Consider the following 72,089-nt stretch of genomic DNA (forward strand, 5'->3'; position numbering starts at 1 on the left):
TGACCCCTGCTGTAGTAACACCATTGCCTGCAGGCAGGCACCCTGGCAGGTGACACACATTGCAGATGCAAGGGTGGGGATCACCACTCTGGGAGAGATACTCCTAGTTCACACCAGAGGAAGAGACCTTGTATAAGACACAGCCAGGGCTTGCAAGACCCACTGGGCGGATAATGGGCAGGGTCAACCCCTTGGTGATCGTGAGTGTGGGAGAGCCACTCCTAGTTAACGCCAAAGGGAGAGATGTTGTCTAAGACACAACCAGGCCTTAGCATAGCAGATGGAAGGATGGGAGAGCTGGACCCACCCCTGAAGGATCTCTAGTGTGAGAGAGCCACTCCTAATTCACACCAGAGGAAGAGACCTTGTCTAAGACACAGCCAGAGCTTGGTATTCCATATGAAGGGGTGGGAGAGCTGGACCCACCCCTGAGAGATCTCCAGTGTCGGACAGCAACTCCTATTTCACACCACAAGGAGAGACCTTCTCAAAAACGCAAGAAGCAAGCCTTGCATAGATAATACCAAATTGGACATGATTTAACATCACTACTAGAGACCTAGTTAATGTATCAAAGGATTCCATTGGCTACTTGCCCATCATTAATGCCTCTGCAACTGAGTTGACAACTGTGTCTGAGATTTTGAAACAGTCAGAGCTGATAAGGGAATCACTGCATTTGGTGAAAACTGTGGTGGTCATGGATCAAGTTCTCTTAGCAAAAGCAATCATGATCATGTGGAAGCATAAAGCAATGTACAACAGAATCATTCTTCGAATGGGAATCTTTCACACCATTTGCAATGTCATGTCCATTCTTGGAAAATGCTTTCAAGACGCTGGCCTTCATGACCTTTCCATCGAAGCAGACTTGATTGTAGAAGGATCAATATCATCATTACTAGAAATTTGTATGTGCAATTGTGCAGTTTGAGTACACAAGTGTGTGTAGGAAGCTATGTTGAGGCTGGCTTGTTTGGAATTTATCCCCTGAGTGGTGAAGAATTACGAAGAAAACCTTCAGGTGGTCTACTCCTTCATTGAGGATGTTAATTACTATACAAAAGACCCATGCCAACAGAGATAAGACAACCTCTTGCAGAATGCTGCCTTTGCTGAAGTAAACCAGATTTGGGATGTCTTCCCAGAGCACCTTTGTCATGACAATGGAGATCTCTCTGCATTTTGGATGTCGTATGTGGATAGTGTTGAAAATGTCTTGCAGGCTCTGCTGCCTCCTGCTCAAGAAGGAAATTGGCATTTACATCTTACCGCCACACTCTGTAAGATCCCATGGTATTTGGTGTATGACAGGATGAACTACACTAGCTATCTTCCTGTATACTATGCCAAAATGACATTACTTACATTTAAACATCCAGAGGTACACCGCAACTTCATAAACTGACGCTTATTAGTTCAACTGTCAGATGCTGATCCATTTGGATGAATTCCTGTCAATCAAGCAATAGTGGTAAAGGTCAACAAAGGCACATAGACTCTGGGTGGTATGGTATGACAAGGTTCAACCTCAAGGTGGGTGCTGTGAAAAGATATATTATAACACCGTACACAGAAGTGTCCTTTTGGGTCAGATAAGCGAAATGGTTCTTAACAGCAGATCGTATCTCACTCACGCAGACCTACATATATGACAAGTTGAAAAAGACGAAGATACTGTTGGGAGAGCTGTTAGTGTTGTTGAAAGCTGGATAAACCCATTTGTTGGGCCACATGATCTTATTAGTCTCCCAATGGCAAAACAGGCACCTCAAGCCATAGTTTCCGACATAATGAAGGTGCATGAAATAGGTGAACAGTACTATATAGACTTCAAATTTGAGTGACTTAAGAATAATCCACCTATTAAGAGGTTTCATGACATAATGTAAATGAACAAACTAAAATTCTTGACTAACATATCCAAGAAGAAGGCAGTCAACAGCAATGGCAAGTCAATCATCACGAAAACAGGCAAAGCACTATTTGGTCAAACCATTGTAACAGCACGGAATCAGAACCTTCAAATGGTGAATGTACACTCTCATCCCTTAGGACCTTTACAATCTGCTTTAGCAACTCCAAAAGGTCTGTTGCACAAGATAAACAAAGCTGTTATAGAAACAGGCTATAGAAATACCTGGAACTTCAGCCACACTGATTGATGGTATGGTTCTTGTTTAGGGAGTAAAAGGAGAGGAATCAAACTTTGATGAGGTGGCTATGTCTGTCTTGTCCATGGCTTTGCGGGAAGGAAATAGAAGTCAATGAATTGATGTTGTATTTGGTACGTACAATGAGATATCTATTTAGGAAAGAGAAAGGACAATCAGAGGGGAAGAACTCAGCACCAGTGACAGAGCATCTCACCTTCCCAGATAGTCTTACAGTAGAGTAAATTCCTAAGCCACATGAGGAATAAAACAACTCATCACATTCCTTGTTAATGAACTAGAGTATTTTGGAAAACTTGAGAATAAAACACTGTTCATGAAATATGAAGATAAATGCTACAAAATCACATCTTAAGGGAGCCACGTAGTGCCTGATCTCAACAGTACACATGAATAGGCAGATGGAATTTGTTGCTGCACACTGAACACGCTACTAATGAGGGTTATGAGGCAGTAATGCTAAGCTGACATGACACCGTTGTGTTTATTATGTGTTTGGGATTCTATGACAGAATCATGACAAAATTGTTTCTGAAATGTGGTACTGAATACACTTGTGACTCCATAACATTGAGAAAATAGCTTCACCTCTTAGTGAAAATGTTTGTGGAGCTATTGTAGGTCTCCATATGTTTACCGGATGTGGCACAGTAAGCGCATTTGCAGGAAAAGTAAAGGTAAGTGAGTTCAAAATCCTGTCCGTCACAGACATACACAGGAAATATTTTCACAGATTGGAGACAAGTGGAATCTCTCTGAAGAACTAATGGACAAATTGGAACAATTCTCATGCTTGCTGAATGCACCAAAATCTTAGGTTCATCACATGAATGACTTGAGATATCACCTATTCTGCAAAAAGAAGGGTGGGACAGAAAGTCATCAACTTCCAATTTGCAGGGACTGTCTGATGAAACATGTCAAAAGAGCAAATTATCAAGCCACTATAACCAAGAGATGTCTTCTGAATGATCCACAGACATCTAGTCCAATTGGGAGAGGGTGGAAGTTAGAAAAACACAATAGAGCAGAGCAACTGGTAATTGACTGGATGGAGGGGCAGCCAGCACCTTAGGCTGTGATAGATCTACTAGCTTGCAACTGCATTAGGAACTGCAAACTGCCAACATGTGTTTGCTGTCTAAATGACCTCAAGTGCACCGACATGTGCATACTTCCCACCTTTGAAAATCAAACAGACGCAGAGAATGATGACACCTTTTCAGAAGAAGATGATGACGACGAATGTGAATGATAAAATTGTGTTTAGGTTCACTCGTGACATACATTGCCTATGTAAGATGTGACATCTATTATTATTTGAAATTGTAAGTGAAAATTATGTATGTAATCTATATCAATATAGGAGGAATACAATTAAGTTTTATTGTTATTATTTTAAAAGGGTAATATCGTTATTTTTGCAATTAATAATTTAATTATTTTTAAATTCTATTGAATTTAACCATCCTGGTGGAATTTGATTTATTTTCCACATGTTATAATTAATTTGTATGCTGTATATCAAAAATTTGAAAATCATATTTTTTTCAGATGTGGTTGCTAATCCAATAATATTAGACAAAAGGCAAAGAGTGATGACTTGCTGTCACAAATTTTCCTTCTCTAGTCATCCATTCCTTGCAAAAAATGAATGTTATAACTCGTCCCCCTGACTGGTACTTGTGGCCTAACTTTGGGGCCCTGGCTCATGGCCTAAATGTGTAGGACAAACATTGAAATGTTCTGGGATGTAACTATATCTTGTAAGTTATTTTTCATATGGAGATGTAAAAATTTAACAAAAACCTCAATAGAAGAGTTAAAAAAAAGTGATGGAATGCTTGAATTAATCTCAGTTACTAATAAATACTCAGGGTCGCCTCCCAGCCCACTGCGTTTTGCACACTTTGCCATCTCAGTGTGGACCCAGCTAAATGCATCTCAGTCTTGACCTGGGTCTAAAAGGAACAGTCCAGGTCGAACAGTCAGATGAGGTCCTCACGGAACTGGAACACTATCAACCCAAGGCCGGTTTCGCCGTTATTAGGGCTCATCAGTCTGGTATAGCTTACTGTGATTGGCACAGTGTGCATGAGACCCATGAGCAGGGAGACTGGAATTATGCGGCAGGTGAAGGCCAAATTATGTGGCAGGGTTGAGTGAATTATGTGTCAAGAAAAGCCAAATTATGCAGCGAAGTGTAACACATTTTATGATAGTATTAGATCATTATTTTGTCAATTTTACACTTGTTAAAACTGTCTGGACATTGGCTGCCTCTAATTTGCTCCAGTTCAAAACTCAAATATAGCAATAAGCAACCAGAAATGTAACCAGTCAGGCTTTGCAAAGGACCTTCTACTCCACAATAACATGTGTCAATATGCTTATAGTAACTTTTGAACATTTCAGCTAGAAATACTTTTTTGTTAAAATCCGCAGATTATGCAGCAGATTGTGGATTATATGGCAAATACAGCAACTCTATAATTATGCAAAAAATACCACAGATACACAATCGCATCACTCCAGTGGCCTTGCCCACAACTAGGCATTCCCGACCCTTTTAGGGCATCTCACTGAAGTATACAAAAAATTATAGTCCTGGGTCTTCTGGGCTCAAAACCTTTTTTATGTGTCTCTAACCCCCAATAAACGTTAACATTGAATCTAACTTTCCTTTCCCAGCAATTTAAGCATCTCCTTACACGTCAACAGACCCTATTCAGACTGAAGACTTCAATTTTCTAAAAAAGAAATTGGTTTTACTTTAGCTTTTTCCCCCCTAAATTTGGCTGTTTCAATGTTATTCAACTGGGAAAATAAATTCCCCCAATTTCTTTTTCACGGACTCCCTTTTCCTTGTTTTGAAATGTTGAAATCTATATCCCTTCCCTCCCTTCCCTACTGTGACAAACATGAAACTACATAAAGTCTTACACAAGGTATGTCACTGCCCAAATTTCCTCAGCTAAGTGCCACCTCTATTCTCAACCACAGTAATGGTATTGTGAAAACATAATCATGTATTCCCATTGCTTTAAAGTCTATGCCGCCTTACACCTGTGTATCACATTTATATATGATATATTTTATAATCATGTGTGGATGTAATTTTCATATTAATGTGAGGTGTCCTTTAGCCTCAATATGCTTGTGATGTTTCATCACTGTAGTAGTCCTAAAATAAATTTTATTCAGAGTTGTACATTTCACATTTGCTATTTGGCACCCAGAAACGAGACTTTAAGACATTATTGAATTCATCAGTATATTCAAGCATAGTACCTCAGATTCAAGGATGTCTCTTATTTTTTCAGTGAGAATAACCTGCCACCGGCTCATTAGATGAATGACACTAAATGTAACAACTTTCTCTAACTTGTTTGCACTCCATAGACTTGTATTAAAGGAAAAGAAATCCCCCAAAATGTTCAAATTTGCATTCATTTTAACATTACATTTTCCAGCTGGCCATTTTGGACAAGAGCTCTGGTCTGTTGAAATGACATTTGTCTTGATTTTTTGCTGCGCTGTTTGTTATTTCTGCATTAAGCGAGTTTTGGCTTCCCAACGTGTTCATTATTTTAAATGTAAAGTGTAGGGTTATGGGAGGAGGGAAATCACAAACTGCTTGGAGGGAAGAGAGAAGAAGGTTTTCCCTTTGAGAAGCCACCTGTGGAGTTAGTTATTATTTTGCATCCTGCTTATCTACACATCACCGGCATACTACTGTCTTGAAATTTCTATCACTTTACTAACAAAACAGTTCTACACAGAAAGCAAGCTGCGTTAGGATAATCTCAAAATCAACACTGATGCAGTCAGCTCGATGAATCTCATTCTGTTGAAATGTGGGTCACACTATCTCTATATTCCTACACCCATTAGTTTTTAGTGCACATCTTTCCAAATATGTATCCCCTACTACTTGAGGATGCAGAGCAATAGGTGGATGGAACAAAACCACAAAATATTGAAGACAGAAGCCAATGCCAGAATGTAATAAACTCAGTAATGTCAGTGTGAAGAGAAACGCATGTTAGTGAGGTGTACGGGATAAAGGTTAAGGTTACTAACCCATTCTAGTCTGAATAATTGAGAGTATAGCTTTATTCTTAAAGGCAGAGAGTAACAGCTTCCTGCAATATATAGAGAGACAGGGAAACTCATAAGCACGCGATAAGCAGAGCCCAGGGGCACTCCACATTCAACACAACCTCAGAAGCCAAGGAAGGCAAAAAGAGAAACTAACAAGAAGAGTAAATACACACTGGGCTCAACACACATATAAGGCAACTTGAAAGGTTCTCGAGTGTAACCTAGTTTAAATGTGTTTAAAGTGATGTGCAACAGTCTTGGCCCCTATTTAACTAAGGTAGCTGCTTGCATGTGCTTGATTGAATGCTACAGTGGGCAGCTAGCACACTATTAGACACTCTCAAATAATCTATGTGGGAGCAGATATATTTTTAAGAATGTTTTTCTTGCTCTCTGAAAAGGTAGTCAACCCAGTGTGTTTTCCCACATTTAGAGTAGCGCATGCGGTAAGAGGTAGGACTTCGAGTGCTTGTCCACTAACAAGTCAAGAGTGTGAGGCAGCACCGGTTGTGGGAGCTTAGGATCTGTAGTCAGGCCAGGGAAGAAGAGAGTAATTCCTCTTTCTCTTGAGCTCCAAGCAACCAAAAGAGGGGCCTGTCACTCCCCATTGCCTCTCTTCTAAGTGACAAATTAAAGTTGGCTACCACTTTCAGCCCCAGGTGTGGAGGATGTGTGAAGGATGGAAGCAGCAGCATCATGAACAAATTGGTATCCCTGATCTGCTGGTATCATATGCACTCTAATCAACTGTAGGGATTTGGATGTATTATATGGGATGGTTGTGCAACCATCCCTTGTAATACACTTGCACAGACTGTCTTGGGTCCAATGTTGCTCATTTGCAAATCCTTTAGCTCAACCCTAGGTAGCTGTGGCTTTGAGCCACACAGCTTAAACAAATGATTTAGTGTAAATCATTTAAAAGCACCAAACAAGGAAATATGAAAGTCACACATGCCAAAAGAAATCCAACACCAATTTATAAAAATAGATTATATTTTTATGAATTTTGGGAGTCCAAGTGGAGCAAAATCCACAAGAGGGTTCCAGAGGTATAGAGTTTGAAAGAAATTGTAAATCTCTGTACTTCTAGTCACAACCACAAACAAACATTGATAACTATAAAGTTTTGTGATTTTTGAAAAGTTTGAAAGAGTTGTGTTCAGACAATCCGACCCACCTATGGTGACCAACTCTGGAAGGGTGAAGATTAGAGGGGCAACTAAAAAGCATCTGGACAGTTACCTGGTCACCAAAGTGTTCTCCAGTCCAGTTCTGAACTTTACATTACAACCACAATAGACTTTCATGGAGTGGCCATAGATTTTTATGGAGTGGTACTGATGCCACGATGCAGGAGAGGAAGAATGCTCAATGATGTCTGGGTGCAGTGCGGTCAATGTGGGTATCCTTGTGGTTATTGCTCAGTCTACGGGTGAGGTGTGGTAACTTTAGCCACAGAGGTCTTTGTCCCTTTAGTCCTCTTTGGGCCTTTAGAACGCCAGCTGCTGCTAGGCTATCAGTCTCAGTCCCTAGCAGGTCCGGCTGTATCCTTTGATGGAGGCTAGTGTCCCTCTTGTTCGACAATTTGGACAGAGGTGACACTCCCAGCCTGGCAGACTCAAGTGCAACATTTAGCCATCAACGATTAGTCTTTTGGGGTGCCCAAAAGCGGCAAACCTTCCCAAGTGGCTGTTGATTGCTGATTTGAGCAACTTCAGCTTTGATGGCCCTGGTGCTGGTTCCAGAGGGTCAGTCAACTGACTCTTGGAGTTAATTAATTGGTCTCGGGCTCAGGAGTGCCTTTTCCTCAAGTCAGGATCTAAAGGCAAAATCCTCTATGCCAATATGCACAGATGCAGTCCAGCAGACGGAGAAGCCTCTCTGACAGATCCAGGGTTCAGCAAGGCAGGCTGTCTTCAGTCCTTTCTCCAGTGCCATAGTGATCTGAAGTTCAGGGTGCTCTGGGGGGATGATCCGGTCACTAGCCAATGGGCTGCCAGGGTCCCTCCTGCCCTGTTACGACTCCCGGCTACGAATGGCATCTAACAATCCCAGAGTGCACTATTCTACCACTGCCAAGATTTCTGAACCCCTCTCTGGATGTTAGGAGTTTGGTAGTCCACACTGAAGGAGTGGCTACCTGTGGGCTATCCGCCCACCGGAAAACTGGTTTGAGCATAGTTCCTCTCTCTGTTCTCACTGCCAGCATGTCCACTTGAACAAAGAGGCGACTCTTCAGGAGTGTGATTGCCATTTGCCCACCAAAGGCAGCTTCAACTTTGAAACTTGCCTTTTGAGCCAACCCCCTGAGTGGCTTCCTGAAAGGAGGAAGTAAAATCTCCCTCTGGAGCAGGCTATTAATGTTCCTAGGCCTGGGAGTCATTTACATGACTCCCCAGGAAGGCACAAAGCTGTCTGTTGGCCAGTAACCGTGTGAGGCCACTGGACAAACTGGGTCACAGAGTGGCAACGTTCCAAAAGTTGCCTATTTAAAAGTAACATTAAATATGACTTGGGAATCAAGTCAAGTTTAATTCTAAAATTAATGTGATACCTTGAAGTGCCCATTTTAGTGTCCATTCAGAAGGTAGTTGTCTGAGGTGTCACCCAGTAACACTGTGTTAGCCAATGAGACTACTAACTTCCCCCCAGCAAAATGACAATTAGGGAGTATTGTTGTAAGGGCTCCCTATGCCTTCCTTAGCGGAGACTTACATATACTGTTAAGGAAAGTGGGGTCTTTGCCATTGGTTTGAATGGCAAAGTCGAACTAGCAGTTAAAAACTACTCTTCCAGACTGCAGTGCAGGCTGGGAGCCATTTTGTCTTTTTTGTCCAATATAGGGTGGCACAACCAGTACTGCAGCACATACCCTGGGTACCCTTGGGATAGATGGCATGGTATTGAACCTTCTGAGAGTGCTTGTTTCCAACTGCAAACAATCAGTAGCCCTGGATGATTTTGTCTCTCACCCCTTTCAGCTGCATTGTTGGGTGCCTCAAGGATCATCCCTGAGCCCCACTCTATTTAGTGTCAATGTCACCACCCTGGCTAACCTCATTCATTATTTTGGTTTCTCTTTGACTTCCTATGCAAATGACACACAGATTGTCCTCTCATTGACCAAGAATGATTGTAGCATTGGGCACAAATTTCATGACTGCCTGCTAGCAGTTAGCAGCAGGATGGTCCGCAACTGTTTAAAACTAAACTTGGATAAAACTGAAGTTTTGTTATTTGGATCCCATATGGCTTTTTGGTCACCGAGCTGGTGGCCCAAAGAGCTGAGGGCCCTCCTAGCCCCGGTGACTAAAGCTTGCAATCTCTGTATTGTCCTGAATGATCGGTTGATTTTTTCTGACCAAATAGGCTGTTACTTCTTCAGCTTTTTATAGGCTGAAAATTTTCAAGAAAACCCGCCCTTAAATTTCTCCAGAACAACAAAAGATGGTAGTTACTTCACTGATTCTTTCTAGGTTAGATTATTGCAACAGCCTTTATGTTTGGCCTACAGCAACAACTGCTAAATAAAGGTCAGGTTGTGCTAAACGCAGTGGCGTGGCTTCTTTTAGAAGTTCCCAAATTTCAATCTGCCTCTATGACGTTAAGAAAATTACACTGGCTCCGAATAAAGAAAAGAATCATCTTTAAAGAATTATGCATTACCTTTACAACTCTACACGATATGGCTCCATCTTTTATGAAGGAATGCCTGTAGTGTTATATTCCATCTAGAACACTTTGGTCTGTAAAGTCTAAGTATCTGTGTGGCCCCAGGATAACGAAGGGACCCTGGTGTGGGAGGAGTTTTAATTCATTGGCTCCCAGAGAATGGAATTTGTTACCTATGGAAATCAAGGAGTTACCCAATCTCATGACTTTTCGGAAGACGTTAAAGACATGGTTTTTCAACTACTAATGGGGCTCATTCTTTTCTGGTCAGCAGCTCAACACCTAGACACCCCCGGTATTATGCGCTTTATAAATTCACTTAACATTAACATTACTATATAATAGGGACTTATAAGAAAGTCAGCTTATGCCAATTGGGGGTAGTCAATTGAGCATATACTTTTTAAAGGGTTAGAACACTTCCACTGAGGTCTGCACTTAGGTGCACTCTCTCCTTATCCGCAGTCCTATCTCCTGTGGCCCAGCTCAGCCCCTCCCTGCATTAATGGCTGAGCCAGCAACTGAATTTTTTTTTATAAACAAATGTCATTTTATCTTTCAGCTCCTGGCTTAGCCGGGAGGGGTGATGCTCCTTTCCCATTGCATGAGACTCGCCTGTGGACAGGAGGCTCTTGAAAGCTCCTACATGTAGTTAATAGGGATCTTTGGAAGCGTGTAAAGTGCTACATGCGAAGATCCAATTACAATTAAATCTAATGAAATACCTTGGCATGAGGGAATATAGCATGGGTGCATGCTAGTAACATTATGAAAGCTTGCAAAGTAGAGTATGCTAACACATGCATCATGAAAATGAGTGCCTTGAATTGTCTACCCACATCGGGGATACTAACAGTTGAAAGTACTTGATCTATTTGAGCCATTGTGGGTTCATCTAGGTTTCAATCTTGAATCACTGACCCCAGAAAGGAAATATCAAACTTTTATTATGCTTAGACACCTGTTGCCAATGTTCTGCTCGATAGATCTGCTTCTCAGCAAGTGATTGCTTATGCTTGTGATAACTTTTATGTGGTGTTTGAAAAACATTGGTTTGTGCTGAACATTTTTTCTACACTAATCCCTCCTGGTCTTGTGGCTATGCTGTTGATTTTGGAATAATGAAACCTAGGCTTAAATCCTGGATACAGTGAGTGACTGGAAATAGCGTGATACTAGTCAAATCCCTTAGGGTCATATGTACAAACACTTTTTCCCATGGACATAGAATGGGTAAAAACCTTTGCTACATCTGGCCCTTAATCTCCCCGTGCGAGATGTAACGTGGGTGTGAAATTCAAATACACCTATGGGCATATTTGCCATTGTTTCAAACAACACAGCAAGGCAACTCACTGAACTGCGTTGTGAGAAAGGGGAGAGCAGATATCATTTACAAATATATGGGGCATTTCTGCTCTCTCTTTGCGTTGGAGCACTCTGTTCTGCCTAGCGCCAATATAGGCACTCTGGCACCATAGTGCAAGGGTGTCTGCGTTACAGGCAGGATTGTTTTTTTGCAAGAAGGGACATCTTTCTACACAAAACAATACGTAGAGGAATGTTTCTCTTTCCACATGTCCAGAATGCAAAGAGGAGCTAACTAGGAGAAATAGAGATGTGTCTGCATGTTACACCTCTGTTGGGTACTCTTTATAAATGTTGATTTGCATCAAAATACATGGATGGATGCATGGGATCGTCCATGCTCTTCCTATGTAATGCCTACTCAACACAAAGCACTGCAAGGTAATACAATGCACTGCCTTTTGTTACTTTGTATTTACTAAACCATGCAAAGTGGCTTTGACAGGCTTAGTAAATGCCAGTTAAGGACTTGCATTGTTTTGCGATGTCTTACGTCACACATGGACAACACAAGTCCTTGGTAAATCTGTCTCTCTGTTTATAGCCTGCTAAGCTCACACTCTATAAATACCTATAAAAACGACATTTATATCCCATTAAGTTTTCACAACCCTGTTCTAAAAACATGCAAACTGTACCTAAATGGATTGTCCAAAGATTTATTGGACAGGAAACCCAAACATTCCTTGTATAACATTATTTGGATCCTGAAAAGTTTAATCAATGTTAATGCAAAAAGTCACTTCAAAAATCTAACTTATGGTGAGATTTCCTAAACAAAGAAATGATAGAGGCTACCACAAACTTTATTGAGTGGCTATTCAATGCTTTTAGTTTCTTACCATGTTTCTGATGCTTACAAAACGTTGTCCTGCAGATGCCGGCTTCCTTTGCCTGCATGCCTCATTGCAGTCCCTGGAGCTGGGGTGGTTCTTTGTTCTTCAGCCTGCTTAGAGGAGAGTGGAGCAGCCACAAGCCCTGATGTGCTGTTCAACTCCAGAGTTACACTGCAGTGTGGGTCCTGCAGTCGGTGGTTTCCTTTGCCCGCACACCACATTACTGACCCTGGAGCTGGGGTGGGACTTCCTCCCCCAGCCTGTGCAGGGGGGGACCACAAACCCTGTCACGCTGCTATGTGCCAGACTCTTTCTGCAGTGCAGGGCATTTGTGGAACGTGCCAGGGCACTCACCCTGGCGAATATCAGACCAAGACAAGCCTGTCTTCGCCCATTTAAGACAGGGTAAAGCAGGGCAGGGTCACACCTGACATTCACTTCTCTGGAATCGTTGGCTGAACAGTAAGTTGACTCGACCTATTGCGGCTCAGAGCTGCTGTATTGACACCCATTATTATTACAATGGGAAAAAGGAAGACAAGTGGGAGTACTCAGGGGTGGTTAAGACTGCCAAAAAACAGCCCAAAATACAGCTTTAAATTGTACGAATGATGACATTGATAATCTTATAGAAGTGGTGGAAACACTACTGAACAAAGGGAGCTCATCTAACCACTCTGAGTTGGACTCAAAAGTACCTAATATTTTTAAGAAAACAAATCATTGCCAGCAAAAACTGATTCACAGCCCTGTGTGGTTGTTGACTCTATACAAAAGAGGGTGTTGGATCCAGGTCCTGCTTACATGACCCAGTTATGCATAGTAATGTTCCAGCAAGTAACGTAGTCGGGGATCCACCGGGAGTGGTAATTGCCCCTGAGATTGAATGTTCAAATTGATATAGTCCGTTACTATCTATGGGGAATGAGAACGATAATGTGTGTAGCCCTGTTCAACAAAGGGATAGGACTCTGGACATTGGCTGCAAAGTATGCACTGGCTGTATTTGTCAGAACAAATCAAACCAGTTAAAGGACACCATTAAGCAACTGGTGAATAAAGTATCTCTATTGAGAGCTGAAATAGGAATGCTTGTAGATAAAGTTGAAATATTGCTCCCAATAAGAAAAGGGTGTGAGGATGCTGGCTGTCAGAGATCAGAGAATAAGATGGTTGATGCAGGTGTAGAGATACATGGGGACACCTAGTAACCCAAGGGTGACCATGGGCTATGAATGTGACATTGTCATTACCCACGGCAAATGATTATTCATGGATAAGGAATAGAGAAATCCACATTAGTGTTCCCACACAAACTAATGTAGACCATCAAATTTTAACCCACTAATATTTCCTTACTTGAGGATCAACCGCGGGAATGATATGTTAATATCAACATAATTATTAATTGAGGTTGGTGGGAACCAAGGAATACTTATGCTGGAAGGTGCAATCCAGAGGCAGATACTAACAGTAGGAGACATCTTACCCATCGGAACCTAAGAGACCACAAAGAAGTACTGGCAGTAAAATATTTATGGAAAATATCTCTAAAATATCGGCTAGTGCTAGAGATAATAGAAAACTCTCATCAATAAAGTCATGCATTGAATCAGGCAGGTAGGGCCCTGCCAATCACTTATTATATCACATATTCGAACTGTCAGGCAACGCCATAACAATGATGATTATGATTATATTACCTTGCTCTAGCTCATGATAAACTTGGGTTTGGATTAGTGAATCTGGATCAGCGTACCTTACCCTCTAATGGATCCAATATCCAGTTTAAGTTTAACTTACCAGAAAAGAGCAGTATGCACGCTAGTAGCAATAATAGGCCCATGGCTCACCAGTTAGAAAGTGTTCAAGTTGGGTTTTCTGATAGGAATGTTGTGAGAGCTGAAGCCAGAGAAAGGGTTTGACGGGGTGTCGGATTGTCATGCCGAAATCCAAATTCTAATGCAGAGGATGAAGGCTCAAGTTCTAGTGTTACTGAATGCTTAGAGCCACTTATCAACCCAAATGTGATTAGTTGGGGTGGGGCAATCCCTATTAAGGAACAAGCACAATAGAGAATAATAACAAGTTGAAGATATTTTCTTGGAATATAGCAGGCATGAAGGCCAAACTGAATAGAATGCAATAGGGTATCTTTATTTAGAACTTTCATATCTATTTCCTACAGGAGACATGGGCCACGACAGCGTTCCATATGATGGTTTTTTTTAACTATAGTATTCCCTCCTCAGCAGAGCATCTATCTGGAGGTCTTATCACTTGGGTTAGAACATCTACGAATCGAACAGTCAAAACATTTGACATAAGATCTCCAGATTTATCAGGGGGAGAATTATATTCAATAACGGCAATCAGAAAATCCTTTTGATTAATATCTACAACCGGTTCCACTTACAGAATCAGAACTCACCTACCTTGCTTGCCCTAGACGACTTTCTGTATCAGGCTGAGAGGGAAAGTTACTTAATTTTGGCAGCAGATTTAAACACAACATTTGAGCCTCTTGAAGTAATATCCAATTTAACTGGGGAAGAGGATGAAGAAAGGGTAATCCCCAGCTTGAATTATACCTGCTTTGTTAGGAATCCTAAAGTAGCAGTGCAGGATGCCTCCCCAACACTCAAGTTTGGCATTCAAGCGTGTCACGGTCGCATTCCATCTGATAAGTCATACATTCAAAAGGTCACAAACTATGATTGATTATATCCATTTGGATTTGTCTCTATGGCCCCATGTGAAGGACATGGCTGTAATTGAAAGGCTAGACAGTGACCACAATACTCTAGTACTTGATTTACTTCAAATGCCTTTCCCTGCGACCCAATAGAGTAGAAATCTGATATCCCTATTGAACGTAGCAATAACAGGAGGGTACAGTGGCTTGTGATTGAGACGAATGAAGAAACCTTATCCCACATCTAAATAATTGTAATACATACATGAATTGATATTGAAAAGTATGGATATGAGGCTCAAGCAGTTGTAGGCATTTGTACGGAAACAATTGGAAAGATTAAAATGTTTTTCTACAGGGAGGGGAAGAGTAAGGCAATCAGTGCTGATAGTGCATTTTGTTGTAACCAACAGTCTAAGGCTTTGAGGGAAGAACTAATGGCTGTTGTCAAAAATTGCTGCAGGGGAACAATAGCTGAGAAGAGGACAAAATACAAACTGGCCCAACTAAAAGCGACCTTTAAGAGTTAACATATATATATGTGGTGTTCGTGGACCTACGTGCCTCCTTTGATCTTGTCCCAAGACAGAAAATGTGGGCAGCATTTGCAAAGATGAGCATGCTAATGATTTTTTTGCAAGGTTTAATAAGGGTCCACATGAATAATTATGATCAAGTGAGGAGGAGGGAGGAGGAATGAAGAGCTGACTGAGCATATTGGGGTGAATAGAGTTCACCAAGGGTGTGTATTGGCCCTGACTCTGTTCACCTTATATATAAATGGTTTGATACAGACATTAGTAGACTGTAATGGAGATTCTCCAAAGTTAGCAGTTCACTTATTATCACTCTTGCTATTTGCAGATGATACCTTAAGGTATCAAAGATCCCCGTAGGGATACAAAACGTACTCAATCAACTTTTGTCCTCATGTGAAAGATATGGATTGGAAGTTAACGTTGCTAAAATGAAAATCATGACTTTTAGCCCAAATAAGCACATTAAGGAGTAGGGTTAAGTTAGGTGTTCAGTGTTTGGACCTAGTCAAAAGTGTGATTAATTTGATCATTGTATTGTTTGACTAGGAGAGGCATTATTGGATGTTCCTCTTAGGCAGATTTGCAGGAGCTGTTCATAGGAGCTCCTTTCCAGAAGTGTTTATGGGAGGTAAACTTGGTTGTCCTTCTGCAGGGGTGTTTAGGAAAGGTGTTCTTGGGTGACCCTCTCCAGGGCTGCTTGGGGGGAGATGCTCTTGGGTATTCATCTAGGAGTGTTTGACCATGGAATTGCCTCAGAGATGTTTGAGGGAGGTGTTCCTGGATGTCCCTCTCCAAATGTGTTTTGAGGAGATGCTCATAGGTGCCCCTCTGCAGAGGTGTTTAGGGGAAGTGTTCTAGGGTGCTTGAGAGAGGCATTCTTGCAGAGGTGTTTTGGAGAGGTTTTCTTGGATTTCTCTCTCCAGAGATGTTTAAGGAAGTTGTTTTTTTTTGGTATCCCTTTCAGGGGCTGTTGGAAATTGGGTCACTGGTTAAGGGTGTGTGAAACCCTACTCAAGCAGCAACCACAATCTCTGTCATGGTGGTATACAAGTGAACCCCAAATTAACCCGTGGCCAACCCTCGAGTAGCTTGGCACGAAAGCAGTCAGGCTTATCAATGTGTACTACAAACACTAATAAGTGAAAATTCAAAACAAGACAAATCCCACACCAAATTAGAAAAATCCATTAAAATATAATAACTTTTTTTAGACCAAAACAACTCATATCTAATCAGTAGAACATGAGTTACGCAATTTCAAAGTTTTAAGCACAAATAGTGCCTAGAAACACAAAGCTCCAGCTGTGGCTATCTGCTCACACTGGGTTGGAACAAAGCCACAAGTTCAGGCCGACTGGGATGAATCTCAGGGCAGATGCAGTGACCAAGCTAGGTCCCCTGAACAACATAGTTTAAATCCAGTTTGCAGAGTTTTGCGATATCCCGCCCCAAGGATGCATCACTCATGGGTGGTTCCAAGGAGTTACAAGGCTGTGATGTGGATTCATGCATCATTGTCAAGGATGCCATCGACAAGGTTCTTGGGGAGCAAAGTTCTGCTTTGAAGATGCATCATGCACCAATGGTTTTGAAGAAGCAGCAGAGATGCAATGCAAAGTCTTGCATAGTCATTGAGGAAGCTGTTGATGATGGGATTGTAATGTAAAGTCCTGCACCCAGTTTGTGTTTGACAGCATCGGCTCGAGGAATCTGCAGGCTGCGATGCGTGGTTTATCATTGGGCATGCATCACACTGAAGCAGTTTCCAAAAGAGATGCTTCACCCACCATTGGTTCTGCTCACAGGACCACAACTGGGCCTGCAGAGCTCATTTGGGCGTACTTTTAAGGGTACAGGATTGGGGGAGCAACTGCGTGGGGTAAGACTCACAGCAGACAGAGTCTAGGTGCTGGGTTCAAGGTGGTTGGAGCCTTTTCTGTCTCTGAGGCTCTGATCCGGCAATTTGTCATCTAGCTCTTTGAGTCACTTTGGTGGTCCTGTGTACAAGATGCATGTCCAGTCTTTTCACGCAGGAGATAGAGCAGCAGGCATCAGAACTGGAAAGCAACAGAGTAGCAGTCTCTCTTGCAGAGCAGTACAGCTGCCCTTCTGAATCTTCCACAGATTCAGAGATGTACTGAAGAGGTGGGTGTGAAGGTCTATTGTTTACTTCTGGTATCCACTTTGAAGGAGAAGAAGGTTCTTGCAGTTTCCAACCCCAGAGGTGCTTCAAATTTCCTGCCTACCTGTCCTGGCCACAGCTTTTCTCAGAGTCACAATAGACTAGTGTCAAACCTTTTGTAAGTATGCTTTAGCAGAGCCTTTGTTATTTAGAACAGTGTAGGTGACATCTATCAAGTGTAGGTCCCATCATCAAGTCAGAGATGGCCCATCTTGCCAACATCTATGCTTCTTTGTCTCACCATCTTTGAGCAATACACAAAGACCAACTGCCAGCTCCACCTAGTCATCTGACTTAGGATACAGGCTGCAGGCACCAAATGGTTAGGACAAGAAAATGCCAACCTTCTATTGGGATGCAGCCTGAGCTGAGATTAAGTCAAGCCTTTCATCCATCACATTGTTCTTTTTGCATTTGCCACTCTAAATGCACAGCGTATGTCCTAGTGTGGGTCCCAGACTCACTGTGGCCCTGTAACCAAGCTATTATTGGCTGAAGAGCCCTAACTAGGATGATACTGGTCCTAGGTTGCTTCTGTTCTGGTTCAGGTAGGACCTGGCCTGGCAGTTCAGGCTGGACTGTTCCCATGAGGAGCAGGCTCAAGAGTGATTTGCATATGGCTGGGTCCCAACTGAGGTGGGATGGTGGCAAAAACATGGATTGGGATGTGGCCTGACTGATTGCCAGAGGCTGAGATTAATTCAAGCATTCTATCCATCACCATGTCCCTTTAACTTTCTAAAAGTGGCATTTTCAAAATTATGAGTTTAAATCCATTTTTACCGGTAAAGAGGACTTTAAATTACAATTCAGTAGATACCGAACTTGAGCTTTCAACCTGATCCCAATTGAAAGTTATCACTTGTTAAATGTAATAAGTTAACCCAATTGGAGCAGCAGACCTTGCATTAGTGAAAAACAACTTTAAGAGTTTTTCACCACCAGGACATATAAAACTTAAAAGTACATGTCCAACTTTTTAAATACACTGCACCCTACCCTATGAGATGTTTAGGGCCTAGCCTAGGGGTGACCTATATGTATTATATAGCGAGGTTTAGCCTGGCATAAAGGTTTATTCTGCTAGGAAACAATGGAAGCTTAACTACACACACACAGGCTGCAGTGGCAGGCCTGGGACATGTTTAAAAGCCTACTTAAGTGAGTAGCACAATCTGTTCCACAGGCTCACTTGTAGTATTTAATTTACAGGCAGTATCACTTTACTTGGGACATAGAAGTAAAATAAATATGCCAATTATGTGTAATCCAATGCTACCATATATAACAGAGAGAGCACAAACGTTATAGCACTGGTTAGAGTGGTAAAGTGCACAAACACCTAAGATTCAACAAAAATGGGTTCAGAAAACCTGTGAAGGCAAAAAGGTTTGGGATGACCCTGGAGAAAAAGGCCAAGTCCAAAAGGGGTGTTTCTGATAGGCATTCTTGGGTGTCCCTCTCCAGGGGCCTTGGCAGAGGTTAACTTAAGTGTTCCCCCAATGAGGTGCTTAGGGAAGGTTTTCGTGGGTGTGCCTTAAGGGTATTTGGGTGAGGCATTTTCTCTAAAGTTGATTGTGGATGGCTTCTGAGGTGTCCCTCTCGGAGGTGTTTGGAAGAGATATTCTTGGGTGTCCCACTAATGGGATGTTTATAAGAGATAGTCAAGGTGCCCTTCCCGAGGGCTTTATGGAGGGCCTTCTTGGATATTCCTCTCCATGTGTGTTCAAGGAAATATTCTTGGCTGTGTCGCTATGGGTATTTTTAGGGGAGGTGTTTTTGCTGTTTGATTCTTTGAACAGTGAAGATCTTTTCATGGCATATAAACATTGGCAAGTCCCAACCTCCCAACTGTAAAAGCAATACACACACTGGGGCAGAGTGATGTTACAGCTTTACTTTAGTCTTCACTCTGTAAATTGTGGTATCCGCTCACACAGGAAAGCATGTGTCACTCCTCAACTTCTGAAGGGGTGCAAATTCAACAGAGTCAGATATCAGGTTGAAAATCATCTTGAAGAAGGTAAGTCTCTCTGCCCTATGGGCCAATAACCAGGTCTTTTTGCCAACCAGTATTCTGCAGCAGTATTAAACCTGCTCCGACTAGATGCAGGTTGTATTTCCACTGCTAACCACGCTAGTAGGAGCCACGCCTGCACTTTATTCTTCCAGTACAGCAGTGTCTCCCCTAAAATACCCATTTCACACTGGTGATTCAGATATGCATGTCCCTTGTCTGATGTAGTTGTCCCTCCTTGAGGCTCAGAACCCATTGATCCTTGCTGCAAAAGAAGGTCAGGGTGGCTTTCAAGCACACTAGAGGCTAAATCCACACACCCTTTAGCAAGTAGTAGCAGCAGTTCTACAGGAATCATAGGCACCAATCTGGCAACAGAACTTTCCTACACTACAGAAGCTTCCTACTGAAGATCCATCTTCTTTTGCAGAGAGTTCCATAACATCTACTTTCAGTGTACTAGGCTCTGAGTGCAGTATAGCTCTTTAGCAATCAACGTACAGTCCTAGTCCTTTAATGAATGGATGGACTAGGATTTATTAAGCGTGAACAGCTACTTAAAATGTATCCCGGGCGCTATAATCAAAGTTCACAGTTACTTAAAAAGCCATCTTTTCAACCCCTTCCAAAATGATTGTCTGCCATACACACATCGTTGGGCACAGAGCGCTATAACTTTGGTGCTAAGCAGGAACAGGCTCTGCCACCCGATCTGGAATATTGAATTATTGGAATCACAGCAAGCACAGCTATTTTCAGCTGAACATAGAGCATACCTGAGAATGTTATACCTAACTATTTCATGAATAAACATCTGTCCTTTCTCATGGAAAGATCTGACAAAAGCAGAGAGTTGTGAATCAAGTTTATATGCAGACCGGAAACCAATGTAAGGTCTTTAGATGACTTGATGTACTGCATTCTGTGGTAAAATTAGCAGCACTCCAGCTGTAGCATTTTGTCTTTGTTGTAGGCTTTGAACCACTTTTTCAGAAGCCCTAAATAGAGAGAGTTGCAGTTGACTATGTAGGATAAGATAACAGCACAAACCACCAATCTTTTACTCCCATCAAGGAACAGGAGGAACAATTTCTGCAGCATTTTGGGGTATTAGAAGCATGAGGACCTGATAGAATTAACTTGAATTAAAAATGGAAGAGATTGACCCATCTGAACACCAACGTTTCTGACAGAGTCCTTCAGTATTGGGGCCTCACCCACGTTCTCGGTCCACCACTCCAGAAGCAAAATCAAGGAGGCTTCACCAAACAGCAAGACCTTCATCTTATCCTCATTATGTCTTGACAGATGAAATGTCATCCAACTTGCCACAGCATTCAGACAGTTTTGAAAATGTGACTAGAATCCCCTGGTTTACTAGTAAAGGAAACAACTATTTGCGTGCAGTCCGCATGGGACATCAACGCAAACCAATGGGTATGGACAAAGTCAGCCAGTAGAGTCATGCATATAAAATAAGACAAGGTTTATCATAGATCCTTGCAACACCCACATCTAAGTTCCTTTGTATTAGGTTCAAATGTGTTCATGATCATAGTTTGGGTGTGATGAGATTATTTCAAATGTTGACCTCAGGTTGAGTAGGATCAGAGTGGCATTACCTCCAAATCATAACTTTTGAAGTGATCTAATTTAGGAGTGTTACTCAGCTCCACTGTATACACCTTCCTATAAGTGCCAAAAATGAACTCTTACCCCTATATTTTTGGTAGAGCTTCCTAATTTTTTCTTTTCAATACTTAGATAACTCATCCTCAATCGATGTCTCAATTTCTATAAAAACACAGATTTTTTTACTACTCTAAACACTTCCCCAGAGGAGTACGGCTGTTTAGATGGCAAACACAATAACCTGCCTTCCAAACATAGCTTTTTATATTTTTTCACTTTCTATTTTTTCTACACAGTGCGCTTTGTTTAGATTCTATGCTCTACTATAGCCTTCTCCATGTTTTTATAACAACCTTTTGCAACTTTTATCTCTAAAGGTACCAAGGAGCCTTAGGCAGCCTCTTTCCTGAGCAACTGTGTTGCAATGGGCCATTGAGTCTGATGAGTATGTAATCAATTCTTTAAACTAATTAGCCTGCTTTTCTAGATTTGTACAACTGGGTCGGCAGTGTTATATATCACCTAATTCAATTTATTAGTCCTAATTTGTGACCAATGATGACTCAATCACTCACACCATTCCTCACCTTCCAAGGTACCTTAATCTTTACATTCTTAATAGAAAAAGGAATTCCCAGCTAATATGTCCATGGAAAAGCAATCTGTGAGTCTGTTTGATCGATACTAGTTGTAGAAAATATACCATCTAATGTGTGTCCTACCTAGTGCGTTTGTCCTTTTACTAACTGCTGTTAAGCCACAGTGCTAGTGAAGTCAATAAAAGTTATTACTGGAGGTCTATCCTCCATCCCCAACAGATCATCCAAATCACCCAGTACTGCTAGAATTTGATATTTACATGCATAGTAAGAGATAATTTCAGCTATCTTTATATTTTGCAAACCCCTGGGGGACAATAAACCAGTATTCCAGTCACTGATCGTACTGCAGATATAAGTATCTGAAATATCAATATTTCAGCTACATTAACATGACCCCTTGAACCATGGAATCTTTTATATCATCTCAGTGAATTATAGCTAAACGTCCTCCATATTGCCACTCTTGCCTTCCTTATTAGGTCATAGCTAATGTGGACAGCTCTCCTAATAGCTGGCCCAGCAGAGTCCTTCAACCAGGTTTCTGTCGCTACTAATACATTTAATTGCTGATTTTCTAATAGGAGGGTAATTTCCTCAGTGTGGTTAGGCAGTGAGCATGCATTTAGTAACAAGCATTTATGACCCTCACCATCTTTACTCTCAGCCCTCTTAACCTCCTGGTATTGATAAATACTCCTTGACCTACTCCGTCTTCTATATTGCTGCATTTAGTCAAGTCAAGTCAAGTCAAAATAACTTTATTCGGCTTATCAATAAACCATAAAAGTATACAAAAATGAATCATCAGTTAAAATTCATATACAAAATTTATATTTTGCGGTTTGTTCAATTGACCTCAACCAATGTAATCTAACCAATACTTACAGTATTTGTTTGGATACCAAGGACTATATGAAAAGTCGTCCAATTGATTCCCTATAAATACAACATTCATTGAACACTACGTCAATAAAATACATTGATATCACAAAATTACAAACATACTACATAAAATATTAAAATCCATCTAAAATGTTTGACATATACAGTTCCAAATTTAGCGCCTATTTTCAAATTTATCAATTAAATAAAACCATACTGGATTAAATCTCTCACCTGGGAGACATAACCACATAAAGTGCATGTATATATAATTGACAGATTATTTATAGTCTAATAGGGGGTCCAGCAATAAACATTAGCATACAATATGATCATAATTGGGACCAATCAAATGAGTACCCAACTAAATGTCCCCCACTGTTTTCCTACTGCGGATAGCCTGTTAAAAAAAAATACACACTCCAATGCAAACATCTGTATTATCTAACAGTTGAAGAAAGATTAAAACCTCTTTACACAATCGACTAGCTGATTTTCTTAACAAGGGCTTAAGGCATATCTGGAAAAATCTCCTATTGTAGCCACAGAAAAACATAAAATGGAGTAGGGATTGTTTTGCCCTACTGTTGCAGGGACAAGGTGGCAGCAAATTACCCCACACGTCATTTCGATCATGAAAACAGAGTAGTTGCCATACTGTACCTGACCTGAACCTGAAAAGTATCGATCTCTTCCATTTTGATAGCTCTAACGTAAGGTACAAGGGAGTATCACCAACCGCCAGAGTAAAATAAAAATTACAGATTCTCGATTTGCTAAGAGCGTCATCAATCAGTTGGTGTACTCCTCAAATCTCTGCCTCACCACCCTGTTATCTGATTTAACAATCACATCAGGGTTGTTGAACAAGTCTGGGAGGCCAATATTGGATAAGGAATTAGCTATGTACTTTAGTCATGGGATAGTGGGCCCTTTATCCAATGTCTAACAATCCCTAATTATTTCCCTGTTGAAACTCGCATTATTATTGCACCATACACTAACCCACAGCAAGAGAGGTGACCGCTTTATCACATCCGTAATATATTCCAAATATATTTCAGAGAGTAAAATAAAACTGGCACTCGAAAGCGGAATGTTCAGTATACACCTACAGATTCTATTTTCTTCCACCTGAATTGCTGAGGAATTTTGATAACTCCCTACTCCTGCCCCATAAACCGCAGTATGTATACATTGCATTTTGTACATTTTCATAAATGGTATGACCGTGGATGTACCATCTTTCCTTACTAAATTAAAAAAGAGAGCAAGTGGATCTACCCAGTTTCCGGCGGGCTATAGATACTTGATTTGACCAGAAATTGTTTGTAGAAAAATCCAGTCCCAGGTTAAAAAAAATCCTGACAGCACTGAGGGAATTATCTCCCACACTCAAGGCCACTACTAGTTTTCTTCCATGTCCAATGCTCACAATATATATGATTTACTAAAACTAATGTTCATGTCTAAGTTACGCATAAAGGTCACAAAAGCATCAACTAAGATTCGTAAGGCATGCAGTGTTTTGGCCAACAGAACCGCATCGTCAGCATACAACAGAACTGGCACAGGGAGATTAGCAATTAACTGTACATCCCGTGAAGAGCTAGAGAGACTGGCATTTAACTCATTTATGTAGAAGACAAAAAGGAGAGGTGCTAAAACACACACCTGCCAGACAACACTTTCTAGAGAAAAGGTTTCCGACAGTTCACCCTGCTGACCATAACGCACCCTAGCACCTAAGTTTTCATGTTGGCCATGTAAAAAGTTCACTAGGGCAACATTCACTCCTAAACTAATTAACATCATACAAAGCTTACTTCTATTTACCCTGTCGAACGCAGTAGACAGATCCATAAATGCCACGTACATTGGGCCATGCTTGGCATCAGTATATTTACTTACAATGAGATGTAAATTAAAGCTCTGCTCTACAGTCCCAAGAACAGGTCGAAAACCATATTGACAGGGAGACAGTATTTTATTCTCTGTGGACCAAGCTTTTAAATGATTAAAAATAACTCTCCCTATTATCTTGACAGAGCTATCAACTAAAGGTATGGGCCTATAGCATTTGGGTGGTCCCCTGTCTCCTTTTTTAAAAATTGGGACAATTGGAGAGAGTGACCAAGACTCAGGTATCCTGTTGCATAAAGAGTTATTAAATAAGTTTGCAAATAAGGGACCCCATAGACCCGGATGACACCTGAAAAGGTCCATAGGAATCCCATCTGGGCCTGGCGCCTTTCCACCAGCGCTCGAAACAAAAGCCATCTCAACCTTCTGAACTGTTACTTGCAGAGGGCCGGCAGATGCAAGTGCCCTCCGCAAGACAGTCTCTAGCTCTCTATCTACTTCCTGTGAGAAAACATTTTTAAAGTGTATTACCCAGTCACGACCTGGAATACTGCTGCTTAAACGGTTTGTTTGTGGCACACTCTTTTATGGAGCCTATTAACTTAATCCCAAAACACCCTGCTATTGCTTTGAGCAGCAGCTCGTCCCAACATTTCCCAGTCCTTGCTAAATAGAAAGTGCTTCCGTTCTATCATGGCTGCATTGTAAAAGCGTCTCGCCTCCTGAACCTCTTTTTTGTCCCTAGGAAACTTCTCTAACGCTGATCTCAAATGGTGATTAGCAATAGAACACTTTGCATCAAACCAACAGGGACTATTTATTTTAGGTTTAAAAGGTTGTGATAACATATTCTTGACAGCTTCACACAATAGCATATAGCACTGGAACAACTCAACACCAGATCCTTCCACTAGACAGCCCAAAATAATTGGGAGATTGTCTTTTAGAAGGCCCTTAGCATTGCATTAAGGTCTTTTAAATGAGACGCTACCCTTAAACCATCCCTGGTATGTTTATTGATGCCATCAGACACTTTTGGGTTGGCCTCCTTGTTCAAGGGAAAACAAGCATTGAGGTGGATTATGGTCACTCCATAAAGTTTCTATCACCACGCAATTTTTACACCACTGAAGACATATTTTTGTGGCAAATAAATAATCAGTGACAGAACCATTACCCTCTCCTCTATACTGTGGCTTATCTGGGCTGGAGCCTTGGAAAAAATTAACTACATCTATCAAGTCATATTGGGCTACTAGATTCCGCAGATCAATCCTCTCACGTCATAGGGTACAACTTCTGTAACCATACTCCTTAGCTCAAAATTCCTATTATCAATGCCCATTTTAGCATCAAATCACCCCAAATTAAGATGCTTGGTTGCTGAGTGGTGCTCTTCCCATAAAACTTTAGGCCTCCAATAAGACTAAATAGCTCCTCAAACAGGACACTATAAGTATTGGAAAAATTATTGTTATAAACATTTACTAAATATAAACTAAAAGACCGCTTATTGTCTCTGATAAATAAGGCCTGATAAGAAGAACTACCTGTATCTATAACTGTAACAGTAATTCTGATATCACCCAAATAGCAAGACCGCCACTAGCTCTCCTGAATTGAGCAGCAACAGCAGGGCAGGAATAACAGGAAAAAACATCTGAGACTACGGAAGTAGTATCCCAGGTTTCTTGAAATATGATAAAATCATAACCCTCAATGAAAGATAGCCACTCTAGGTTGGAGATTTTGTTTCTTAAGCCGGCCACATTCCAACTTAACAGGGAAAACTGTCTGTCCCCACCATGGCTATTACAATGTACATCACTTTCTTGACCCCTTTCCCTCAATAAGGTATTTAACAAAGGCAAGGGAGTGGTGGAAGAGACCTGTTCTAAAACAGGCTCGACATGCTGTGAAAACACACTATGATAAGAAGCGGGTAGAAAGGGGACACCACTGTCCAATTCCCTAACCCTGACACATAAGGCTACCTTTTGCAGGCTCCTATACTGTCAGTCCACCACGTTAAGATCTAACAATGGATTAAAACAGTTTTGACATTAGGGGGGACTGTAATAGGCGGTCAGAAGAAGGAATCATGAGCTTTCTGAGGTTATTTGGTCTGTAGAAAAAGCCAAGAGGTAACACTAAATTTACCCGGGTTGCCAAGAGTGTCAAAAGGCTGGGAAATAATTTTCTCTGCCAGGTGTGGATACCTAAAATTGACAATCACACAGTCATCAGGGATACATTTACCAGAGCGACCGATCCAAGTGAAATGGCGAGTCAACAAAATATTTCCATAATCACGGACTTCAAACTTAAAATGGTAAACTAACCAGTGACAAACCTTATTTTGAAGTTGGAGAGTAGATTCTGAATGTGAGTTTGACACAGAAGGAACACCGGCCGAAACAACAACATCTGGACAGCAAGTAGGAGGAAGATTAATCACTGGTAAGTATGAGGATGATATAACGGCTAAAGACTCTTGTGGCAAAACATTAGAAAGTGTTGAAGACACATTGGGAGCAGGTAGGTTAACTATAAGAGCTAAAATGGATGCAGGCCTCTTATCCTGCAGACATAGGCCAGGGTGCAGACAACTGCTTCCTGCTATCACTTCCTGACTAGTACTTTTGAGGGGGAGAACATTTGATAAAGAAGGATGTCTTGAAGGGGTCTTTTAAGGGTTACTTGTAGTGACTATAGGCCCCCTCGGTGGCAACCTTTGCTCTCCCTGACGTAATCCTAAAATGTTCTCTACTGCTACTTTTAATTTCCCTAATCTATCTCTCAGGGGAGTAAACACTCATTCAGGGAAGTTATAAACTTTTGGACGACTATGTCCCAATGGTGTATTTGTACCGTACCCAGGTTGATTGTTTCACCTTGCTCTCCTACAGTTGACCCTCTCATAGGAGATGAAAGAGCATCAATAGTCCTGGCTTTCCTCTTGCGCTTAGTGGCAGGTGAGCCTTTAGTTATAGCTCGGTTTGGGTGCTCCACATAAGGGTTAGATGCCATAGTACTGACCATAGGGGCATCTGAACTAATTAAAGGGATAGGGCAGATAAAGTTTCTGATAGATTGCCCTCCTATCTCAGTTTATATGTCAGGCGCCCGTATGATAGCGGTGTGAGGGGAACCTGCGCAGCCCAAAGACAAATGACTCTCTGCCAAGTCAATCTCCTTGGAGACATCACTAACTGCTCCCGCCAAAAAGGAATCAATGGTTGTAGAATTGCATCCTATTGGCTTGTTACTGCAGGCTACCATCTTCTTGCCCATGGCTGCTTTCTAACCAGATATAGCCCCCTACCAATGGTCGTAGGCTAGATATGGCCCGTAGCAAACTTTACTGCACACCCTACTTTGCACATCACGTTCTATACTATATGAGTCAACATTCAGTGACTACACATAAAAACATAAAAAGGGTAAACAATGGAAATAAAACCAAGAGAGTGGGCCCAGCCCAGCCTCTTCCATCCGTGGACAGGATTGCCCTTGCATTTAGTCCCTACAGCATGAGCCCAGAAAGGTGACTTGCAAGTAGTAGCCACTGTAGTTGAGGTTGCACATTCACATATCAGCCTGCTAGGAAGCAATCATTTTATATCTAAAGTCCTTGATCTCAGTCGAGGTTTGCCCAGATGCAAGTATGTCAAGTCTGTCAAGTCTAACCTATCAAGCATTTCAATGGTAGAATCTTGCTGCAACCATTGTCAAGTATGTTCATCATCACAGTTGCCTCCACAAAAGTCTTTGCACACAAGCCAAATAGGTTCCCATTGAATTGCTGTCAATTCTGTGCCATTCACAGTCTTTGTGTGCTGTGCTGCTAGTGAATAATCTATGACAGCAAGCCAACATTTGTAGGAATGAGCGATAGTGCCTTTGCTGCATAACCTGTGTGCACAAACCAGCAACTATGTGATTGCAGCATTCTTCGGGATGTAGTCTACAATGAGATTTAACATGACATACTATGTGGCGAATCTTTGTTAGCTCAGAGAAATAATAATATTGCAACCATTGCCAAACAGCACAAACCTACGCTATATGTAGCCTTATGTAGCCTTGTGAATGAGTCCTTCAAACGTGTGAAGTGTTAAAAACTGGATATCTAGTTGGCAGAGGTATGCACCCTGTCCAAGTAGGAAGAAACCACGATCCTAGTCAGGGTAAGTCATATACACACCTTAAACTAACCTGTGCTCACCCTCTAGTAGCTTGGCACATAACAGTCAGACTTATCTTAAGGGGCAATGTGTAAAGTATTTTTGCAACAGTTCAAATACAGTAATACGATGAAAACACCACAAAAAGACTCCACAGTAGTTTGGAAAATAGAGAATATTTATCTGTTTAAACAAAGACCAAAATGACAGAAATTCAATTATATTTGCATAGGTTATCATGGTTCAAGCATAGTATTGAAAAACATAGATGAGGACGCTCCCTTTACAGGAGCTACAGTAATGTTTCTTCAGCGGAGTGCTGGAAAAGCACTTGCAATTATAGTTCTGATGTGGTGTCCTGACCAAAATGATTTACCGGGGACCTTTGCTTCTCCAGCGCTATATTTGCTCCCATCCAGGATCTGATTAAGGGTAATTATGAATTGATTTTTAGTAAGGAGAAAGTGCTAGCTGCTATTTTAACTATGTCCAAATATAAGGCACCAGACCCAGATGGGGTCCCCGCTGATTTGTTGAAGTCTAACCATCCTTTTTGGGCTAAACATTTAATACATTTTTAACGACCCCTCTAAATCTGGGTTACCATCCTGTTGATCTTGGTCCATCATTCTCCAGGTGTTTAAGAAAGGGGCGTGAGATGATCAGAGATGTAATAGACCCATCTATCTTACTGATTCAATAGTTAAGGTTTTGGGGAGGGTAATTCTATCCAGCCTGACCGATTGGTTGGACAACACAACATAATCTCCAATTTACAATTTGGGTTTTGGTGGGGAGAAAACACAATCGTCTTAACTTTTAGCTATTGATAGTGAACAGATCTAAATTGTAGTCCCTCTTGCTGTTTTTGGGGATGGATCACAATATTGTGAATTGTCTTCACGATTACCATCTGGATCTCTCTGCCATCATAAGGCACAATCACAGTAGGAATCTTTTGTCAGTGTTCAATGTGCAGAGGAGAGTGAGGCAGGGCTGTATTTCAGCACCTCTGTTATTTACTTTATAAAATAAAAAGTTGGGCCCAACCTTAAACAATGCTAGTAGTATTGTTCCTCAGGTGCCTACACAGCTTATACCATTTCTCCTTTATGCAGACAACAAGGTGGTGCCTGCCAGGACAGATGTTGGGCTTCTACATTTGCTGAACTCTTTTATAGAGTTTATGAACTCATTGGATTTGAGCACCAGTTTTTACAAGTTCCATATTATGGTTATCAGCCTAAAACAAAGAACCCAGGAAAGGCAATATGGAGGAGGCATTGAGATCTCTAAAGTTTCTGGCTTTTCCTACTTTGGTGGTTTGTACGATGAGAAGGGTTTTTGGGCCCCACTACAGAAAGCTAAAAGAAACTCTGTTTCAAGAGCCGCCGGTGCAGTCTTCGACTTTGCCAAGAGATTAAGGTCCAAGCCAGTGCAGGCCCTGATGAAGATTTATAAGCCAAAATATGTTTCCATTGCCTGTCATGGGAGTGAGATTGGGCTATAAGGATTATAGGGTCCTACAAATCATGGACAATATAATCTTGCGAAGTCTACTTTCTGTTACTCAAACTGTAGCCTCATATATTGTTCATGGGGAATTGGGGATGGGGTACATTTTGGATCAGGTGACTTTATCTCCCTTTTTGCTGTGGGACCTGGAGCTAAACCAAAGAACTGTTAAAGTCTGTTCGGACCTAGAAAGAACCAATGGTATCCCCTGGCTTCACCATGTTAAGTCCTTATCCCAGAAACTAGTGTCACCCTGATTTGTTTTCTTCCCCAAATGGGCTTACAAGGAAGGATCTGAACTGGGTAAATCCACACCTTTTGTTAACTGTGTCGCCCAGCGGGACGCAAGGGAGCTTATAAATTCTCTGTATGGTCCTCTACTGGGTTAAAAACCTGTCCTGCTATTGAACCTTATTTACCATAGATGGCTGCTGACCAGGTTCCGGTATACCTTTTACACTGGTTGCTAGCTGTCCCACAGGGGAAATATGAAATGAAGGTTTCGGCCCCTGTACCTATGACAAGTTTTCCTTGCAGGACACTCTCCACTTTATATTGCTCTGTAAGCATTATGATGTTTTTCGCCAACGCTTCATTTTGCCACTTTTGAAGGGGGAGGTCTATGTTCAAGCCAGACCAGCATAAATGTATCTCCAGGTGCTAGTGAGCTTGAGGGAGTGCTTTTATCTTGCAAGTTTTTTAATGGCTGCGATTAGAAATAGAACAAATATTGGCAAAGCCAATAGGTTTCACCATTTTCTTTTATTTTTAAGTAGATTGTAAAATATTAGAAAAATGTTATAATAATTTTAGTTTTAAATTTGATAGAGATAGCTGTAGGTAGAGCTAGGTGTAGGTAGAGGTAGATGTAAGTGGGAGTATTTCTAGGTAGGTATAGGTAGGTGTAGGTAGAGGCAAAGATAGGTGTAGGTAGAGGTGGGTGTAGGTAGAGGTAAGTGTGGGTAGAGATAGGTGTAGGTAGAGGTAGGTAGAGGGAGGGGTAAGTGTAGGTAGAAGCAGGTTTAGGTAGAGGTGGGTGTAGGTAGAGGTAGGTGCAGTTGTAGGTAAAGGTAGATGTAGGTAGAAGTAGAGGTAGAAGTAGAGAGAGGTGTAAGTAGAGGTAGGGGTTGGTAGAGGTAGGTGTAAGTGTAGGTAGAGGTAGGGGTAGGTAGATGTTGAGGTAGGTGAAGGTAGAGGGAGGTGTAGGTATAGGTAGAGGTAGGTGTAGCTGTAGGTAGAGGTAGGTGTAGGTAGAGGTAGATGTAAGTGGGAGTAGGTCTAGGTAGGTATAGGTAGGTGTTGGTAGAGGAAGAGGTAGGTGTAGGTAGAGGTAGGTGTAGGTAGAGGTTAGTGTAGGTAGAGATAGGTGTAGGTAGAGGTGGGTGTAGGTAGAGGTAGGGGTAGGTGCAGGTGTAGGTAAAGGTAGATGTAGGTAGAAGTAGAGGTAGAGGTAGGGAGAGGTGTAAGTAGAGGTAGGTGTTGGTAGAGGTAGAGGTAGGTGTAAGTGTAGGTAGAGGTAGGTGTAGGTAGATGTAGAGGTAGGTGAAGGTAGAGGTAGGTAGAGGTAGGTGTAGGTAGAGGTAGGTGTAGGTAAAGGTTGGTATGTATGTAGAGGAATATGTAAAAAGAGGCAGAGGTAGGTAAAGTTAGAGGTAGGTGTAGGTAGAGATAGATGTAGGTAGAGAGAGGTAGGTATATGTATAGGTAGGTAGAGGTAGAGGTAGGTGTAGTTAGAGGTAGGTGAAGGTGGAGGTAGGTGTGGGCAGAGGTAGCTAGAGGGAGATGTAGGTAGAGGTAGGCATAGTTGTAGGTAGTGGTAGGTGTAGGTACAGATAGAGGTAGAGGTAGGTGATAGTGAGAGTAGAGGTAGGGGTAGGTGTAGGTAGAGGTAGTTGTAGGTGTTAGTAGAGGTAGATGTAGGAAGAGGTAGGTAGATTCAGAGGTCTGTGTAGGAAGAGGTAGAGGTAGGCGTAGTTGGAGCTAGAGATAGGTTTTGGTAGAGGTAGATGTAGGTAGAGGTAGGTGTAGGTAGAGGTAGAGTTAGAGGAAGATTTAGGTACAGATAAGTGTAGGTGTAGGTAGAGGTAGGGTTAGTTAGAGGTAGGTGTTGGTAGAGAAAGGGTTAGGTAGATGTAGGTGTAGATTGAGGTAGAGGTAGGTCTTGGTAGAGGTAGGGATAGGTAGACATAGGTGTAGGTATAGGTACAGGTAGAGGTAGGTGTAGGTAAAGGTAGGTGTAGGTACAGATAGAGGAAGGAGTATGTAGAGCGGTGTAGGTGGAGGTGGTAGGTAGAGGTAGAGGTAAGGGGAGGTAGAAGTAGATGTAAATAGAGGTAGGTGTATACAGAAGTGGAGGTAGAGTTAGAGGTAGGTATAGGTAGGTAGAGGTAGGTGTATGTAGATGTGGGGGTAGAGGTAGGTGTAGGTAGAGGTAGGTGTGAGTAGAAGTTGGTGTAGGTAGATGTAGGTGTGGGTAGAGGTAGGTGTGGGTAGAGGTTGGTGTAGGTTTTGGTAGAGATAGGTGTAGGTAGAGGTAAGTGTAGCTAGAGGTGGGTGTAGATACAGGTAGAGGTGGGTGTAGGTGTAGGTAGGTGTGGCTGTAGGTAGAGGTAGGTTTAGGGCTAGGTAGGTGTAGGTAGAGGTAGGTGTAGGTAGAGGTAGGTGTAGGTAGAGGTAGGCATAGGTAGAGGTAGGTGTAGGTCGTGGTAGGTGTAAGTGTAGGTAGAAGTAGGTGTAGATAGAGTTTGGTGTAGGTAGAGGTAGCTGTAGGTGTAGGTAGAGGAAGGTGTGGATAGGTGTAGGTGTAGGTAGAGGTACATGTAGATAGAGGTAGGTAGAGGTAGATGTAGAGGTAGGTGTAGGTTGAGCTAGAGGTAGGTGTAGGTAGAGGTTGGTAGAGGTATATGTAGGTAGATGTAGGTGTAGGTAGAGGTAGTTAGAGGTAGGTGTAGGTAGAGGTAGAGTTAGAGGAAAATTTAGGTACAGATAAGTGTAGGTGTAGGTAGAGGTAGGGTTAGTTAGAGGTAGGTGTTGGTAGAGAAAGGGTTAGGTAGATGTAGGTGTAGATTGAGGTAGAGGTAGGTCTTGGTAGAGGTAGGGATAGGTAGACGTAGGTGTAGGTATAGGTACAGGTAGAGGTAGGTGTAGGTAAAGGTAGGTGTAGGTACAGATAGAGGAAGGAGTATGTAGAGCAGTGTAGGTAGAGGTGGTAGGTAGAGGTAGAGGTAAGGGGAGGTAGAAGTAGATGTAAATAGAGGTAGGTGTATACAGAAGTGGAGGTAGAGTTAGAGGTAGGTATAGGTAGGTGTAGGTAGAGGTAGGTGTATGTAGATGTGGGGGTAGAGGTAGGTGTAGGTAGAGGTAGGTGTGAGTAGAAGTTGGTGTAGGTAAATGTAGGTGTGGGTAGAGGTAGGTGTGGGTAGAGGTTGGTGTAGGTTTTGGTAGAGATAGGTGTAGGTAGAGGTAAGTGTAGGTAGAGGTGGGTGTAGATACTGGTAGAGGTGGGTGTAGGTGTAGGTAGGTGTAGCTGTAGGTAGAGGTAGGTTTAGGGCTAGGTAGGTGTAGGTAGAGGTAGGTGTAGGTAGAGGTAGGCATAGGTAGAGGTAGGTGTAGGTCGTGGTAGGTGTAAGTGTAGGTAGAAGTAGGTGTAGATAGAGTTTGGTGTAGATAGAGGTAGCTGTAGGTGTAGGTAGAGGAAGGTGTTGATAGGTGTAGGTGTAGGTAGAGGTATATGTAGATAGAGGTAGGTAGAGGTAGAAGTAGAGGTAGGTGTAGGTTGAGCTAGAGGTAGGTGTAGGTAGAGGTTGGTAGAGGTATATGTAGGTAGATGTAGGTGTAGGTAGAGGTAGTTAGAGGTAGGTGTAGGTAGAGGTAGGTGTAGGTAGAGGTAGAGGTAGGTAGGTGTAGTTAGAGGTAGGTGCATGTAGACATAGATGTAGGTAGGTAGGTGAAAATAGAGGCAGGTGTAGGTAGAGCTAGATTTAGGTGTAGGTAGAGGTAGGTGCAGGTGTAGGTAGAGGTAGGTGTAGGTTGAAGTAGATATTGGTAGATGTAGGTAGAGGTAGAGGTAGGTGTAGATAGGTAGTTGTAGATAAAGGTAGGTGTAGGTTAGGTAGAGATAGTGGTAGATGTAGGTAGAGGTAGGCGTAGGTGTACGTAGAGGTGGGTGTAGGTAGAAGTCAGAAGAGATAGATGTAGGTAGAGGTAGGTGTAAGTAGGTAAGTGTAGATAGGGATAGGTGTAGGTAGAGAGAGAGGTAGGTGTAAGTAGAGATAGGTATAGGATGTAGGTAGAGGTAGCTGTAGGTAGAGGCAGGTAGAGATAGGTGTAGGTAGAGGTAGGTGTAGGTGAAGGTAGAGGTTGATTTGAGCCAACATGCGAAAAAATTCTTCTTCACAAAACTATAAAGCACTTAAATAATCTGAAATCTTTGGTAAGCTAAAAAAAGAAAAAACATGCCGTAAAAATGACCAAAGCCTGCTATCAGTATAAAAAAGATAAAGTTTACAACATGCTTGACGGATTTTTTAGAAGTGCAAAAAAGTGCTTTTACGCGTGAGCACATTTTTATAACAATTAAAGCTGCAGAGGTAAAGTTGCAGTGGCATAAATACAACAAACAATCATACTCAAATTACAACATCAAAGTATAGGGCCACTTAACAATAAAGCAAATTTGAAAATAGAAGAATAGATCCAGTATGTCAGATAAAATCTCCACGCTCCACAAAGTCTAAACCACAAAGATCGAAGACACAGAATATGTCCACTCAACTTTGAAGCTAAATTGAAAAGAAAAAAGTAGGTCCGGTCTGGCGTATAACATCTTAACAGGAAAGAGTACTTTGTTCACACTCCACAAAGTTGAAAAACATGGAGATCTAAGAGCTACACACAGGACAAACACACTCGTGCAGGCAAATAACATTCAAGATAAAGTGATTGACAAGCACCATAAGCAAAGAAACGTTACAGAAAAATAAAATATTTGTTTCCCCAACAAAAGTCTACACAAGCACAGAGCAAGCACTGTGCAGGCAAAACCTAAAAAGACAGGGTCATAAGGTGAGTGTAGTGTCTCACGATTATTTTGCTATTGGTAGAGATATGAATTACTTATTTGCGGTTTTTGTTCACATATACCAAACTTGGCGTTGTTTTTATGGATTTAGTTGTTTTTATTGTTGATTGTCTTATTTCTGTGCTTTTATGGTTTTAATTAATGGAATAAATTGTGTTGTGGTTCACTCTGAGGAAAGTGTTCTGTAACCAGGTGATGATGTAGTGTTCTGCTATCACTACATCATCCCGAGAATGTCAACAATGTGAATTCTTATTTGAGACGCAGAGCGGTTTAAACCGACCTGACCAAAGGTTCCTGGCATGGCTGGGTTCCTGAAGCTGAGAACCCAATAAAGAAACTTACAATTCAATTTTATTAAACTTCACATTGGTGTCGAAAACATTCATTATGATCTACTTTCATGAGCAAGATCATGGAAACTCTGCTCAGTGAAGAAAGCACAGTGAAGACTTCAGTTACATTTATTAGGGCCTCAACATGACCACCATCTCAGGGACATCAAGGAAAAGAAGACAGAATGTATTTACTACAGTTTTCACCATCTCACTGCCTTTTGCTAGTGAGTTCTGGATTTTGCAGCCAACGGTCGTCAACAGCTTGATTCTTGCAGATACTTCTCTGCGTGCACCTTTGATCCCCTAAGTGACAGGATAGACCACACCACATCAACGTATTGGCGTGGATGCTTAACATTGCCACCAGGTTTGCCTGCCAAGCAGAGCTGATGCTTTTGTTTGCGTATGAGTGCTAACGCAACCACCACACTTTGCTCTTTAGAACCCGGATACCTCCAGTTTGGCCCTAGCCCCGGCACAACCAACCCCAACAAAACACTGACAAATTTCCTTGATTTGTGAGTGGAACATTTTATTATTGACATGAGGCATCTACATTATTGAGCAGAAAATATTGAGTCAACCATTGGTGAACTATTGTGTGAAACAAGCCTGATTAAACAACAGATAGGCAAATAACTCATTATTAGCAATTTTCAAACAGGTGACTATGTCATACTGAACATACCATACCCCATAATAACACCAAGGCACCCTGCATTCCTAAATGCCATTGGGCTACACAGGTGAAGCTCCTCCACTGCATCAGTGGGGGCAATCTCTCTCCACCTTTACGTCCCTTGTCCTCAGAGGTTACGCCCCCCCAAAACCTAATCTGCAATAGGGGCTGCAATGAGATGTCCTTAAGCTGAAGCCCCGTGGCCACGTCTGTGATCTGGACACCCTAAACCCCAAGCTGGTGTGTACATTGGCTGGTTGGTTCAGGAGTGCTGGACCCTACCCTTAGTGTTGTCCTGGGGACCCCACTTTGGGGCCCCTTTTGCTGCCTAGGGGTAAATTTAGTAATTGCGATCCCGCTGTGAGGGTAGCCAGGAACCAAGTGGTCCTTCGTCCCCCTCACCCCCAAACACGCTTTAAGTAAAGGACCAAATGTCTACAATAAACAGATCTGTACCTGCCTTAGACAGGTGTACGCTGTCCTTGTGAAACATGTCATCCCCCTTCAGTAATTTGTGTGGGATATTCCAAAGATGCCAGGGCACAGCTTAGCCAACTCAGCGTTCAATCACTACACTGACACATCGATAGTCTGGGACTTAGTGTCTCTGCCCCAGTTGCGGCGAAGGACCACGTGTGACCAATCAATAGCTGCTTCTGGGAAGTTTTTTGTGAGCTGAGCCATTTCTTTCAAGATTGCCTCCCTTAGGGCCTTGCGCCCCACATGCACCAAATTGTTCCCTCCAAGATGCACAACGATAAGGTCCGTGTACTGAAGTCTCTCACAACATTTTGACCCTTGATCAGCGTTTGTAACTGTGTGATGCGCAGGCCACTGATTCCACACCACCAAAAAGACTCACCTCTCAAAGGTACTGGCTTGGTCTTACAGAGCTGTTGCAACCTGTAGGCCGCCCACAGGATGAAGGAATGGCCAAGAACCCACACAACACAAGACGGCATTCTACTAAATCAGAAAAAGACCCAAGCGTTAAAAGAAAATAACAACATATATCTTGTTATTGCAAATGAGGGTGAATGTATCTCTTGCATGATAGTTATGACCAGCTGCCTATTTTTTGCACCTCCTGGGAAGACATGCCTTAATCCCTGGGCACCGTGGTATGGTGGGGAACCAATCAAACTACTGTGTTATTTTGAGGAACGATCGAATTCAAGGAGCAAAATTATACTAGGAAATATGTATGTCACCATCAAAGGAGATTTGCTCATTAGTTGGTTTCACCAGAGGGACATGTGTTTATTTAGATCCCAATGAGAATCTTTCTGGTAAAATGAAAGAAATTCCTACCATTGGGAGTGTATCAGACGGATATAAGTATTGCTTGAATGCCTTCCCTGATGTACTTAGTAAAGGTCTGGTATGCCTTAAGGACTATCGGCCTGATGTCCAAATTTCCCATTTTGCATTCCTAAATAGCGAATCCAAAGTAATCACTATTTAGGAAATGCAAAATGGAATGTAGGAAAATAGAGATTTCCATATAGCGATTCCTACAGAGTAGGAATCGTTATTAGGAAATCACTCTTTAAGAAAACTACACCAATTGCTCTATATGCACATGATCAGTCCCAACCCTAATGCCCAACCTAGGACTGCTAAGGTGAGGAGCGTTCCATTGTTGTTGAGAGCGAGCATGAGAAGAGAATTGGATATGTTGATTGCTAGTGGAATAATCCAGGAGGTGGAAGCTTCAGAATGGCTCACACTAGTTGTTAAGGTTTGTAAAGCCAATTTGGAAGAAAAACTATGTGTGGACCTTAGAGAACTCAATAAGGTGGTGGTGGTGGTGGACAACTATCCAATTTCCAATATCAACAAAATGTTGTGTTCTCTCAATGGTGCCAAACACTTTTCATCACTGAATTTAACATCTGTGTACTACCAGATAAAATTACACCTCTCATCTCAAGAGTTGACAACTTTCATACCAGTGTTTGGTGCCTTTAAATTTCTGAAGATGCTGTTTGGCTTTATTTCTGCTGCTATTGTTTTTCAGAGACATGGAGAAAACCTTGAAAGGGCTAGAAGTGTTCCAAGAAGATGTGTTGGCTTTTAGTAATGGTATTGATGAACATGATCGGAGGTTGTGGAATGTGTTGGAGAGACTACAGAAGAGTGGGTTGATGTTAAAATCGGAGACGTGCAGATTTAATACACCCAAGATTGAATACCTTGGGCATGTGATAATAGGATCAGGAATTTGTCCTAAAAGTGGGTTTGTGAATGTCATTAAAAAATTGCCAGCCCCTCATGGTAAGGAAAAGTTAGTTAAATTTGTTTAGGACAGCAGAGTTATACAATAAGTTTGATCCCAGGTTTGTGGAAAGGACAGCATGTATGAGTAATCTTTTGAGGAAAGGCAAGGAATTTGTCTGGTGCAAGTCATGCAAGCAGGAATTTGTAGATGTAAAAAAAGTTTAGAAAACATGTCAGACTTGGAAAGTTTTAATACCAAAGATGAAACTCTGATAATGACAGATGCCAGCTCTAAAGGGCTGGGGACAGTTTTAATGCAGAGATCAGAAACATTGAGTAAGACTATGTTATTCATCTCTTGAGGATTGAAAGGTGCTGAGCTGAATTACTCTGTGGTTGAGAAAGGAGCTCTAGGAGTATATTGGGCAGTGAGAAAGCTGAAGAAATTTCTTTGGGGCTACAAATTGGAGATCAAAACAGATCACAAGCTTGGTGGGGAAGTTTATTTGAATAAAGGAATTGATTTTGTATCTAATCGGATTCATAAATGGATGGTGGCACTTCAAGAGTTCAAAATGAGGTTCCTATTTGCTTGGAGCATGCAATTTACAAGCTGATTGTTTAATGAGAATGTGTCATAAAAGTAATGAAGATGAACCAGAGAATGAAGAATACTTCGGAAGGGGAGATTTTGATGAGGATGTTAATATGTGCTTAGAGACGGATGGAGTAATTCAGGAAGCTGAATGGAAGAAAGAACTTCAAGAATATGTGTTATTGCAAAAAGTTGTTAGTATGGTATCATGTAATTGGTGCAGCAAAAATTAATGTGACAAAGAGATTTCAGGTTATTGGCAAGTGAGGAGTGAGTTGAGTGTGGTTACGGATTTAATGATAAGATGGAGCAAATTGGTACCACCACATAGTCTAAGAAAAGGATTGATCAAGTGTGCTCATGCTAGTCATATGGGGATTGCTAAATCCAAAGAGAGGGTCAGAGAAAATTACTGGTGGCCAGCCATGGAACTAATGATTGAGAAGAAAGTGAGAAACTGTGTGGAGTGTGTGGAAAGTGATAAATGCAGGCTAGAACCCATGATTTTGAGAGAAGAGGCCCCTAGTCCATGGATAGACATAGATTTAGACAATTGTGGTCCAGTCAAGGTAAAGAAATGTGATAGGTATTTCCTGGTATGTATTGACATGTTCTCATGTTACCTGGAAATCAAAATTGTTAACTTAGTAGAGTCTAAAGACATTATTTCCTTCTTGGATTAATTATTTGAGATAAAGCTTCCCTTTAACTATACTCACAGACAATGAGCTACAGCTTACTTTGCAGGTAGTTGAAGTATTTCTATGAAGCAGGGGTGTAAACTTAAAAAGGCAGCTATGTTTCACCCAGAGACAAATGGTGTTGTGGAACATTTTATAAAAGTACTGAAGGACAACTTGCAACAATCTCTGGTTTGTTGGTTGGATTGAGAAAAAGGAATGAGAAGGAAGATTCATGAATGCCGCTTGACACCACATTCCACCACCAATGTCTTCCCATTCCAGTTGTTTAAGGGAAGGATTCCCAGTTGTGAAACTTTCTGGATGGGTGAATGAGAGGAGGACAGGAGTGGATGATCAAGTGGAGAATGTGGATGGTTGGAAAGAGAGGCAGAGGGTGAAGAAGGCAAGAAGGAAGGAACTTTATAATGTGAGAAAAACTGTTAAAGATACTCCAGTGCAGGTTGGGAATTGGATAAAGATTAAATTGCCGAGAAAAGAGAGTAAAAATTCTAAGTATAGTCAGCCATTTAAAATGATAAAATTGTTCAAAAATGCAGTAAAAACAAGTGAACACAGGATCTGGAACTTTAACAGAGTTTCACGTACTATCCTGTCAAAATTCCAATTCCCTGAATGTTGATACAGTGGTAATTCATGTTGTGAGACGAACACAGCAGATCAGCAAAAAAAACTGTCCATCTGCAAGATTTTTTGTAAATATATTTATTTCATATTCCTTTTGCCATTCACAAGTTTTCTGTTACTTGGAAGGTGAACAATATGTATATACTTGCCCTTATTTGATTTAATATGGTAGGATATTTATTGTTTCTTTGAGTGTGTGTTTGCGAGGGAAAGTATGTGATGTTCCATAGCTAGGATGGTGCTCTGTAACCAGGTGATGATGTAGTGTTCTGTTATCACTACATCATATCTGAAATGTTAAGAATGTGAATTCTAGTTTGAGCGGCCGTGTGGTTTGGACGGACCGCACTAAAGGTTCCTGGCATGGCTGAGGCTCTGAAGCTGTAAACCTAATAAAGAAGCTTACAACTCATTGTCACATTTGGAGGTTTAATTTCATTAAACTTCACATGTCGATTTACATCATGGGGTAATGTAGTAGGAGCCTGTAGAGGATGCAGCTTTAGCAAAGAATGCACAATACACCTTGGCAGCTGGATAGACAGTCCCTGATACTCTTACTATCCACATGTCCATGGCTAAGTGTACTAAATTGTGCGCCTTGTAGCCATGAATTGTGGACCATCCAACTGGTAGACCTCTCATACCGAAATCATGGAAAAGTTGTCACTTCTTTTATATTCTAGTGTGGCACCAAGAAATCAATGGTCCGCTTAAAGCCCCCATTCTTCACAAATGACAATTACAGTAGGTGTTTAGCTAAAAGCCTGCCACAGAGGTTATTGAGCTGCCAAATCAGAGGGTTTTTCCTGTTTTAAACCACGTGGAGCCCAAAGATTCGGACATGGCTGGCTGCCACAAGCTATCATTGATTGGTATTGGTGATGGTGGTGGTGATCGTGCTGTGTGACCTGTAGGAATACATGTGGAAATGCAGCCCTGTGCCAAGTGAATTGCTCCTGTTTGCTTCCTTCCAGACAGTCTTATGGTGCGCCTTCATGGGGCAATTTGATTTGAGGTCCCTAATGTGAACTTAACTTCCTTCTTGAAATGGGCCTGCATCAAAGTGAAAAAACTGCTGTCTCTTGTAGAAAATAAGTAATCCCATACTGGAGATTTGGCAGAAGAGGGTGAGGAAAGTCCAGAAGCAGTGGGTGCAACCTGTCTGGGAGTTGACCTGACACTGGCCTAAACTTTCGGAGTTCTGTATTCCCATCCAAATATGCCATAAACAAAGTGCTTGTTTTAGTGAGGCTGGCTTAGTTGATCTGGTAATGTTGCGGAATTCCATTGCTCCTCCCAGTGTTGATGACCACCATCTTGAGCATTGCCTGCTTACATGTGTCTGACTCTCTTAGGGAACAGTGAAGTTGGGATATTGAAGGGGCGCAATATTGTGACCAGAATATTGAGGAACAAAATATTAAAGAGGTAAGGGTACAAAGGAGGTATGGATATTCTATTCTTAACTTCATATCTACAAATCTTGAAGATGTATATATATATATATATATATATATATATATATATATATATATATATATATATATATATATATATATATATATCTCCAAGGTAATGCACATGTGAGTTAATTATAAAAAAACTTACTTTTCAGTATTTTTTCCTTGATATTTTGGTTATAATATTGCGCACCTTCGATATTAGGTCTTCAATATTCCTGGCCCACACGCAAGTGTCCTTTGAGCTCATCTTATTGTGGCCTCGTGTTGTTCTGGATGTCATTGTGACCAATGACATGCTGCAGGTTTTTGCATGACTCTGGCTTTCTACCAAACCTCACAAATCTATGCAGCTAGTCAACAAATGTCCCCCCTCGTTTGCTGGTGCCAATACCATGTAGATACTCAGTTTTCTCACTGCACTGCCTTTCTTTTGGAACTCCTATTGTCAGTCAAAGGGAGTTTTGATGTTTGCCATTGTCGACATTGCAGAAGTATGCTTGAGTGGCTGAGGGAAGTAAAGGAAAATAGTCATCAAGTTCATGAAATAGGCATAAGAACACCTGAAAGTGAGAACCAATGGACTACTTGCAAATATTTGCTGTGGATGTTCAGCCTCCCTACTCAGGATATGAGAAGATTAAGGTTCCAGAGTGTGGTTCTGTTGGAACTGTCTTTGGCCATTATATTGAATGGTATCTCAAGAACCTTCATTCAGGTACCAAATAATATCTCAGCTGCAATAAAGTGGTACCACAGTACCTGCAGCAGCACTGGGTTGAAGATACTGAATATTGCGAACTTGAATATTGAATTACAAGAATATCATGACCAAAAACCTTTGGGCCAAAATATTGCCACGCAACGTTCTAAGAAAGTATAGATTTACTATTTCTAGCTCCACATCTACATAAATAAAAATATATTCCCTTTAAACATTTAGAATTGGGAGAGCCAAGAGAGTGACATGAGAGCCAAGGCAGAACCAAGCCAAAGGTCTGGCTCGGCTCTAAAAGCCCGTGCACAAGCCAAACTATGAATATGTTGCAACTCATGCAACAAACTTCTTGTAAAATGTATAATGTTCCTAGAAAATTCAAAGTGGATTTCTCTAACATGCGGAAGAGTTTCACTTTTGTCCATTAGATTATATCAGTGCAGTGGCACGTATTAAAAATTATAGTTTTTAAACATGAGCTTAGAAACATTCATGCTTTCCACCACCTGAATGACAATGCCTGAGTGAACTAAGAGGCAAGTGATTTGTCATTTGTACCCTGTGTAAAACCTAGATTCTTATGTAGGGGGACCAATATTACTGTAGATTTAATAAAACATTAGAGGTTTTGTATAGCTCACTTCCTGAACTCGCTTATGTCGAGGTTCTCTCACATGAGCTAATAAAGAAAAAAGAGTCTCAATAAGGTCACATATGTGTATGGGATCATATAATTTGGTCAGGCTGGAAGCCAGGATTAATTACAGGTTTTCAAGTACAATTCAGCCACTACAGTATACCACCCTTTTTATATCAGAGGTCACTGCTTTGATTTAATTCTTGATGCATTAGGTTAGTGTGGTGGCAGACAGAAACCACAAGAAAGCTTGGCTTGTTTTGAGTTTAAGGGTCAACATGACCTCGTGTTGAGTCAGAGCCAGGCACACCCACCTGCATAAACGTACCTATCAATATATTGGTCATGATAATTGTGCAACTCGATATTCAGTACACAATATTCTGGAATACAACTACACTCACTAATGGCATTCCTCCCATTTGTCTCAACAAGGTCAATATTTGGCAGTCTTTGCTCTTGTAGCAATATAAGAGATGGCCAATTACATTTTAAAGCATGTAGGCTGATACACGGAGTCTGGGAAAGAAAAAAACTACCAATATATATATTTTTTATTTGTCTACTGAAAGCAAGAGAGAAAATCACTTGAGTATGGAAGGATGGCAGCTAGCAATTTACAAGGCACTAAGATGCCGGCAAGAGTTGTGGTTGTCCAATGCAATGCACTTCTGGCTTGGGAATACTTGTAACTTACAGCCTTATGTACAAAGCAAATTTAAAAAATGCTATTGTGAGGCAGACAGGTAATTGGCATTCAATAGATTAACGTCTTAAAGCAAAAGTGCTATATTGATAAAATAACTTATCTTAATGACCACTGATTTGTTAATTTTGTATATGTAGTCTTGGTGTATTCCTGCAATAGTGGGAAGAGCTTTTAGGAATTATGTCCTAAGATTTTACTTTATGTAGCAAGAGAGGGCACATGCTCATTCTAACAAGTTGGAGGTAATTTAAGCCAGATCTTCTAGCCATGGAATTGGACACTCATCATTAATACTGCCAAACCGTCTTGAGGCCAAAAGATAAAAAGAGAATTGTCTTTGTATGACCTTGAGTCTCAAGGCTTCCCTAATCAGCTAGCACACATCTAGTACTTAATGGAAACATAAGACCTGATTTATAGTATGGTGGTTTCCTCTGTTGTCAGGTTGGTGGAGGATAATATGTCAGCCATCCTGAAAGCCAGAAGGCTACCACATTTAGAGATCATCACTGACACAGCAGTGATTTATGTGTATTTACTGGAGCCACACTACTGTGGCTCATTTGAAGGCACTGAAAGTTTGGTGCATGGCTGCCATGGTTTTGCGTCCATGCACCAAACATTTTTATTTGCACAAGCAAGCTTCCAAAAACTGGAGTTTGTTTTCAAAATATAAAAAACTAGTAGCATCTGGGAGGTTTAACCCAAGGTCTGGTTGTCGCTTTTTTCTGTTTGTGATAGCCAGGGTTTACCTAGTGGTGAAAGACAGGAAAAAAGGACAACAGACGGCTGCTTCAAATAGGGCAGATGTACTGATGCCCTTTCTCTGACAACTCCTCCTTTTTCGGGCTCTTGGATTACTTTTCCCAATTCCAAAGTCAGAGGGATACCACTGTCAGAAAGCTGATGGCCCATCCGACTCATATTTGAGCAGGTGAACCACGAGTTTGGAGGACAGGGTATTCTGTCACATTTTTGATAGAGTATCATATCTGCCAGACCCTTCATCAGAGCCATAATTCTCCAAAAAATAATCAAAATTGACATACTAAGAATGAAGTCCAAAAACCTGCATGAAACTCACTGCAACAAAGTCGTTTCTAAACTTTCTCTGGGTCTCTAGCTCTTACCAGACATTAGAGTCTAACATCACCACAATCTGCTGCCCCTCATGGAACTCTCTTTGGAAGTCAAGCCACCATCCTATGAGTATGAAGTTCATCAAACATCCACCTCAATTTGACTGAGCTTAAGGTACGTTTTGACAGCTGATGGTCAGAATGCCTTGCAGTACATTGATATTACTTCTGGCCAGTAATGGCAATTTGAGATAAACAAAGGTCACAGTATTCAGAAACAACAGCTACAAAATGTCTGCAGAGGAAGATAGAAAACAGCCCAGGTATTTTTGGGTAGCTTCACCTTTAATGGGGCTTGTCCCAAAAGGGACTAAGTAAAAACAATTGCTATGTGATACAAGACGGGCTGTTCTTGAGGCGCAGCCTCCTCACATGTTAAGGACAGGGATGGAGATAAGGACGAAAGGAAGTTTCTGTATCCGGTTTGCATGGATTTTTACATTTTTCAGGATGACAGAAAAGTGCATTTGCATACTTTTGAGGATCACAACGAGGAGACATATCTTTATTTCTCCTTGTTTTTTTCTCTTTCTACGAGGGCTGCATTCTGCAGCACACCTTGAGGAAAGCCTCCCAGGAAGTGCACAAAAGCAATTCCTGTATGCTCTGTAGACACCCTTGCACAATGGTGCAAGGGTGCCTGCATTAGCACTAGCCAGTTCATTGTAAACTAGCGCAGAGACACCCTTGCACAACGGTGCAAGGGTGCCTGCATTGGCACTAGCCAGTCCATTGTAAACTAGAGCAGTGGGAAAGGACAGGAATGTGCTGTATGCTATAGAGATGCCCATTCACTTTGACTTTCTGGCCTGCCATGCACCAAATCTTCATAAATATGCCTCGAAGTGTTCCACAGGTAAATACAGCATTGGAAAGGTTGTAAGCATCTGATGAGTCTGAGGTAGTGTAGGTACTTGTTTAAAAATTATTGCAATGTCTCAGCTAAAATAACGTTGGAGGAGAAGGGCTTTCAGGTCCGTTTTGAAAGTCGCCAGCGAGGTGGTTGCGCGTAGATTTGGCGGTAATAGCAGAGCTTCAAATTTATATAGAAGTGCGGGTTCCCACTATTCAGGGCACCTATTTGCTTATGAGAAGCGCCGGTATTCTCTAATTAATGTTTGCTAACAATACAGTCACAGTATTAAACATTACATAAGTGCTGGATATTTGCAAGTGCACGGAGATGCAAAACCGGTATGAATCGGTTTCTTCGGCTAAAATCCTGCGGGAGACGGCAGGCAGTGCAGAGGTTCATAAACTCCGCACCCACCAGACTCCAACGCTCTGGAGATTACCAATAAATCATTGTTAAATACGTAGCCGGAGCAGTCCAAAGTGTGAAAAAAGCAAAGGAACGCGATGATTAACACTTTCATGTCCTGCCACGACAGGTCACAAGCTATTTTTGGATTAGCTGCCAATGTAAACAAGTTTGTTTTGAACTCCCCTAACTGCTTTCTAAGTGAGAGCAGATGTCTTGGCTTTCTGTCGCTGCACAGAGGAGCCTCACACCCTGCCTCCCCCTCACGCGTTTAGCAGTTAGTAAGATTTAGCAGCTGGGTGTCAGGGGCCCTAGGCCGTGTCCAGATTTTACCAGTAGGGAGTGAAACCATCCTTCATGGTCTGATAATTGAAATCCTGGGACAAGGGTGTGTGGGAGGAGCGGGCGGAGAGGATGGCGTTGGAGAGAGCACGCGCGTCAGAGCATGAGGAGACATGCAGTGCAAGAGGACGAGAAATGTGTTTAAACATTCACCACCAGAAACAGGCGCCTGGCCAAAGCTGGGCCGCTTGCTGTTCAAGGAGGAGACAGTGGTGGCAGGCTGGCCTACATATTGGAACTGGAAGGTTTTGTGACGGTATCAGGCCTTTGAAAGGTGGTTTGCAGCCTTGAAAGGTTGGCTTAGGTTGAGATGTAAAAGTGGCGGCTTTATTTTTTTAAACACGTTTCAACTTGTAATGTATTTATTTTATTTTTAAATTTTATGGTGGCAGGATCTTTCCAGATGCGCGTTTCACCTACACCCACAGATGCTTCTTCACTCTGGGTTACAACTCCGTCAGAGTGCGCTACCGCCGTCTCTGGCCGCTAAAGCCAAAGTCTGCGGAGCAGGGTGTGATTTGGAGTTCTTGATCTTCCTTGAGCCATGACCCCAGACTCTGGTTGAGACTTAAAAATAATAATGTTAACTTATTATTTTTGTACAACTTTAAATGTGTTAGATTTTTAATAAATGTTGTAAAGAACAATAGTTGTGGACTGGTGCTTAACGTGAAGGAAAAAATAATAAACGCAGGAACTCAAAGATTTTCTTAAGAGTTCACTCTAGTGCTGCTGAATTCCATGGTTGCCAAATGCCTAGTCTTGATTCCACCTCATTTCTTTCTTTCACCGCTCTATACTTCCTGTCTTTTTTATTTATTTTCGCAGTTTTTTAAAAAGTTTCAGCAATACTTTCTCCCTTTGTCACTGTTTTCCTATATTTCTCTTTTCCGATGTACCTCTCTTTTCTGCATTTCTCTCTCTTTCTTTGGGTCAAAATGATAAGTCCAGGTCCCCAAAACGGAGTGCCGCTACCCAACACCTGAAGCCACCGGTGCAAATTAAGCACTGCTAACGGTTAAATACCTGCTGAACATGTTGTAACAAGAAACACTATTTCTATTTGTGGAAATAGAAAACATACGTATAGGCAAACAAGAAAAAATGTAAACAGCCACAGGAAAAGAAGATCTAAAAAGTAAGATTAAGGAGAGAAGGATCTAAACCAGCAGCCTTTAGTCAGTTTCAGCAACACAGGTTTAATTCAAGTATTTAGTGAAACAGACAAAGACAAGAAGCAGAAGCAGGCAGTACTGTCTCTATCAATAGTGCAGCAGATGCACTGGCACATGGGTGCAGGGTTTTGGGTGTCCCACTGCAACTTCATTACAGCTGTCTTTTACTCCACAACCGTGGTTCAATTTTCATTGCTCCCATTAGACCTTGTTACGCCAATACTACTAGCTAGCTACAGAGCAGAGTGCCAACACCCACTGCTCAGAACAGTCACAGATACAATACAAAGTGTTGTAGGATGTAGGGCATGCTGCCAAACTAAAATGAATGGAGCAGGTGTGCGCTGAGCATGCACAAATTCAAGGGCAAGTTAAACTGTGCATCCATGGGGATAGTAGGTTCATATTTGTATCCCCTTAAAGTTTGAAGGAACATCTTGGCTGTGGAAATATGCACATAGAATAAGAGTAAGTGGGTATACAGTCATAAGAGGGTCTAGTGTCCAGTTTTCAGTTTCTAAACATTGGAAACATTGGTACTGGTCATCGTGATGTATTATACTTTGTACTTCTACCTGATTATTAGTGTCCAGGAACCCAACAGGCATGTCCATGTACGAACAACATTGACTCTTGGTGAGTTAGCTGGGTGGCATACTATTTAGTTGATTTTTGCATAATGAGTTTCCAGAGAAAGCAGTGCTTAACCACCTTTCCTATACACAACACCTATCTGGAATACGTGTACCAACAAAGAAGTTGCTCGCTAACATAGGGACACCATCAGTGTTAATCATACTGGGTTTAAGGCATACTATTTACAAGAGGTATTGTTAAGGGTCAGATGCAGATACACCCTCCAGGTTGGAGCCCAAAACTGTTATACCTATGGTTTGAGGTGTCAGATAGCACTGAGCGAACATGACATTTGTGAGGTGCATTTCTCCTAAATTCCCTAGGACTTCAATCGCTGTTGGGTTATGCTTTGAATATCGTGTTAGGAACCTCGTGTGTGTCTAGCTGAGGGATAAGCCTCGGGTTGAGCTCCTTGCAATCTGGGATGGTGAGGTTTCTTCTACCATGTCTCACCTGCCAGGAATGGAAACCCTCTCAAAGGCGACCTGAGGCACTTACTGCCTGCTCAGATGTCACAGTATATGGATTCCCCTGGCTTCTCTCTGTCTTCTGTGCTTCGCTTCTCATAAAGATTGGATAAGACCAGGACGGCCCAGGTGAATATGCCCACTGAAGGCACTTGTGCCAAACTTTCCTCTGCTTGGGTCCTCTAGGATCTGTCGCTCCACAGAGGCACCGTATTAAGATTTAGGGGCCCTCAAAAAGCAGCTCATGCTTGCTTTTTACCCCTAAGTTCGTCCACAGTGGTCAGATACCCAATTTGAAAGATAACCATGCAAATTAATTCTGTCGAGATTCAATTTATGTAAATATATCTTATAGCGATACCTTGAAGCTATGGTGCTGGCTAGGCCCCCTAAGGCCTATGTTGGACATCCATGCAGTAGGGCTTCCTCCGCTACAGGAGAACACCAAATCATCTGTACCCAATCATTTGTACTCAAAGCATAGTCGTGTCCCACCAACGTATACAAACAGAAATTGCAAATACCATTAAATGTAAGAGGTGCTGAGAGCTGTACAAAAAAAGGTTGACCCCGCGGCAAGCTTGTACATCCATATTAAAAAAAAAAAAAAATGCATTTACTATGGCTTATGTGCATCCTGGGTGTGGGGTAAGGTGGGACAGAGGTTTGCGTTCTATATCTGCCTGTCTGTGGTGCATCTGTCTCTAGCTGGGAAGTGCTACTATTTTTTATCACGTGTTCTTGTCTGGCTTAGCAGCATTGCTGGCTGCACAACTTGTTGTTACCATTATTTAAATATTTGAATCCAACTGGGGAAGAAAACACCTCAGAGTTTGATCAAATAGCAAGAAGTCCAAGGTGCTAATTAAAATGTTCTTTTTTTTTTTCTCAATTTGAAAAACAACACAACAGCCAACTTGTTTTGTTCCAATTCATGACGGATCTTCTTCAGTGCAAGACGCAGGCGTGTTTTTCACGGCCAGTATAGTTACTACTACATTGATTCCATGCTCATATCAATTTGCACATGTCATCATGTGATAATGAAGCTGTGGTCCGTAAGTAGGCAGCAGTTCTAGGTGGTGGCAGAATCAGCCAGCTGTGTTCTGCTTCTGGGTTGTGCTGAATGTTTCCCTTTCCTTGTACTTTCATTGGCTCTCTACACTACACTCTTAATTATTTAAATATACCTTGATTGGCGTTGGCTCCGCTTAGAGGAGTATTTCTCTCTGGCCTCATGCACTTTGCATTTTTGGTGTATCATTCTGCTTCTCATGGTGAGCTTCCATTGTAATTGTTGGAGTGTGAACTTTAGAATTAATATTAACATGAAAAGCTTGCAAAATAATGTAGTGATACTGCATAGAAATGTGTTAATGGAGAAATAATGTGCGTGTTTGAAATGTGCCCACTGGGAGTGGCCAACAATGTATACGATGATTAATGAAACTGACTAATGATGAATTAACAATGTACTAATGTATGACTTTGTATTAGTATTAAGAGTTATGTATTAGGGTTTTGCTTAATTACTCACTAGGCCTTAGTTAGCGAGGGTCTGGGCCTAGCTGCCTGGTCTCATATTAATTGTGTTTTTCTAACGTGCAATGTGCTGTTTTCCTGAAGGACATGAAGCTGTACTTTTCCAGAAGCTAGAGATATGTGTGTGTAGCCGTAGTAAATTCTTTCTCATGGGACCCGACTTGCTCAAGGAGACATTCTTGCCGAATGCAACAGTGTAATTCGCAGCAGGTGCAAGGTCGCCTGGACTAGGAGAAGACAATGGAACTACTGACTGGAGCATAAAGTGTAACTTTTCTTACCTGACATTCCACCCGATGAAGACGTCAATCACAGGAGCCAATAAACTGCATGAGAACTGTGTTAGGTGAATATTCTAGTAAGGTTTGTGGAGAATTATTGGACAGAGATAACGATGCACCAAATATTGCCCAATGGGAAATTAGAGACTTGTTCGACAGTTTTGAAATAACGACGTGACCCAAGGAGAAATCAACCATTTCTTCCTCACCAAATCTTGCCATTACTTTGCCACTCTTGAAGCCATTCTTCGCCATTCTTCATCATTCCATGCTGTTCTGAGAGACTTTGGCTCATATTTATACTTTTTTAGAGCTGCGTTTGCGCCGCTTTTTTGATGCAAAAACAGCGCAAACCTAGTAAGCTTGCGCTGCTTTTGCGTAAAAAAATGACGCAAATGCAGCGCTATAAAAAGTATAAATATGGGCCTTTGTTTTAGCCATCTGATACTGTAAACCATTCTCATCCTACCCCTTGTCTGATATGCACTTCTCCTCCTTATGAGGGAAGAGCCTTGTTCTTTATCTATGCCCTACTGAGACTTGCCTACTCTATCCTGGCTGATGGCGAATCGACTGATGTCCTGAGGACGAAGACTGACGCTGTTTGCTGACTTATTCGGATGGGTAACTATCTGATGAAAATTGTAATTGTCTGTTTGTCTTTTCTTTCAAGGTACCAACTGCTCTTTTGATAGAGGCCATAGTTAGATGTTTTTCTAAATTTGTGTTTGCCAAATTGTTTTACATGAAGCCCAACATGCTGATGCTAATTCAAGGTTAGTTAAGGAGTTCACTAATATCGGATGCAAATAGACAAATGACTGAATTCTTGCTTTGTTGAATAATGTACTAATGATACTCTGCTAAAGTTGACTCATGTTAACATTGTGCTTTATTCTAATGTTCATGATCTATGCTTTGATAAAATTTTGCTCGGGTTGCCAAATTATAGTGGTTTTGATGTGCTTATTGATGTTGAAACTAATAACCACGATATTAGATTGTAACTAATAGGGAATAAGGGCCATATGTACGAACACATTTTCCCATAGACACAGAATGGATAAAACCCCTTGCTACATCTGGCCCTAAGTATCCTAACTCTTACTAGATTTGATGTGGTTATTCATGGCTGAAAGGTCATGGTGCGTTCGTTGTATTGATCTATATGAAATGTTATTGATTAGCTTGATTGATTAGTATTGTGCATATTGATAGAGTTATTGACTTATTGATTGTGATGCCAAAAGATATCTAGTTCTGGGAAGTCTCCAAACGTGGTCAAAAGGTTCATCGGCCTAGACGTGTCTCCTTGTAAGTTTACTTATCAAGGCTCTGACGCGTTAACACAATACATCAGGGGCTACCCATTATGACTCTGAAGAGATACATTATGAGGAAAGAATAAAGACAAACTGTTAGGAGACAAATATAATTTTTCAGTTGACCTCATGTTGGGGTGTAGCCAAATAGAAGAGAGGGGGTGTAATCAAAAGTGTAGTCCTTAGTCTCACCGTTAAAAACACCTTCTATTCACCAAAGCACAACTAAATACAAATAACCAAGACTATTGTGCATTCACAGGCTTCATTCATGTTAACACAAGTACATAGGCTGCACAGTCCTACCAGCCCCTGGCGCCTTCAGTACCAATGTCAGATGCCCGGTGCTCTATGACCAGCACAAGGGACTAAGGGGCATATTTACAAGACCCTTACGCCTCCATGCACCACACTAGCATTTTTGTTTTACACTAATGTGGCGTTAAGAAGGCCATTTCCCTGAACCATATTTACAAAGTGGCACAATGCATGAATTGCCCCACTTTGTATGCATAATGTATGCAAGGGGGGTCGTTCCCACACAGGGAGGCCTGTAAAAATGGACCAGTGAAATTTAAAGCGTTCACTGCACCATTTTTTAGCTTCATTTTTAAGGCCTGCCTGAAGCAGGCTTTAAAGTGATGCTACCCTTGCATTCAATGGTCCTCTCTTGACTTTGCAGGATTAGCGCCATAGTTTTTGGCGTTAATCCTGCAAAGCACCACAATAGCGTAAACATTTTTTACGCTATTGTTCTAACGTGTGCCATAGTGTGTCACATTTTAAATACGGCATGCACATGGTGTCATTGGTGGGGTTGAGGGTGACGCAAGACTAGTGGCACATCAGTACTGCTGCGCCACTTTTTGTAAATATCGCCCTCAGTGTCTAATTCAATTGATGCTGTGAAGAATACATTTTGCAGGGCACTCCTGTGTGACATTGCTGTTCCAGCACTTCTGGTCAATGTAGCTTGAAGAATTGACCCACATGGGCATGATACTGCATCATAAGAAACTAACTAGTCAATAATAAAATGTCCTTGTCCATCAAAACACTGCTCTTTATCACATCTCTAAATATATACATGGCCCATCCCACACACTCTACCCAGCACTGCATGTACATTTACTGTCGAGTTCCATGTCTGATCCTCGCAACATTTGTTTACATCGTAAAACTCTATACATCTTCCTGCAACCAGTGCTTTGAATGGGCCAGTTCTGACCTGTACTGAGTACCGGCACTTTTTTATTTTGAGAGGGAGAGTACCTGCACTTCTCACGAAAAACTGAATTCTTTTAACTGGAGAATACCAGCACTTCACAGAAAGAAGCAGGTACTCTGACACAGAGTACCTGCACTTCTATTTCTCCATTTCAAACACTGCCTGCAACCAACTTCCATCCTAATTAAATTGGAAGATTTCTAGCATTATGTAAAATGTACTATGCCACTTCTCACACCCAGTAAATCCTGTACCTACACAGTGATATAGTTTTTCCTTTCTCAGTGCTGTTTGCCAATCTAAGTAACGTTTCTTATGTATAACTTTTTCCGCAAAAAAGAAATTCAGTCCCAGCTATGACAGCTGTGACATCACAGATCTGGTAAGTGCTACAATGGGGTCCCGGGGGGGACCTGCCGAAGAATGAGGTCTCCCCCCCGGGGTCTTTGGGGAGGGTGGTACAGTCCGCGGCGCCCGTGGGCTGTTTTTGGGCGTTTTTTTGGGCTCTGGGGAGGGGGGTATAAAGTGAGGCCATTTTATAGCCGCCCACCATTTTGACACAGTGGCTGGCTCGTTTTAGCAGTGGAATTTTTTTTCGGGTTTTTCTTGTGCAGGAACGTCTGGGTAACGCACAACACATGCTCTTCATTAATTTCTAGTGAGTTAGCTATCGGAAGGAAAGGAGATCAGCAGGCTGAATTGTCGTACCTGTAAGTTAAGGTACCGACGCGTTTGTCACACGTGGCGTCGGTTGATCCCACGGAGAGTTTCTCTTTACGCATGATGACGGAGAGCGGCTTTGTTTAAGAGGCGCTGTCTCTGTTGCGCCGGGCCGGGCGCATGGACCTACTGAACGAGAGGCCCTTACCGCTTTACGCCCGGCCCATAGGGTGGCGCAGGGGGTCGCGGCCGTCGTGCTGGCGTGCTCGCCGCCGCGCTCACCAGCCCGCTTCCAGCAGGGAGGAAATCCTGGGAGGGCGGTAGGGCGGGGCCGGGGGCGGGCGGCAGTATTCAGGGTGGCCGCGCAGTCTTCAAGGCTGCTGTCCCAGGAGGCGCATCAGGCCTTTGCCGCATGCCAAAAAGGGCGGGGCGGGGGCTCTACGGCCTCGCAGCGGGCAGAAGAAGAGGAAAGTGGAGGCAATTAAGGAAAAAGGCTGCGGTGCCTCTTGTGAAGTCGCGGCCAGTCTTCAGGGGCCTGCCAAGGGTGGTAATAGCGGCGAAGGGGAGCCTTGGGGTGGAGGGAGTAGCAGTGCTACTCCGGGGCCTGTGGCGCCTCTGAGCCTTCAACAAGGGAATCTTACTTCTAGTGATGAGGAGGAAAAAGGGGTTGACCTGGAATATGGGGGGGAAGCAAACCCATCCATACCGGTCTACAAAAAGTGGCCCACCATGCTGGATTGGAGTACCACTGACAGTGAGGGTGAGGATCCAGGGGAGGCCCAGGGGAATTGGAGAGCACGTTCCCCTTCCCCCTGGCACATTGCAGGGTTCCTCAGCGGGTTTATGGGGAACGGGCACAAAAGGGGCAAGAAAAGTCACCTGGGGGCAGGGTATTGTCGCAGGTTAAGAAAGGGGAGGCCTTGGAGGTAGGGGTGAGTGACAGGGTGTCGGGTGGGGTACACCCCAAGGACAATATTTTTGCCGGCACGCCGGACCTTTTTTGGCAGGGTGAGCTGAGCGGCCGTGCGAAGCCAGGCGAGCATGGGGCGGCTCGGTTACCCTGGCATGAAGATCAGGTGGAGCCTAGGGTGGCTGGCCGGAGTACGTCAACAAGTGGACAGAAGAAGGGGACGGTGACCGCGGATGCTTCCAAGGGGTTTTGCGCCCGACGGCGCTGCCATCTCTTGGGAGCAGCGTCCGGGTCCATCAAGGTTGCAGCGAGGTGAGGCCGTGCGTAGCGCGGGCGTAGAGCCAACGGGTGAGTGGTATCCGCAGAGGACCCGGTCAGCAGTGGTCCAAGGAGGGGACTTGTGGTGCGAGGAGGAGTGTGTGTTAGACTTTGATGAAGGCAGCGTAGAAGAAGGGGAATAGGTAGATGACGGGGAGGAGGACGACTGGTGGGAGCAGGGCGGGACGGGGCCCGCTAATGCTATGTCTCAGTCGTTTCAGAGTGCTCGGCAGGTGAAACCAGCGTTTGGAAGGGTGTTGGACAGAGCCCACATTGGTCGGCGGAAAGCACAGGAGCGGCCACCGTCGTTGACTGCAGGTGAGGAGGGCGCTGGCGTTCACTGGGTATCAGTTGTGGTGGAGGCTACCGGGGACGTGGGGAATGGGACGGCGCGGCTGGTCAAGGGTACTTATGTGACAGATGTGGGCGTCGGTACTGACGGGCAATGGTGCCGGAGCCTATAAAAGGAGAGAGCGGGGCGCAGGCGACAGATAGTGGTGGGAAGGCAGGAGCGGAGGGGGATGACACAGGAAGTGGCAAGCAGCAAGGGGATAAGGCGGAACATCCGATATCCAAACGGGCGCGTTTGCCATACATGGGCACAGCGAAGCCTTTGGGGGCTCATCTTATGCAGTCCACGAAGGAGAAGATCTGGAAAGGGAAGTATGTGGAGGTGCTCAAACTTCTTCACTGGGAAGTGCGAGCCAAAGAGGGTTCAAAAGAAGAAGAGTTTGAGCTAGCTAAGAGGCCGAGGGTGCCAGTTAATATTGAAAATTGGACAGCAGCTTTCTTAATTTTCGCCAGCGTTTACTGCAAGCGTTTTCCGGAGAGGTCGGTCGCGTTGTTCAAATATATGGATATAATACGGAAAGCCCACCGCAATTATGGGGGGTTTGCGTGGCGGCAATACGACGAGGAGTTTCGGGCGCGCATGGCGGCGGACCCGGATGTCAAATGGGGTGAAATAGATTCCGATCTCTGGCAGCACACTATGGCCCTCATTCTGACCTTGGCGGGCGGCGGAGGCCGCCCGCCAAAGTCCCGCCGTCAGGTTACCGTTCCGCGGTCGAAAGACCGCGGCGGTAATTCTGACTTTCCCGCTGGGCTGGCGGGCGGTCGCCTTCAGACCGCCAGCCAGCCCAGCGGGAAAGAGGCTTCCACGATGAAGCCGGCTCGGAATCGAGCCGGCGGAGTGGAAGCTGTGCGACGGGTGCAGTTGCACCCGTCGCGTATTTCACTGTCTGCGCAGCAGACAGTGAAATACATGTAGGGGCCCTCTTACGGGGGCCCCTGCAATGCCCATGCCAGTGGCATGGGCACTGCAGGGGCCCCCAGGGGCCCCGCGACCCCCCCTACCGCCATCCGGATCTCGGCGGTCCGACCGCCGGGATCTGGATGGCGGTAGGGGGGGTCGGAATCCCCGCGGCGGTGCAGCAAGCTGCGCCGCCGCGGAGGATTCAATGGGGCCGCGGTACACTGGCGGGACCCCGCCAGTGGTGCCGGTCCGACCGCGGCTTTACCGCCGCGGTCGGAATCCCCATTGGAGCACCGCCGGCCTGTCGGCGGTGCTCCCGCGGTCCTCCGCCCTGGCGGTCAAAGACCGCCAGGGTCAGAATGACCACCTATGGGTCCTGCAAAATTTGGAAAAACCGTCTTTACGGCCAGCGGTTTGCCCATCACTTACCGGCCCTTTCGGGAGCGCCCCACCCAAGGGGTGCGGAACGGGGGCACTAACCAGACGGGAACCAGTTCTTCAGGCAGTGGGCGAACATGGGCGTGCTGGGACTACAATAAAGGGATCTGCTCCAGGGAATATTGTAAATTTCAAAACGAATGTTCGAAATGTTCGGGATGACACCCGCTTATTCACTGCTCTGGTCAAATATCCACAGGAGCTTCGTCAGGTCAGGGGTCTTGGGGACGGGAGCATTCAGGGCCCGGTGGGCGTGAACAGAGGTTTCGACAGGGCGCTGCTGGAAAAGACTCGTACTCCGGTTAGCGTGGAGAAGTTAGAGTTGTGGTTGCGTTTGTATCCGAAGGCGGGTGACGCAGAATTGTTATGTCAGGGATTTTCTGTAGGTTTTCGGTTGGGCTATGAGGGCTCGCGGCAGCATCGGTGGGCAGAAAATCTGCGGTCGGTGAGGGGGAAGGAAGGTTTGGTCTGGAGAAAATTGGAAAAAGAGGTGGCCGAGGGCCGCACGGCGGGCCCCTTCTCGCAATGGCCTTTGCCCAACCTTATTGGGTCCCCCATTGGCGTGGTGCCTAAGAAGGAAAGGGGACAATACCGTTTGATACAGCATTTGTCATGGCCCGAGGGCTCTTCGGTGAACGACTTTATTCCGGAGGAGTGCTCGCCCGTGTCGTATGCGCCGGTTGATGTGGCCATTGGTATGGTGGATGCGTTGGGGCCTGGGGCTATGATGGCGAAGACGGACTTCAAGTCGGCATTTCGCTTGCTTCCGGTTTACCTGGATGACTTTGAGCTGCTGGGTATTCAGTTTGGTGGCTTTTGGTTCTTAGACAAAGCTCTGCCTATGGGCTGTGCTAGCTCATGTGCCTTGTTTGAGTGCTACAGTTCTTGCCTGCAGTGGATTTTCACAGAAGCGTCCGGGCATGCTCAGGTTACGCTTTATCTGGATGACTTCTTTTTTGAGGCGGAGGGTGACTCTCCGCTGTGCTCGGAGATGTTGTAGACCTTTCAAGAGATTATGGGGGACCTTGGTGTGCCCTTGGCTCCAGAGAAGACAGTGGGGCCTGGTACGGTGCTGTCTTTTTTAGGTATTGAATTGGATACAGTGGCCGGGACGGCGAAGTTGCCGGAGGATAAGAGAGTGGACATGATCCATAAGATTTCTCACTTGCTGGGGAATGAAAAAGTCACGTTGCACGAGGTTTAGGTTCTGTTGGGCCACGTGAATTTTGCCTGCAGGGTCGTGAGGGCTGGGAGGACATTTTGTTGCCGCTTGGCCTTGGCCCTCGCGAGTAAGACGCTGCCCCATCACCATGTGCGGATAAAAGTAGGCGTGCGGGAAGATCTCCGGATGTGGCTTACCTTTTCCGAATCTTTCAACAGCATCCCTTTGAAGGCATGGCAGGAGTGGGAATGGGATGTGCAGATCTTTTCAGATGCTTCCACGGGGTTTGGCATTTACTGGGATGGCAAGTGGTGTGCAGAGGAGTGGCTGCCCGAGTGGAGGCACGGAGGGCAGGGCATTACCTTTTTGGAGCTTTTTCCTCTGGTGATAGCGGTGTGTCTGTGGGGAGGTGCTTTGCCACATAAGAAAGTATTGTTTAGGGTGGAAAATATGTCAGTAGTCCAGTTGGTCAACAGGCAGTCAGCGAAAGACCCCCAGGTTCTTGGTTTGCTTAGAGCTTTTGTGTTACAGTGTTTAAAGTTTGACATTGCGTTCCGGGCGCGACATGTGCCGGGTGTGGACAATGACATTGCTGATGCTTTGTCTCGTTTACAGTGGGACAGATTCCATGGGTTGGTCACGGGCACGGCGTTGTGCAGGATGGCGATGCCGGAAGCCCTATGGAACATAGGCACGAGAGGATGCTTCAGCTGGTGGTAAATTCTTTGGCGCCCTCAACTCGCCGGGCGTATGTAAAGGCATGGGAGGAGTTTCGGCAGACGGGGGCGCGCAAGCGGAGCCGGCCGGAGGACGCAGTGGAGGACGTGGTTCAGTTTATATTGACGTTGATTGAGAAAGGTCAGTCTTGGGTGACTATAGCGGGGAAGCTCGCGGCTTTGGGTTTTATGGGTAAATTATTGTGGGGTTATCAGTCGACGGCGGGGGAATTGGGACAGAGAATGCTGGAAGGTTGGGCGCGGGAGGGGGGCACAACTGTCCGTAGGCGTCACCCGGTGTCACTGCGCCTGTTAAAGACCTTGGTGGGGGTGCTGGGGAAGGTCTGTTTCTCGGGGAGGGAGGCTCTCCTTTTTCGGACCCTGATATCCTGGATGTTTTTCGGGGCTTTTCGGGTGTCGGAGTTGCTGGGGTCGCAACGTTCGCCAGGCATTTGCTGGTCGGATGTTCAGCTGAGCCCCCGGGGCGTGTCGGTGCACATTCACAGCTCGAAGACGGATCAGAGGGGCTCCGGGGTGGTTGTTTTCCTCAGGCGATACCCGTTTTTGTCTATATGCCCGTTAGCCTTGGGGCATCTGTGGAGACAACAGTCTAGCAGGTCGGTGGGTGGCGTTTTTAGCCATGGGGACGGTACTAGGGCCACGTTGGCCCAGCTTCTGGCGGTATTGCGCAAAGGACTGGTAGCTTTGGGTGAGGACCCCTTCTTTTATGGCACCCCCTCCTTCCGAATTGGGGTGGCGACGGAGGCTGGGCGGAAAGGGTGGACAAGACAGTCTCTCATGGCGTTGGGCAGGTGGAGGTCGGATTGTTTCAGAGGATATATCCGGGGGAGGGAAGTATCAGAGGGGGGTGTGTGCTAATTGTGTTCTTTCTGTTGCAGGTGTTGTAGCTGGACCCAAGGGTAGGTCGCTCCCCCTGCCGCTGCAGCTCCTCCAAGTTCCCGAGTTCCTGTGTTCCTGAGACCCACCTAACTGTAAGTACCCCCCTCCTCCCAGCCCCTCGCCCTGCCCCGCGCCACTCACCTTCTCTCCTGCTCCTGCTTCTTTTCCTCCTCTCTGTCTCTTCCTCCTCGCTCCCCCTCTGCAATCTTCTTCTGTGTTCTTCTGTTCTTCTCTTCTGTTCTTCTGTTCTTCCCTTCTGTTCTTCTGTGTTCTTCCGGTCTTCTGTGTTCTTCTTCTCTGTTCTTCTCGGTGCTTCTGTGTTCTTCTTCTCGGTTCTTCTCTGTTCTTCTCTGTTCTTCTCTGTTCTTCTGCTCTTCCGATCTTCTGTTCTTCTGTTCTTCTGTCTTCTGTTCTTCTGGTCTTCTGTCTTCTGCTCTTCCGGTCTTCTGTTCTTCTGTCTTCTGTTCTTCTGTCTTCTGTCTTCGGCTCTTCTACCTCCTCCGTCTTCTTCCCCCGAGCCTGCCCTCCTGCTCCTTCCTCATCCCCCTCCCTCACTCGCCTCCCCCTCTCTCACCCCTAGCTAACCCGTTCGCTATCTACCTCCCTCACTCCTCCTATCTTCCTATCTCTCTAGCTCCCTATCTCACTATCTAACTCCCCCACTCTCCACCTCCTCCTACCTACCTATCTGTCTATCTATCTATTTCCCTATCTATCGACTTCTCTATCTATTTTCTCTATCTATTTCTCTATCTCTCCCCCCCTCCCGCCACCCCCTCTACTACCTATCTCCCTATCCTCTCACTCTACCTCTCTCCCTCACCCACCTCTACAACCCCCCCTCCCCTATCTTCACAACCCTACTCCTATCTCTCTCCCTAATCTCCAAACCTCCTAACACTCACCCTCCTCCACCCTAAACCCCCTCCCCCAGCTCCTCTCACTCTACCTGTCCCCCCCCCTGCCTCGCGCTTTCCCGCCGCGACCTCCTGCACGCCCCCGCACCCCAGCTCCCATTCGCCCCCAGCTGACCCCTCCCCCCCCCTCCTACCTCTTATGGCGGCCGCTGCGCGACTGTGGTAGCGACCCTTGACCCAAGGGTAGGTCGCTCCCCCTGCCGCTGCAGCTCCTCCAAGTTCCCGAGTTCCTGTGTTCCTGAGACCCACCTAACTGTAAGTACCCCCCTCCTCCCAGCCCCTCGCCCTGCCCCGCGCCACTCACCTTCTCTCCTGCTCCTGCTTCTTTTCCTCCTCTCTGTCTCTTCCTCCTCGCTCCCCCTCTGCAATCTTCTTCTGTGTTCTTCTGTTCTTCTCTTCTGTTCTTCTGTTCTTCCCTTCTGTTCTTCTGTGTTCTTCCGGTCTTCTGTGTTCTTCTTCTCTGTTCTTCTCGGTGCTTCTGTGTTCTTCTTCTCTGTTCTTCTCTGTTCTTCTGCTCTTCCGATCTTCTGTTCTTCTGTCTTCTGCTCTTCTGTTCTTCTGTCTTCTGTTCTTCTGTCTTCTGTCTTCGGCTCTTCTACCTCCTCCGTCTTCTTCCCCCGAGCCTGCCCTCCTGCTCCTTCCTCATCCCCCTCCCTCACTCGCCTCCCCCTCTCTCACCCCTAGCTAACCCGTTCGCTATCTACCTCCCTCACTCCTCCTATCTTCCTATCTCTCTAGCTCCCTATCTCACTATCTAACTCCCCCACTCTCCACCTCCTCCTACCTACCTATCTGTCTATCTATCTATTTCCCTATCTATCGACTTCTCTATCTATTTTCTCTATCTATTTCTCTATCTCTCCCCCCTCCCGCCACCCCCTCTACTACCTATCTCCCTATCCTCTCACTCTACCTCTCTCCCTCACCCACCTCTACAACCCCCCCTCCCCTATCTTCACAACCCTACTCCTATCTCTCTCCCTAATCTCCAAACCTCCTAACACTCACCCTCCTCCACCCTAAACCCCCTCCCCCAGCTCCTCTCACTCTACCTGTCCCCCCCCTCCCTCACGCTTTCCCGCCGCGACCTCCTGCACGCCCCCGCCCCCCAGCTCCCATTCGCCCCCAGCTGACCCCTCCCCCCCCTCCTACCTCTTATGGCGGCCGCTGCGCGACAGTGGTAGCGACCCTTGACCCAAGGGTAGGTCGCTCCCCCTGCCGCTGCAGCTCCTCCAAGTTCCCGAGTTCCTGTGTTCCTGAGACCCACCTAACTGTAAGTACCCCCCCTCCTCCCAGCCCCTCGCCCTGCCCCGCGCCACTCACCTTCTCTCCTGCTCCTGCTTCTTTTCCTCCTCTCTGTCTCTTCCTCCTCGCTCCCCCTCTGCAATCTTCTTCTGTGTTCTTCTGTTCTTCTCTTCTGTTCTTCTGTTCTTCCCTTCTGTTCTTCTGTGTTCTTCCGGTCTTCTGTGTTCTTCTTCTCTGTTCTTCTCGGTGCTTCTGTGTTCTTCTTCTCGGTTCTTCTCTGTTCTTCTCTGTTCTTCTGCTCTTCCGATCTTCTGTTCTTCTGTTCTTCTGGTCTTCTGTCTTCTGCTCTTCCGGTCTTCTGTTCTTCTGTCTTCTGTTTTTCTGTCTTCTGTCTTCGGCTCTTCTACCTCCTCCGTCTTCTTCCCCCGAGCCTGCCCTCCTGCTCCTTCCTCATCCCCCTCCCTCACTCGCCTCCCCCTCTCTCACCCCTAGCTAACCTGTTCGCTATCTACCTCCCTCACTCCTCCTATCTTCCTATCTCTCTAGCTCCCTATCTCACTATCTAACTCCCCCACTCTCCACCTCCTCCTACCTACCTATCTGTCTATCTATCTATTTCCCTATCTATCGACTTCTCTATCTATTTTCTCTATCTATTTCTCTATCTCTCCCCCCTCTCGCCACCCCCTCTACTACCTATCTCCCTATCCTCTCACTCTACCTCTCTCCCTCACCCACCTCTACAACCCCCCCTCCCCTATCTTCACAACCCTACTCCTATCTCTCTCCCTAATCTCCAAACCTCCTAACACTCACCCTCCTCCACCCTAAACCCCCTCCCCCAGCTCCTCTCACTCTACCTGTCCCCCCCCCTCCCTCGCGCTTTCCCGCCGCGACCTCCTGCACGCCCCCGCCCCCCAGCTCCCATTCGCCCCCAGCTGACCCCCCCCCTCCTACCTCTTATGGCGGCCGCTGCGCGACTGCGCAGCGGGCACGCCTCTGGCGCGCCGGAGGCGCGCCAGAGGCAAGCCCGTCTGCGCCCGTCCGCGCCTGGCCCGCGCCCAGCGCCACGACCCCTGGTCCCCAGCTCCCCCAAGCCCCGCTGATCCGCTACGACCCCACCACCCTCCACACCCTCAACCCAGGGCGCTCCAAAACTTGCTTCCTAGCTCACCCCAAACGCACCCATGGACCCTTCGCCTGCAACTCCTGCAAACGCATCTTCCACCACGCAACTACCACGACCACAAGCCCACGCGCCATCAACCACCTCAAGTGCATCCTGATCAACGCTCGTTCCGTCCACAAGCACGCCGTTGAACTTTGGGACCTCCTGGACTCCACAGCCCCGGACGTCGCCTTCATCACGGAGACATGGATGAACGCCTCCTCTGCTCCAGACATCGCTACCCGCCATCCCCGAAGGCTACAAGATCTCCAGAAAAGACCGCACCAACCAAGTAGGAGGAGGTGTCGCCATCATCTTCAAAGACTCCATCAGCGTCACCACCTCCACCGAAGACCCCCCCTCGCCGCTGAACACCTGCATTTTCAGATTCGCACCGACCCAAGGACCACCCTCAGAGGATCCCTCGTCTACCGTCCTCCCGGACCTCGCGCCTCTTTCAGCGACGCCATCGCCGACTTCATCTCCCCGCACGCCCTCGCCTCACCGGACTACATCCTCCTAGGCGACCTCAACTTCCATCTGGAACAAAACAACGACCCCAACACCACCACCCTGCTCGACAACCTCGCCAACCTCGGCCTCAAACAACTGGTGAACACCGCCACCCACATCGCCGGACACACGCTCGACCCTATCTTCTCCGCCAGCAAACACGTCTTCTTCAGCCACACCTCTGCCCTACACTGGACCGACCACAGCTGCGTCCACTTCACATTCCGACGCGAGACCTCCCTCCTCCGCACTCAACCCACCCCTCGTCGACAGTGGAACAAGATCCCTGAAGAGCAACTCTTCTCCGCTCTCGCCGCCAACCAACCCACCCTCACCACCGACCCCAACGATGCAGCTCTCAACCTCACAAACTGGATCTCCAACTGCGCTGACAACCTTGCTCCCCTCAAACGCACGCATCGACAGACCAACACCAAAAAACCTCTCTGGTTCTCTGACACCCTCAAAGAATCAAAGAAAACTTGTCGTGCCCTTGAGAAGGCCTGGCGCAAGGACCACACCGCGGACAACATGACCGCCCTCAAGAACGCTACACGCGAACACCACCACCTGATCCGCACTGCCAAAAGGAACTTTTTCACCGACAGACTAGACAAAAACAGCCACAACAGCAGAGAACTCTTCAGCATCGTCAAAGAGTTCTCCAACCCCAGCGCCAGCGCCAACGCCGTCACGCCCTCACAGGATTTGTGCGAATCCCTCGCCACTTTCTTCCATCGCAAGATCAGCGACCTCCACGACAGCTTCGGACACCAGACCCAACCATACACCACTGAACCCGCTTCCCCGGACATCACCCTCAACAACTGGACCCACATCAACACGGAAGAAACCAAATCCATCATGAACTCTATCCACTCCGGCGCCCCTTCGGACCCCTGCCCGCACTTCATCTTTAACAAAGCCGACGACATCATCGCCCCGCACCTCCAGACCGTCATCAACTCTTCTTTTTCTTCTGCTACCTTCCCCGAATGCTGGAAGCACGCTGAAGTCAACGCCCTACTAAAGAAACCTACGGCTGACCCAAGCGACATGAAAAACTTCCGCCCCATCTCTCTTCTACCTTTCCCAGCCAAGGTAATAGAAAAGACCGTCAACAAACAGCTGACCACCTTCCTGGAAGACAACAACCTGCTCGACCCTTCACAAACCGGATTCCGAACCAACCACAGCACGGAAACCGCCCTCATCTCAGTCACAGACGACATCAGAACCCTGATGGACAACGGTGAAACAGTCGCCCTCATTCTCCTCGACCTCTCGGCTGCCTTTGACACCGTCTGTCACCGCACCCTAATCACCCGCCTACGCTCCACCGGGATCCAAGGCCAGGCCCTGGACTGGATCGCCTCCTTCCTCGCTAACCGCTCCCAAAGAGTTTACCTCCCTCCGTTTCGCTCAGAACCCACCAAGATCATCTGCGGCGTACCTCAAGGCTCATCGCTCAGCCCGACACTCTTCAATGTCTACATGAGCCCCCTCGCCGACATCGTACGCAAGCACGACATCATCATCACCTCCTACGCCGACGACACCCAACTTGTACTCTCCCTCACCAAGGACCCCGCCAGCGCCAAGACCAACCTACAAGAGGGTATGAAGGACGTCGCAGATTGGATGAGGCTCAGCCGCCTAAAGCTGAACTCTGAAAAAACGGAAGTCCTCATCCTCGGCAACACCCCGTCCGCCTGGGACGACTCCTGGTGGCCCACGGCCCTCGGCACCGCACCGACCCCCGCAGACCACGCCCGCAACCTCGGCTTCATCTTGGACCCTCTTCTCACCATGACCAAGCAAGTCAACGCCGTGTCCTCCGCCTGCTTCCTCACTCTCCGCATGCTCCGCAAGATCTTCCGCTGGATCCCCGCCGACACCAGAAAAACCGTGACCCACGCCCTTGTCACGAGTCGCCTGGACTACGGCAACACCCTCTACGCCGGGACCACCGCCAAACTCCAAAACCGCCTGCAACGCATCCAAAACGCCTCGGCCCGCCTCATCCTCGACGTACCCCGCAACAGCCACATCTCCGCACACCTGAGACACCTGCATTGGCTCCCAGTCAGCAAAAGGATCACCTTCCGTCTTCTCACCCACGCACACAAAGCCCTCCACAACAAGGGACCGGAATACCTCAACAGACGCCTCAGCTTCTACATCCCCACCCGCCCCCTCCTCTCCGCTGGCCTCGCACTTGCTGCCGTCCCTCGCACCCGCCGCTCCACGGCAGGTGGGAGATCTTTCTCCTTCCTGGCGGCCAAGACCTGGAACTCCCTCCCCACCAGCCTCAGGACCACCCAGGACCACTCCGCTTTCCGGAGACTCCTCAAGACTTGGCTGTTCGAGCAGCGATAACCCCCCCTTTCCCCCCTAGCGCCTTGAGACCCGCACGGGTGAGTAGCGCGCTTTATAAATGTTAATGATTTGATTTGATTTGATTTGATTTGAAGAAGAGTTCGAGCTCATTTGGGTAGGTGGCCACTCTTTCGTCAAATGGGCTCAACGGCAAGCCCGGCGGACATCTTTGGGTGAGAATTTGGGGTTGGATTTGCGCCGGTATCAAGTTCGCTGGTTTGGGAAAGGGGGTATTCTTTGGGAGGTCCTTTTACAGCGTTTGCAAGGGGCCTGGGGGCGGGGCCCCTGCCCGGATGTTTTGTGCCTCCACTTGGGGGAGAACGATATGGTAGTGAAGACAGGTTTGGACCTGTTGAAGGCCATGAAGCGGGATTTGGCGATGATCGTGTGGCTCTCATGTGGTATTTACGGGTTTTGTTCCACGTCGGGTGTGGAGAGGAGCGCGAGAGCCAGGGGCAGTGGAGAGGGCGAGGTGAAAAGTTAATAAAGAAATGAGGAGCTTTTGTTTGGAAAAGAAAATTAGGTTCTTGGAGCATAAAGATTTGCGTTTTGAAGACACAGAATTTTTTAGACACAACGGGGTGCATTTGTCTTTTATCAGGATGGAGCTGTACCTCCTACAGTTGAAGGACTCTTTGCGAGCATTGTTGCAAGAGCCGTAACGAGCTGGGGGGGGCAGACAAAGTCTGGCGGGCTTTTTATGGTGGCAGCGAGGAGAGCTTGCAGCCAGCGAAACTCATGCGGATGGGCAGGATGGCAGGGCAATTTTGGATAGCAGGGGAGTACAGCAGCAGGTCGTGACGGGCAGGAAGGGAGATTGACAGTGTTCAGGGGGAGAACAAATGAGTAGGATTGAGAAGTAGCTAAACAGGAGCTGAGAGGCGTGGCAGTAGAGCCTGACAGGGAGGGTGGAGGTTGGGGTAGGGGAGGGGGGAGGATTGCGTGGTTAGGTGGACTTGATGTCTAGTGAGGCTTTAGTTTTGTAAGGCAAAGGCCAAGGTAATATGTTGTAAGTGCACCTGTTCCAATAAAGCGGCCTTTTACACACAGAAAACGGTGTCTTGGTTTCTATGCCTCTCCTCCCCAATGGGGTCCCGGGGGGGACCTGCCGAAGAATGAGGGCTCCCCCCCGGGGTCTTTGGGTAGGGGGTACGGCCCGCGGCGCCCGTGGGCTGTTTTTGGGTGTTTTTTTGGGGCTCTGGGGAGGGGGTGCCATTTTATAGCCGGCCACCATTTTGTCATTAGGTGACATGGTGGCCAGCTCGTTTTTGGTGTTGAAAAATGTCCCTCCCTCCCACCCCTTTTCTTTAGTTCTCTTTTCTTTGTGCTCCTTCTTTGGGCTTTTTTGTTTTTTTGCATGTTCAGAGGTCGTTAGATTCTGACCAGGTGCACAATTGGGGGTCATTGTGTTATAGATTGGCGTCGCTGGGAACAGGTGCGATTGGCGGCGAGGAGAGCTTGCAGCCAGCTAAACTCACGCGGACAGGCAGGATGGCAGGGCAATTTTGGATAGCAGGGGGGGTAAAGCAGTAGGTCGCAATGGGCAGGAAGAAAGATTGACAGTGTTCAGGAGGAGAACATATGAGTAGGATTGAGAAGTAGCTAAACAGGAGCTGAGAGGGGTGGCAGGAGAACCTAACAGGGAGGGGTGAGGTTGGGGGGAAAAAGAGGGGAGGATTGCGTGGTTAGGTGGACTTGATGTCTAGTGAGGCTTTAGTTTTGTAAGGCCAAAGTAATATGTTGGAAGTGCACCTATTCCAATAAAGCGGCCTTTTACACACAGAAAATGGTGTCGTGGTTTCCGTGCCTCTCCTCCCCAAATGCCCCACCCATTGTCCACCCCCATATCTCACTGCTATTCATAGAACTGAGGGAAGTCGACAAAGGTGGAGTGTTAAGCCGACTGTTAGAGGGCGCGAAGTTGCACAGTTTGTGGACTTGCAATATCTGTATTTTTTTTAACTTCTGCAGCTTTTTAAAGTGAGAAGCTCCTGGAGATAGCACAAGAAAAGAGGGGGGATGAAAAATGGTTGTCGCTGTCATAAGGTGCTGCTGAATGGGGGCTTGCACTGCCTACCAGACATCTCCTGTGCCATGGTCTGAACCCACTTCCTTGTTCGCAGATTTTCTCACCCAGCTCGATCCTGATGTGAGTACTGCCTCACCATTGCTATGGTTTTTCCTCTGCACTGTGCCATGTCCCCACTGCCCAATCTGCCAATACGAAGCATTGGCCCACCCATTTGCTCTGGCTTCAAACTCTACTGCTACACACTCCACCACCTGTGACCGGTGTTCACAGAGATTGCTGTTTCTTTTCATGATTTCCAGATCCATGGAATCTTTCAGAGGTGGAAACAGTTAGGGGGTGGTGGGCCGAAGCTTTCCATGTCTCCTCATTGAACCAAGTGAAGTCAGAAAAGTAAACCTTATTCTCTAAGGCTGAAGTTTCCAGATTTCACTTTACTCGAGTGCAGTGATGAGTGTTTTATACCCGTACCACAGACCTGAGAAAACCAATGATAAATCATCGTCACAGTGTGATGTCATCTCTCCGGCCTCTACTACTTCCTATAGCTCTATGCAAATTTGTAGGGAAGCAGCAGATCTCTTCAATGTTAATGTCTTGTTATTACATATTTGTTAAAGGCAAGGATATGTAAGTGCCAGAGGAGGTAGGCGCACACAGCAGGACATCCTGTATATTTCTAAATACATAAGAAGGATAAGGGGAAGTTTGGATTAAGGCAAGGTTGAGGAAGGTGGAAAGAATAAATAGTTGGCAAGACTTTTTTGTTTAAATAAAATGGAACATTAAATAAGAGGGAGCATGAGAGGGGTGGGACGGCTGGACAATGTATTTTAGCAAACACTTGAAGAGAATGATGATGGGAAACTCTGTGGGAGGTCTGTAGAATCTCTGACACCACAGCATACTTTAAATAGGTTTTGGTCTATACAGTGACACTTGGACTCAGTTTGTAGGGAACAACCTTGTTATTTATACCAGTTTCAGATTAGGAAAAAGGTTCAAAGTTTTATTGGAAGCATGCTACCAGCATTTTTGAAAGTTAGGGTTGCCAAAGGACTGCCAAGTCTCGATTCCACCTTGTACCTCTTTCTGTCACTACACAAGAGTTCCTGTCTCTTTATCTCACTCTACAAATTTTGCCGATCTGTGCTTTGTTCCCCATGTCACTATGTTCCCATATTTCTCATCATCTTTCTTGTTTCACTTTGTTTCTTTCTTTCCATTGCTCTGTATCAAAATCTGTAGATAAAGGAAAAATGTCTAGTCCCACCCAAACACTGGCACGAGGTACATACTGGGCACAACATGAGTCTGCTGTGACACCTATTAAGGATCTGGACCAATGATCCTGTTTTTCTTACATACCGAAACAAATAATACTCAAGCAAACATTAAATCACAAAAATACAATTCTAAGAATAATAAAAGAGTGAACGACCACAGCTCCCACTAGTGGGAGCCATAAACGCAGCAAATTTGTTCTAAAAAGTAAGATGAAAAAGAAGAGGTTGGCAATGATAAACTGTTACACCATATCCCCAGGGGAAGGAGTGGGAGAAAACCAACATACAAATGATGCAGAATCTGATTTAATATAAAACACATAAGTCTGGAGCTTAAAGGTGCTTACAGTCAGAGTGGATGGCTGCACTGATCTGTGCATGAGAAGAATTCAGAATTGCCCTATTAGGAATGGCCAAACAATTATGTGGGTTTAGCCAAGAATAAAGACACCTTCTTATGGACAAAGATATTGGCCTTTCTTCTAGGGAGTATTTATTATTATCCAGAAATAAAAGATGAAATGATGAAAGATGAAATTAGTGCTTCTCAGAAAGAGAAAAATGTATCTGATGTTTTATCACTCCAGTTTTAGACTCATTTTCATAGTTCACTTTATTTGTTTTGGCAATCCCTTGTGGTTCGTTTGCAAAATGTTGAACATTTAAGAGCATACGACGTCGGTGGAAGGTCACTTATTGGAACTGATCTCTTGAACTCACTGTTCCGAAGATCAACAAATGTGTGACTGTCAGAACTCGTTTTCCACACACGCACAAGGTATTTTCCTACACTTTTAAAGTCACATTCTTCATCTGTACCTGTATTATCTTATCCTTTTAGAAACTTCACAGGTTTAGCAGTTAAAGCTCCAAGCTTTGTTCCATTTTTGCTCATATTGTCATCACCCGTAAGAATATGTGCCTTGGTAAGAACACTCGGCATCTCTGGGCCAAAAATATGAAGTTGGATTACGGGTCTTTTCTCGCCTGTTCCATAACTCTGACAATCCTTGAATTATGAACATTGCAACAAATCACAATAATATCTGTGTCATGTGACAGTACAATGACTTGATTGAACCATTTCGAACAGCCCACTCAACATGTAGCACTTCACAAAGGTCAGCTTCCTCCAATTTTCTGTTAGGTTCTTGAACAATGTGGCCTGTCCCTTTTGAATATATCTCTGCAGGCACCAACTCCTCATTGACAATCATTCCACTTGCAATAATTGGAAATTCAGTGTTCACTAAAGCATCTGCAATGTTTTGGAGAGTAAACATCTACAAGTTCATCTTGTTTGATGTTCATGACCAGAAGTTGTCAAGTTGCACAGGTGTAGGTGTCAAATTTGTGATCGAGGCAAGGTTTATTGTTCCACTTGTAGACATTTGTCTGATTCTCTCACATTCTTTGACAGATAGTACAAGATAACTGTCAAAGACAATGTGCAGTTATTACAAGGTGCACACTGACTTTGAAATGTGTAGAACAATCTGAATGACCTCTCCGAAGTTTTGCATGGATGAAATCTTGACCTTTCTCAATTGTGACATATAGGCCCATATTTTTTAACTGTTTGCGCCACCTTAGTGTAACCTTTTTTAATGCTAAAGCAGCGCTAACTTATCTCCATATTTATATTTTGACGCTAGACCTGTCTAGTGTCAAAATATCGGAGTTAGCACCATTTTTAGGGAGCGCCAACTCACCTTGTGTCTCATTGCGGCAATGAGAGGCAAGGTGTCGGGAAAAATATATATGCACATGTATGTACCTACAGATATGATACTTTAGTTCCAATTCTCTCCTCCTTTATCTGAATCCCAGTAAGACTTCCCTACTGACCTCTCTGACACCTATGCCAGTTGTACAAACAAACCTCTCCAAGCCACGTTGTTAAGTTTAGCTCGGTCTCGCACTTTTAGTTCAGCCAGTCAGCAACCCAGCCCCTTTCCTTTAGGGACCACCTGTTGTCTGTTCACGTGTTCATGCTCACACTGCATTATGTATATTTTATACTATGGACCTTAAGTTGTGTGTATGCAGCATTTCTTTTGTGCCCATGTTTGGACTGTGTCCCCTTTTGGGGTTGTGCTGTGACAGCACTTATTAACATATATAAGTGCCTGACTTATATGCTTCAGGGCAGAAGATGCCAGCTTGTAAGACGTTACACTGGGATGTGCGTCTGCCTTCTGCCTTGGCATGCCAATAAACCTTGGTACCTCATGAAAGCATTTCATCTGTTCCGGAGCCTTGCCTGGTGTTTGTGTTTTCTTTGCGTCACTCTGAGGAGGGTTGAAGAATAGTTTCTTAACAAATGGCGTCAGAAGTGGGATGTGTGAAATGCCACCACGGGTAAGTTAATTGAATGCCTGTTGTTGTGGCCTTTCAACGCTTAGCTAAGAGTTAAACTGGGGATTGATATAAATAAAAATATAGCTGGCTATTTAATAGGTGACTGAGGAGTAACTAAGTTATCCGTATCATTACATTAAATGATAGTGGCAAATTCGTGCGGCGAATTGTAATTCCACGCAGGAGAACCTGGCCAGACTGAAGATAATTTTTTTCTTAAATAGGTGACTGAGGAGTAACAAAGTTATCCGTATCATTACATTAAATGATAGTGGCAAATTCGTGCGGCGAATTGTAATTCCACGCAGGAGAACCTGGCCAGACTGAAGATAATTTTTTTCTTAAATAGGTGACTGAGGAGTAACAAAGTTATCCGTATCATTGCGTTAAATGATAGTGGC

At 44.5% G+C, this 72,089-nt stretch overlaps 1 protein-coding gene across 1 annotated transcript in view; it reads left to right on the forward strand.

Annotated features, from left to right (window-relative positions):
• Positions 1-71,114: 71,114 nt before the first annotated feature.
• The window catches only part of LOC138304071 (protein NYNRIN-like), a 9,402-nt gene continuing 8,427 nt past the window's right edge, over positions 71,115-72,089 (forward strand). The window contains exon 1 of the mRNA XM_069243785.1: positions 71,115-71,688. The gene's annotated coding sequence lies outside the window, so the exon portion shown is untranslated. The remainder of the gene's footprint in view (positions 71,689-72,089) is intronic.

The sequence above is a fragment of the Pleurodeles waltl genome, chromosome 7 (genome assembly GCF_031143425.1).
Source record: "Pleurodeles waltl isolate 20211129_DDA chromosome 7, aPleWal1.hap1.20221129, whole genome shotgun sequence".
Lineage (NCBI taxonomy): Eukaryota > Metazoa > Chordata > Amphibia > Caudata > Salamandridae > Pleurodeles > Pleurodeles waltl.